Source organism: Mytilus galloprovincialis, chromosome 3 (genome assembly GCF_965363235.1).
Source record: "Mytilus galloprovincialis chromosome 3, xbMytGall1.hap1.1, whole genome shotgun sequence".
Taxonomy (NCBI): Eukaryota; Metazoa; Mollusca; class Bivalvia; order Mytilida; family Mytilidae; genus Mytilus; species Mytilus galloprovincialis.
Window position 1 is genome coordinate 22,812,048 of NC_134840.1, and position 72,089 is coordinate 22,884,136.

General features: G+C 31.7%; 2 protein-coding genes across 2 annotated transcripts; both read left to right on the forward strand.

Annotated features, from left to right (window-relative positions):
• The first annotated feature begins 7,290 nt into the window (after positions 1–7,290).
• Positions 7,291–27,876, forward strand: LOC143067445 (uncharacterized). The gene is made up of 10 exons (XM_076240722.1): positions 7,291–7,448; positions 8,355–8,522; positions 8,991–9,158; positions 10,552–10,664; positions 11,988–12,169; positions 16,828–16,981; positions 20,316–20,372; positions 21,892–23,416; positions 24,486–24,577; positions 25,985–27,876. The coding sequence occupies exons 1-10, from the start codon at positions 7,306–7,308 to the stop codon at positions 26,095–26,097; spliced, it is 2,715 nt and encodes a 904-aa protein (XP_076096837.1). The 5' UTR covers positions 7,291–7,305; the 3' UTR covers positions 26,098–27,876.
• Positions 27,877–35,974: 8,098 nt separating this feature from the next.
• Positions 35,975–58,929, forward strand: LOC143067446 (uncharacterized). The gene is made up of 10 exons (XM_076240723.1): positions 35,975–36,113; positions 37,002–37,169; positions 45,617–45,778; positions 46,247–46,356; positions 48,042–48,223; positions 51,518–51,671; positions 52,540–52,596; positions 53,183–54,698; positions 55,121–55,212; positions 58,700–58,929. The coding sequence occupies exons 2-10, from the start codon at positions 37,021–37,023 to the stop codon at positions 58,867–58,869; spliced, it is 2,592 nt and encodes an 863-aa protein (XP_076096838.1). The 5' UTR covers positions 35,975–36,113; positions 37,002–37,020; the 3' UTR covers positions 58,870–58,929.
• Positions 58,930–72,089: the final 13,160 nt, after the last annotated feature.

The window sequence follows — 72,089 nt, forward strand, 5'->3', positions numbered from 1 at the left end:
TGTCAGTCTCAGAGAATTTTTTGTTTGAATCAGACTGATCCCTTTCAAAGTAGGATTGATCCCTTCCTAAGAAAAAAGACTTGTATCTTTATTGATCATTCTTTTTTGTATAAAACAAAGCAATACCAAGTCTTTCAACTTGTCTTTTAGTTTGGAATGTGTTTTTTTTTGTCCCATAGAACTGCGACCAGTGTAAATAATAAGACAGAGATTGACCCGGAAAGGCTCAAGTTAAGTTGTTTCCAATACAAATGTACACAACTATTGCAAAAGATAGCAGTAACATTCAGAAGATTTTAATATGGTAAATTGTCAGGTAACTATGGTATCCAACACTTGTTTAATATCTATTTACATGGTTAAAATGTATGAAATTGATATAGAATAGCAGATTTCAAAAATTCTTGCACAGTGCGCTTAAGGTGTACTACCACCATTGAAGTTCTCCTATTTGTCTTTGTCAAATTAGCGCTTTTCAAAAAATTGTGCATATGTGTTTAAAATAAGAAATTACTTACCATGAGTTTAGTTTCATCCTGTCCAGTACTATTGAAAAAATTTCACATATTATTTCATTGCATATACGAAAATAACCATCATTGGAAGTTAACCAATCAAATGTTCACCTTTTCTTGTATCTGTGTAAAAGCTTTATAACCATAATATCTCAAGTTTCAAAAATATTTTATATAAATACCAAACTAAAAATAATGGTGCTTTAAAACACCCAAGATATGTCTTCATCACCGAGAATTATTTTTACTACCAGGAAATGTAGGATTAACTTCCCAAAATTGTCAAATGCAAGAGAATATTTATTTTCGATCCATTAGATGTAGGTTAAGTACTATGAGTTGGTGTTATTGTAAGACATTGGTATTAAATAATGTTTATTGCCATGAAATATTGTCCCTCACAGAATTTTACTGCAAACTTTATGCAAAAGCCACAAATAGTGTCCACCCCAGGACAAATTTTCATAGTGGTTGCTATTAAATTATGTCCCCCATGGGAAGTTATACAAAAGTCTTTATTTTTTTTTATTATACTTGAATTTGTTTAAATATGAACGATCTAATAAAATTTGATCAATTTACAAATGCAAACAAACAAATAATGGATATAAGTGAATAAAGACTTAAAAGACATTAAAGTTCTAAGAAATACCCAGCTGATGCTAATAGGCGAGTGATTTAAAAAAAAAAGACCCTTAGTTAACGACTTTATTGCACCCACCTAACACACGGCTGTATCATTCGAAAGCTAATAATATGTAATTTCTGTTTTGCCCCGTCGTAAAAATATCGTACGGTGCATTTTCTGTAAAATCAAGGTAAAAGGCCATGAATAAACATTCTAATTTTTAGCAATTATTAAACAAAAGGCCATTTTCTAATTCTTTTACCATAAAATTTTCCAAAAGATCATATAAACTGTATATAACATGATACATTATTTCAAATCAAACAAAACATAAGAGGTTGAGGCGCAATATGTGTTGAAAATTTAAATTCATTACAAATCCTAAACAAATAAAAAATTGTTCCAAAAGCAAAATATTTCTCGGGGGATCGATATTTGTATGCTAAAAAAAGACAAGGAATATTTGTTTTGCAATTTCATCGTCATCTGGCGAAACAGATATTTCATAATTGTCAACCAACTCGTAATCGCGTCCATAAAGTTTTCAAGGGATGATTTAAACTTTGCATTTGAATCTGGTTTAAAACCATGTTCAAACCACCATTTTTCAATGTCCTGTACCATGTCAGGCTAATGGTAGTTGGTATCAAATAATATATTCCTTTGTATGTCGACGTTTGTTTTTGTGGCAGTTCAGTGTTTCTGATATTCCGTTGTGTTCCTTTTATAGTTGATGCGTTTCCAATGGTTTTGTGACCCGAATTTGTATCAGTAACTTGTAATTCGATTGATGATTATTGAATAGCGGTATACCATAGTTTCCTTTATTTAATATCTTCATTCTGAGCAGTTATGCATTATCACGAAAATCGTGAAAGCAAATACAAGCTCTGAAATATTGTATCAACTTGGAGATACTCCACATGAAGATGCCGCAAAATCGCGTTACAATTGGGCAAGTGTTTAAATAAATAGTTTTATTTAATTTCGCGGGCAGTTCGTCGACTGAGAATGCAAAGACAAATTTCGGAAATACAAAATCCTACATTTATATGTACTATCATTAATATTTCCGACTTGTTATTGTTTCAGAGGAGTTGAGGCTCAAAGAATTCGGTCTCCCCCTTTAGTAATATTAATAAGCAGGCGTTACTATAATGCTGCTACATAGAAATGAAAAGTTTGTAATTCAGTAGTAAGAAGTGTTTTATAGGTTTATTTATGTGCATCTCTTTTGTCGTCAAACTTGTTCTCAACCAGCCCTCATCGACGATTTCTAGATACGTGATAGAGCAAACTATATCTGTTGAGTCTTTTATTTTCAATTTCAATGGAAAATACGAGTCTAAAATTGTCACAAATTTGGCACTATTCATGTAGTGAGATGAAATCATCTTTATAGTGGAAAATGAACTTTCGAGATACTGGTAGCTTTTTTCAGTCGTCATATGAAGCTCTTGCATTGAGTCATTCTCGTATGAAAAAGGAACTAGTCATTCAAGCTATTCAGGAAGTCTAGTTTTAACTAGAATCGTTGCGTATTAATGGAACTTTTTTTCGTCATAGGTCTTCCTATTTGATGAATCAATGCATTTAAACAATGAACAATGCAATTTAAGCAATCAAGAAGTCAAGTTTTATAATGTGTTTACTTGTTTTTTAATTCTTTGAAATTTCAATTTTCATCAATTTATTTTTTGTTTATTTTTGTCTAAATTTTCAATTTCTTTTTTATGGTTAACATCAAATAAATACAAGGTATTTTCTCAACATCAATAGTTATAAGGAAGCTACATGTACAAATCAAACAATTAGATAAGTCGAAAGATTTTTATTTCAGTCTGATAGTAACAATACAGATTGTAATCTCTTAGTTTCGCCACCTTTATTTCAAGCAATAGTATAATTCGCGCACATTTATTTTTTACTTTTCATTTTTCAGATTCTTAAGAATTCTTATTAAATCTTATATTGACCACATACAATGTTTTTAAAATAGGAAGAAATGCTAAAAGTCTGTTTTTTCGCAGATGGCGGTATTTTGGGCAACAGTATGAGTTGTTATGTTTTGCTGTTAGATTAGCTGTAAGCATAAGTTTAGGAAATGTATGATGTCAAAAACTTCTTTGATAGTTATTACAAGGTTTTACTTAAATGTAGTTTTAAGTGGTTAGCAGTTGCATCAGAAAGAAAAATGTGGGTTTTCACACATTTTGTTAACTTTTACTCGAATTTCAGGAAACATGTGCTGTCTATCAAAAAACAAGCTTTAAAAATTGAAAAATGCATTTGATCAAAGACTGTTAATCTCTGTTCTAAAAGTTTAAATTCTTTGCATATGTGAATTTAGTATAAGTCATATTATGCAATCAAGTTTAAATCTTTGAAAATTTGCACTCATTCGTCCTTGATCTTTAATCTTGATTTGACGGAAATTGCACCATACAATTTTTTTACGACCGGGCAAAACAGATAGTACAGATGTGTGGCTTTCAGATGATATATAATTTAGCCTTGTGTCGGGTGGACGCATTAAAAAATTAATTTTATGATTAAAGTCACTCGCCTATAATGACAATGAAAGAAGAACAATACGAAGGAAGTGAGAAAAGTATAAAATCAAATGTAAAGAACTTTATTATATTTTTTGTGAGAAGAAGGCAAAAGAAAATATAGAATTTTGCTATTCAATAATGTCTATTGCCATGAAATATAGTCCCCTAAGTGGACAGCATTTTACAGCAACAGTTACGAGATATGATCCACCCCTTTTTTTTGAAGTAATTGTTTGTTATCAAATTCTCCTCCAAGGAAAATTATACTGAACAACATGTGTTACTTGTTGAAATTTAAATTATTATACATATTATAATATATATATATTAAAAACATAAATAAGAAGACAAGGATGGTATGAGTACCAATGCGACAACTGTCTGTCAAAGTATCAATGTATGCAATTATAGGTTAAAACACGTTTAGTAATAACAATGCTTAAACTTTAATGATATCAAAAAAGTCCAGTGAAAAAAGTCGACCTAGAAAGAATTATAGTATACCATAATGTCCAGGTTTCTAGACACCTTTTCATACTTGAGGACATATTTTCATAGACAATTGTGTCCGGGATACATTTACATAAGTTAATATTTTCCATGGACAGTTTTTACTATGAAATAATGTAAGTGGACATTAATTGATTCGAAACATTATTAAATCCTACAGTGTTACGCCTATAGCCAAGTTGGAGCTATATATTACAACATTGAATGAGGTTTTGTTCCGAAATGAATGACTGTCCCTTAATAATGGTCTATCAAAAACACACGTAATTGAGCAATTATAAATAATATTTAAAAAAAATCGGTTTGTATTAGGATAACGTTAAAGTGCATTTGAAGATAGAAATATGATATTTAGCTTTATTACTTCCAGAGATGAAGTCAATTTTAAAATGTCTATAAATGTATAGTAGTGAATATAATAGTTATCAAAGGTACCAGGATTTTAATTTAGTACGCCAGACGCGCGTTTCGTCAACATAAGACTCATCAGTGTGACGCATCATCATTTCTGTGAAAAAAGCGGCAATAATTGTTCATTTTTCTTTTTCAAATTTCGTTTTAGCTTTTTATGTAAATATATCCTAGTAAATCACAGAGTAAACACAGATAAATGTGACGTATGTAACCATCACGTGTAGTTTTACATTAAAAAAATAGAAATGTCAGATAACGGCCGCTGTTTGCTGGTATAAGTAGTTCCATTAGCTTTTGAAAAAGATTCTGGAATATTATTTACACAACTGAAAAGATTGATTTTAAATTACATGAACTGTAAGTTAAAATAACAAAATGTATTTAACTGCTGTCCTTCGTTATGTAATAACAAACGTATCGGGTTCCGGTAATAAACATGCCCTTGAGGACAAACGTTATTGTTGCATTCAATTGCTCTCAATATCTAAAAAAAAAGATACTTAAGCAAAATATTTTAGTTTGAGCTATTGGGAATTAACGATCATTTAGTTCTATGGATGTGTTGACTTATATAACAAAAATTACAGAACCTGTCCATTTAATAATTAAAATATGTGAACATTATGTAGTTGGTATATGATAACCTTTTAAATTATATTAATGTTCAAACAAATAAGACCACTGGTTATGGATTTTTCAATCCTTAGGTATGATTTGGAAATAATGGTTGGAATCTCATTATGATGCAATATCAAATAATGCTGTTAATTTTGCAATGATTTTAGCAGATATATATATTCATAAAACTAATAAAGATATGTGCCTGTCCCAAGTCAGGAGCCTGCAATTCACTGGTTGTCGTTTGTTTATTTGTTATATATAAGTTTTCCTTAATTTGTTTTATAAATAAGGCCGTTAGTTTTCTCGTTTGAATTTGTTTACATTGTAATTTCAGAAGCCTTTTATAGCTTACTATGTGGTATGAGCTTTGCTCATTGTTGAAGGCCGTACGAAGACCTAAATTTATTAATTTCTGTGTCATTTTGGTGTCTTGTGGAGAGTTGTCTCACTGGCAATCATACCACATCTTCTTATTTTTATTGTACGGTTTTGGTGATTGTAAGCCACTTCTGTACTACTCACTTTTAGTTTCTGTTTTGATCCTTGTGAATTGAAATTAAATCTCCTTGAATCTTTAAAAAAATCTATGTGTATAAAAGAATCTAGATCTACCTGACCATTATATAATGTAATTTTGACAATACCAAATGTTTATAACTGTTAAATGGAACATTATCTCCTAGTTTTATTTGAATATTTAATTATAATATTTAAAACTCTGAATTTTTTTTTTTATTATAACTAACGGAGTAATTAATTTCTAATGTGTTGGTATTTTGAAATATAACACAGAAAATGCATATAACTTGAAATCAGCTGCATTTAAAAATATTTCCTAGACAAAAGGTGGAATATACTTGTATGTATTTTGATGGCCATTGTTATATTATTGTTCGTTTATGTGTGTGTTGCATTTTAACGTTGAGTCGTTTGTGTTTTCTCTTATTTTTGAGATATTAAGATAAGACGTGGCACGGTACTTGTCTATCCCAAATTCATGTATTTGGTTTTCATGTTATATTTGTTGTTCTCGTGGTGTTTTGTCTGATGCTTGGTTCGTTTCTGTGTGTGTTGCGTTTCGGTGTTATGTCGTTGTTCTCATCTTATATTTAATACGTTTCCCTCGGTTTTAGTTTGATACCCCGATTTTGTTTTTTGTCCATGGATTTATGAGTTTTGAACAGCGGTATACTACTGTTGCCTTTATTGATAAAACAGTTTTTTTTAATAATAAAGTTTTATATAACTTATACATTTTGAAGGTTTGTGATATTCTATTGCTACTTTTTTTAGTTCAGAAAAAAAGGGGATAATTATTAGGGATTCATCATATCATTCCATGAGGATTTAACGAATTTATACTTCTGTCCTAATGATTACAAAGTTTTACTTTTATCGGGTTGTTGTCTCTCTACCATTGGCCCGATTTCCATTAACAATTTTACTAAAATTATGTCAATTCCACTGCTTTTGTCGAAATTCGAATAACATGTTTTCGTGAAAATGTAGACATGCAAGAATAAAGACAAACTGAAAAGCTTGCTAGGTTGCTTATTCTTACCATTCAGCCCCCCTAAAAAAGAGTAGCAAATATGATACATAATCAGAACAAACAAAATGTTAACAACTATTCCTAGCATTTAATGATTTCTGTAAAGTGGAAGGACCACCCGGATTTAATTAATCATGAACATGTATTTACGCAACGAACAAACACACATCATATCTATTTTCCCCTTTACCATTCTTTAATCAGTCGTTACGAGAGATAAAATAACCTTGCCTAAAACTGTAAGTAACATCTTATTTCTTATTATCATTTCATAAATGTTTAAAAATTCCATTTCTAATAATGTAGTGATTATATTTACTTTACTCCTCATTGATTTATTACGTTTGTTGAAAATACCGCAATCATCTTTTGCCATTGGACACTACTAAATATCTAGAATAAATAAAGGTTACACAATGCTAGTTTTATTTCAGCTAATACAAACACAGCTGTAAGAACTTTTACTCATATGAAGTAAAGTGTTGGACAGCCAACTTGTTGTCAACGAAAATGAAGGAAAACAAGGAAAACGAAGGTACAAAGAGAATTGAAAAAAGAATTAAAAAAGATAAATATTTAAAAGAATTTGGAGATCAAACCAGTTTCCATGGATTTCGTTATGTAACAGAACGCTCTCAATTGACAATACGAAGGTACGTATATTTATTTTATTCAAATGTAGTTCAAATGTCAACGTTTAGGGGTTTGAAATCTAAAATATAACCAAGGATCTTCAAATGTATTCGAACACCACCGAACAAACAGTATTCACCAACATAAATAACACTTTGCACTTCTTTTTATAAAATTTATCTACCCCAGAAAAGTTCAATTCTTATTTGAAAGCCAAAGATGAATAAAAAAAACACGAGGAGCTGTATACTACAAACGACTCTAAGGATGTAAGTTAATTTAAACTGATGTCAACATTGCCTATACAGTTGTATCTTAGTTTCAAGATTATCTCTAAACTTATCATCAGTGAATTCAGTTAGAAATCACGTCTGTTTCGAAGATAAAATGCGTTTCTAGTGCAGCAATAAAAAAAACAAGCTTTACGTTAAACGAAACAACAAATATATGAAACTGTAGAGAAACGAGACAGTAATTTGCAACACAATTGATCAAACTAAAATGAGAAAGCAGCTGCTATAGATTTTACAATCTAAAAGAGACTATAGCAATTAAAGCTAAACTACTAAAAGTTTTAAAGAACAAACAACACCGTTCGTCTAGACATCACCTAAGCATAGATCACTTTATGAAAGAAGCTTTTAGAACTCCTTTCCAAAAACCAAAGATTATACAAGAACATGCAATAAACAAGTAATATACTAATGAGCTGCATGAAAGAGAGGAATATGTAAAAAAAACTAAACTTAAATTCCGTTAAAAAACATTTGTTCAGTTGCTATTGGCCTAGCTCAAAAGATCGACACAAAGGACAAAACAATCAGTATAAAACCCAATAGATTTTTCCACTTTTGAAATGATGTTATGCATACCGAATTGAAAAGACCATATGCATAGGCTTCCTTTAAATATTTGTATTTTTTCAGACTATTGTGGTTTTTACTTATTTTGGCGTGTTTTGGAGGTCTTCTTTTTCAAATAGTAGACAGAGTTGCATATTACTATGGATGGCCTGTTACAGTCAACGTTGTTGTAAATTATAACAACACTCTTCAATTTCCTGCTGTTACAATATGTAACCAAAACGCCTTCAAGTAAGTAAAATGGTGAAAACTAATCATGAATGCCTTAGATTTACTCTTTTGTGGTAAAGTATACAGACTTCGGAAGCATGAATTATAAACCGTTATCTTCAATGCGATTTAACGTTACTCTCTTTCTATCAATGCAAAGTTGTTTCTTTGCATCTTGCATTATAGACTGAAAAAGTAAAAGAAGAAAACCCCATAATGCGTCGCTATATTCAAATTTGATAATTTACTGATACATATTTTGCAAGAAGCTATGTAAGATATGCTTTCAATAATATTGACTAAAAATCTTAAATATTTCACCTTACAAATGTCCAAAATTGCGGTATTTAAGGCTTTTTTTTTAATAAAGTTAAATTAAAGAGAAAATGTATTTGGACCGATTTAGTGTCTGAAAATAATACTAAATTCTTAAAAAAAATAATGTTTCATAAATAAGAAATGATAAATAAAATGATTTTGTTTTACTAGAGCATCCTTAGCTGCAGAAAATGGCTGGTATGAACTGATAGATCAAATGTTTTCTTCGCATCGAACACAAGGTATTGAGAAATATATACGGAATAGCATGTATGAAAATATCAGTTTGGAAACATTATACCTTAACACTGCACACGAAAGGGAAGATTTTATTTTCAGGTATGTTTGAAATCGGATAGGTAAACAATAAATGAAATAAATGACTGACAGTTGTTCAAAGATTTCATATTTTGAGAAAATAATGAATATTAAGAGTTCATTTCTTCTTCAATTGTTCAATAATCTAAAACTCTTTTTGTTATAATGTATATAAAATCGTTTATTGTAATCTGTAGATAATTATTACACATATGTTGTATTGGATATGCTGGCAAAATGGTATTAGCATTAATTTGATCCTTCAGTAAGTAAGTTATGTTTATCGCCAGTACTATTTATCTCGTTTAGTACAAAGTAAAACAACAAAAGTACAGAACTCCAAAGAAAATTAAATTGCAAAATCAAAAGCTCAAGCAATGAATTATCTTTGTTTCAAATAAAGAAATACTTGGCATGAGTAAAGTTTTATCCTGTCCAGTTCTATAGAAAAATTTTCACATAACATTTCATTGCATATAAGAAAATAACCATCATTGGAAGTTAACCAATCAAATTTCTCCCCTTATTCTATGTGTGCACAAGGTTTAGTCACCATGTAACCTCAAGATTACCACATTTTCTATAGAAATCACAAATAAAAAATAATGGTGTTTAGAAATACCCAAGACATATCTTTATGACACAGAAATAGTTTTACTGCAATATAAGGTAGGATTAATTACTTACAACGGTCAAATTCAAGGGAATATTTTTTTAGACCTACTTTCGTATACAACCGGATGTGATATACCATGATTGCTGGTATTACACCTGAACAGCGCCTTTTTGAATTGATTTTTGGATTACACTATACACTATAATACTATAAAGACACACAGTAGTATATCGCTTTTTAATAGTCATAAACCGTTAAAGCGAAAACATGTTCGGGTCACAATTCAAAAATTAGGGAGACACGTAAAACCATAAGGGCAAAACAACGGAACAACAGAAATACTGACTGCTACAAAAACATACGGTAACATACATGAAAACGGATTATTTGATAACAACTGCCGTATTCATGAGTTGATTAGAGCATTTTAAGAACAAATGTGGATTGAACCTTGTATTACGGCTAGCAAAATTTAATATGTCTACTGTTGGGAGAATTTTTCTTTCAAAAGTACATAAAATGCATATGCAAATCAACGCCACAATAGTTTTAAACAGGAAAGGAAGGTTCTACAATTCTAGTATAATCTACGATTTAAACCATTTGTCATTCAGTTTGTGAAACAAATTTCCTTGAAATATCCGATAAAGGGCTCCTTTAGATTTATAAATAAAGATATTGGAGTCCTTTTTTACAAACAACACATTTCTGGTCCTTCTTTATATCAACAAAGAATGCGAGATATGTTCCTAAATACATGTTACAAGTTGCGTAATATTTTGTGTCAATGTTTTTCAGATGTTCTTGGAAAGGAATACCCTGCAAGCAAGATGACTTCGATAAAATATTGACAGATCACGGAGTATGTTTTACATGGAGTAGTAAAGATAATGACTATGTGTCCTCTCCAGGTAAACAATTAAGCCGCAGCATGTTTCAAAATTGTTAATTACGTTTTTTTTTAGCTAAAATTCTTTTGTATAAAGGAAGTTTTGCGATTAATGTTCGCTGCGTTTCTCAATATTTTATTGAAGACGCGCTTTGAATTAGATCTTGACATGTTTGAAATGACTTTTTAGTTTTTTTTGTTATTTATTTATTGTTTCCCTTATTGTGTTTAATATTTTGGCATGTTTGCCAACCTTACAACTCTTCGCCAAAGAACACATGAGAAAGACGTTAGCAATTGTATAGCACCGTACTGCTTTTAACAACGAGTAGAACCCTTGCTGCATAGTTAGCTATATAAGGCTCTTAATTGACACATGCAAAACAATTTAAATGAGAAAACTAACAAGATCGATGTTATAAACAATAAAATTATTTTAAAATTTATTTTTAATCAATGATCCTCCTTTGCAATCATGTTCCTATCTAATTAATTCCGAAAGAAAATAAAAAAAAAACCACATGGATTTAATATCAACACAAATACATGGCAACAAATCTGTTCTATAAATAAAACTAGGAAAATTACATGACACCTATAGAGGTTGCATTTCTGTGAATATCTACAATGTAATTCCCATAGAACTCCTTTTACTATGAAGTTTAGAAAAAAATTATATCCTAGAATGGAAAGTTTGTATGCACTAATTTTTTTCAAAGGTCAAAATATAGGGCTGTGCGGCATATTTTCAACATTTATATGACCTGAACTTCTGAGATGTGAAACATACACTAACATTATTTACTACCCGAATCTTTACTTTAGGGTTCCCATAATTAGCATTCAGACCAAAATGCATTTTCCTATTAACTTGTAACATTCTTAAGGTATGTCTCTACGATATGAAACCCCTAGAGATCATATCTGGGAACCAGTACGTAAACATGATTAGTTATCTATGAATAGTACACATCTACCCAAAAGAGGCGTGGTTTGAGAAACAGCTGTATGTTAATATGCAACCTTTTAACACATGAGTACATTTACATTACATATTTATAATCCATGACAACCAGGTTTCATATTTTGGACGAAGATGTTTTTTTAAACAGTATATTTCTTATATTTGACGTGTATAAGTTTTAATGTGTATTTGACCTTTTAGTTTATTTTCCTGTGAGAACTACATACGTGGAAGGAAATATATGTTTGTTCATTTGATAAACAATAAGTTTATTTGATTGGATAATACACACATTTCATTTTTCGCGTTTAAGATAAAATGCAAACTTTATTTATTGACCCATTACAATATAAATTTCGAAGTCTAAAACGTTTGTTTCAGGCGTTGAAAATGGATTAAAATTAAAACTGAATGTAGAACAGTACGAATATATGCCAGGACCTCACAATGCAGCCGGTATTAAAATTCTGATTCACGATAGATTGGAGATACCAATGGTGCATGCCTTGGGACAGGCCATGTCAACAGGGGCAAATGTTTTTACAAGTGTGCAGTTGATGAAGGTATTTTCCCATTTAGTTACTGTGTGAAATGCTTTTCAGTTACTATATAATATTTTTGCAATAAGATATTTTTTAAATACATAACAAAGAAACACATAATTTGATTGAAATATTGACTGTTCCCGTTGAAACAGGTATGTATTATCAGGTTGTCTGCATATTGATATTGCAAAATATCAGCTGTGAGGCACATTATTTAGCTTTTTGTCGAGTAAACGCTGTGATCGAGTTCAAAAAGGTTAGATATTGTGTAGACCAGCAGATATTATACAATATAAATATACAGACAATAGATTTCCTGGGTTGAATTTGGTATTTTGCATAACAGAAATTAAACAAATGTTTTGTTTGTTTCCCAGCAAACAGCAATACGACTTTGTAAGTTCCGATCAAACTAATCAACGTCGGTTCATCTTTATTATGTATTTGATGTGTCTTGGTCAAAGGTGTAAGGGCCAAGTAAATGTTTTGGACCTAAAAAATCCATGATTCGTAATTTTATTAAGATCTGAGATCACTGATACAACCAGTTGACCGATAACCAAGAACATATGAAATACTACTTCACCGTTGTGATACGATCCATGACAATTTTATATTTCCCTAACAAAAGTCTTTATTGAGTTTTATAAATTTATCATTGAAGTTAGATCTTCTCATTCGTGAGTGATATAAATTGATCATTGTAGTTAGATCTTTTATTATTGATTTTATCGGTTCTCATTTTCATTCCATTTGAAAGTTTGAAAAAAAAGAAAGGAAAACAACACGTTAAATAATTTCTTTTTTCTGGATTAACCTTCATCAGGAACGCTCAAAGCCAAACATGTGAAATCCGAAGATGTATTAGTACCGAAAAATAACTGAAATAAATAGCCAAATCCATCTAAAGCCAACTTTGCCTGAGGGAGTTGAAACCTAAGTTTCTATATAACTTCAAAATTTATAAACGGACAATTTTAGTAAAGATTGTTAAATCATGTTAGTACCGAAGTTCGTGACTACTGAGCTGATGATACCCAGGGGACTGACAGTCCACCAGCAGAGGGATAACGAAACGTTATATAATTTCTATATTTGAATTGAGTTACTGCATTTTATTCATTTTGTGATTTTGGCACTGCTTATGATTTAAACAATAAATACATTTTAGTGATAGAAGTCATTGATTGTCTATTAGTTTTTGGCTTTAAACTAGCTTTCTCAGTTTTATGAAAGAAGTTCTTTGTTTCCTTTGTCTCTTTGTTGTTTGTTTTTGGGCTAAGTGTCAATTGAATGAGTCCCATTAATGTGTATTGTTTTTTGTGTAGTTGTACCACTGTCAGAGGTTTGGTGATGAGTTAAGCATCAACTAAACATGTTAAGTCCCAAAACAAATAATGTGCCTGTTTTTAGTCATTTTTCTCAATTGATTGGTCTATTGATAGTTGCCGCAATGGGTTAACATTCTGCTGTTGTTTTTTCTATGGTCGGGTTGTTGTCTCTTTGTCACATTCCACATTTTCATTCTCAATTTCATTTTATCTTATATTTATACTGTATGATTATGATTGGCAATAAACCAATAAAAAAATTACAAAATATATCAAATACTACAGATCACCGTATGACCTTCACTAATGAGCTAATTAAATAAATATAATTGTTGTTAAAGTCATCGATATAGCAAAATATAAATTTTGGTTAGTGGCTTTGCTCTAATTTGTAAAAGATATTGCGGGATGGATTTTTTAAAACTGTTTATTAGAGGATTATGGATACATGTGTATTATCTATAAATATAGTAAAACATGTATAGCGACTTCACATCTATATACAACTTTCCAATTTAAAATGTGAATGTGTTCAAGCTTTATTAAAAACTTTTCATCATATAACTTTTTTGACGGAAAATGTGTTCTGATTTCGCCATTTCTCATACCATATACATATAAACGGCATAGAAATTATTTAATTCGAGAAAGTAATATTTTCTTTATCTGGTAACGTCAACACGAAAACATATTTTGAGAAAATCTAGTCATGTCAAATTCCTGAAATAATATTTCTGAAACGCTGGATGGTTTACATCATGTTTATTCAGGCTATTAATTGAATCACAAAATAATGATTAATCAGTTTGAATAATGATTTTGCCTCATTTACATATTAATTTAAAAGCAGTCGTTGGCATGATACTGGTTACAATTTATGGTAGTATGATCCTAGACTCCAAAATGGGAAATATTGTGCTTGATTTTCATATGATGACGACATAATCTTCGAACTAGTTTTATCAAGGTCTCCTTTTTCGGACTTCTTTCGAAGTGATTTTTACACATTTTAGTTTAGGGGCCATCTGAGAACCGCCTTCATGTGCAGTAGTTTCTCGCTGGGTTGACGACCTATTGGTGGCTTTGAGCTGTTTTCTGCACTTTGGTCTTGTTGTCTCTTTCACACATATTCCGTTTCCATGCTTAGTTTTATTGAATAGAGTAAATATTGTTTTTGTTCTAATTGTTTTTTAAATCACAATTTAGATAATAGTTTTGACAACCTGAGTGTTCTTGATGTGTAAATTATCAAATCTGCATACACTGACGAAGTAAACTAGTATAGATTAGAAACCATTTTAAGATTGAAACGTTTAATAAATAAGATACGGAATACCAACTTATTTTGCGAATACCTCTGTTCTATCTATCATATTTTGAAACTATTTATATTAAACTTATTTTCATCTTGCGATAATAAATCGCTCTCGAAAATAGGATTGAGTATAGATATTGAAGAAGATAAAAACAACATATAAATGTACTTTTCGATTTATTAATCATTTACAATCATTTACAAATGTTTACAATCTATCATACAAGAACTGAAATATAAATGGTATCATTTTAAAGTTTTCCAAAATAGTATATACATAAACTCGTTTCTGTGTATATATGTTACAGTAAATAGGTGAAATTAGGAATTACATGTAATTACTAAAATTTAGGAATTACAGGTAATTCCCGATGCACTTAGTTAATACAAGTAATTCCTGAAACGGCCCAGTTATTACCAGTAATTACTAATTTTAAAATGAGTTTTTACACCTATTTACTGACTGCTAAAACAATGTTGTATTATTGTAAGATGATCAAAAGTTATGGTTATACTAACTAGAAGATCAGTTAGTACTCTTAAAATATTGAATGGTTGATTTGTATTCAAAATATCATGAATAAATATGGACTTTCAAATATTTGGTTGAATCAGAGTAACTTTAGTTTTATTCCAAAATGGTTGAAGTTGAGCATTATACAGATAATTTTTGACCAATATCAGCAGACATGGAAATCAGAAATGGAAAATTCTCCCAAAGCATTATGTTTTAACTTTAAAAAAAAATATTTCAGTTTGAAGAATATTTAGACTTATTAACTTATATAGATCAGATAACATTGTGAAGGTTAAGAACTGGAATGAACTGTTATGTGCATTAGCTTCGAGATATAAAAAATATATATATATATATTTTTTTTTGTTAAATCATTAATAAAAATGATATAGTGAAATTATAATTCACTGTTAGTAGCTAATCTAGTTCTATTTTGTTAAATTAGCTGAGAAACAAAGTTGATGAGTTGTGCACTTGCGAGTGAATATTTGGACTTCATTGAATACGTATTCATGTAACCTTCAATTCAACCCCTAGCTGAAGATGGGTTATCGATGTATTAAGCTTTAAAAATTGTATGGGTTTTGCAGAACAAATAGTCTCATCTACTTTTGCTGTTAATCCCAGGCTCAACAAAAATGAGGAAAAAAATATTAAAAGTTTCCTCCAGATACATGTACTATCTTTTGACTAGTACTATAAGAAGCTTCTGTCAAAATTGGGTAAAAATCCAGGATGGTTTATAAAATCTAATGTTTTAAAAACTTTAACTGCAGAGTGTATGTAATGTTAACTGGGAAAAAAATAGTCCATTTATCATGTTTATGAGTAATATAGGAAAAAAGGATTTTTTTTACAATCTTTACTTTCGGATATTACCTTATGATCATAAACATTTAGCTTCTGTCCAAGTTTGATAGAAATCCAAGATATTTAGAGAAAGTTATTGTAAAGTTTTAAACCACAGTGCATGATTGAGATTTGAGTTTAAAAAAAATTATGAAAATCAATTTTGGATTGATATCATTGTCTTGCATGCATATATTTACGGAAATTCAAGACTTATAAAACAACCGTTTTCCAGTTTCAATTCACAATCACTAAAGAGTATGCACTTTAGATGTGCTTTATATTCCTACATCCTCAAGTAAGCTCACTTAAAATCCCTACCCCTTTACTTTCTTATTTGGTATCTTGAGTTATGTTTTTAATTTTAAAACAAAAACATCAAGTTAGTAAATAGCTGTAAAAATGACAAAAAAAATCAGTAATTACCAGTAATCACTGAAACAACTAGTAAATACATGTAATTACTAAATTTGCTAGTAATTACAGGTATTTACTGAAATGTTTAGTAATTACATGTAATTCATAATTTCACCTATTTACTGTAACATATATATTATCGATCGTTTATGATAATTATATTTACGAAGTTCATTCATTTTACATGGTATACTTTCTTATTTGGCATGTAATTTTTTGAAATGCTACAATATTTGAATTCATGCAGGTTGTAAATCTACCTTCTCCACATGGTGTATGCAGTAGCAGAGAACTAAACTTTATAGACAGATACTCTCAGGGAGATTGTAAACTGGACTGTCTCTCACATACAGCTGCAAAAATGTGTGGATGCAGACATATTTATATGCCGTCAAAAAACGGTCTGTATTTACATTTCAGTTTTTATATCAATGGTAAAATGTAACATATCAAAAATGCTAAACGCAAATTCCATTACCTTTCATGGGAAGACACCATTGCTGGTGGAATTTATCTTCGAAGGTATCATGAATTCAGTATTCAATGCTTTGAATACTGACATGATTTATAACATAATTTGCTTTAATTGCCTGTTCATAAAGAAAGTATTCATACACTGAGGTTCCAACTCTCTCAGTCAAAACTGGCCTTGCATTGATTTAAAATTACAAACAAATTTAATCCTCGCAATTCTTAGACTGATAAGTTTCCAATGTATATCTGATGATTTACTAATGTAATCAACATTAAAACAAAAAATTAAAACATTTCTGCAAAGGGATAACTGCTAGCTATAGCACACACAAACTTTAATGACATCGTTAATAGAAGTAGTTAATTCGTCAACAATTGAATTCGTGTATATGAAACAGAAATAAGACAGGATATTTTGCGAATAAGAGCAGCTATAATCGCAGAGGGATTATGCTTTGAGTTGCCTTTAAATGTGGCAAACTTTCCTATTTAATAGATTGTGCTTTGAATTAAACAATTTCTTTTCTATATGTTAAATTGGTAACTGGTATGCAATTCCTTTGGGTCATACAAGTTTTCACGTGTTGCGGTTATCAAACATCATTGGCTTTCAAATATCAACTTTGACTTTGAAAGTTCTTGACTCACGGTAATATAGAAAAGCGTTTCGAACTCTGAGACTTCTATGAAACAGTGTTTTGTTAGTCTCAGTTTGAAGGAATAATATTGTTTTAGAAAGCGTTTTTCAAATATTTATAACATTCACTTACCATTATTATGATTATAACGAACAAAAAAAAAGATCTATAAACTTCCTTTGACAATCAACTAGATAAAAATACTAGATAACATGGATTTCTGATATCTTTTACGAACTTTTCATTTTTGTTGTTTTGTTATTAAAAGTTCTTTCTGTTTTTTTTTTTAAATTTAGAGTCTATTGACTCGATGACAGATGTTTTTAAAACTTTTAACAGCTAGATCAAACGTCATATGAAAATATTTCCAGAATATTTTAGCAGAACATGTATGATTAGTATTGTAATATTTATAACTTTAAGAAAGACAACAAATGGAAGTTTTTAACTACCTTGACTGGCTATACAGCCGTTGCACGGTCGAGTTAAGAAAGATTTATGGTATATCGGCATTTTTTATTGTACAATCACAGTACAAAATCAGTCTAGTTATTTGCCCAAATCTGCAAATTTGGAGACAGATTTGTAATTTAATGGTTTTACTATTCATTTATATATAAAAAACTTGGTGATTTATTATTTTATACAAAATATTTAAACAGATATCATTTTTGGCTTTTTTTAGAATCATTTTCTCAAGTGAGCCATTTGAGGGGGAGATAACTCTTTAAGTAAAAAAAAATTATACTGGACTAATAGGGATTTTTTCTACTTTTACTTGTAGTAGGAAAAGTTTAGTTACATTATGTTGTCTTTTTTATTTTCTTAAAACATACAATAAAACCTATCTTTTCAAAATTAATTTCAAAATTCAGTCTCATAGATTTTTTTTTATGCACACACATATTTTTTTTCATGAACAATCTAACCTAATTTAGGCAATTTTCAACGACTCATAGCTTGAAAAATAGCACGGTGACCTTTACCTTTTATTATATTTTTGAAAAAAAGCATAGTAAAATCTTAATTTTGGCAAATAATGAGATTTTTTTTCTTTAAAAAGTCTTTACTAATGATCTAACTAAATGTTATATTTTAAGATTCAGAAAATATTTCGCTAAGAAAACAATTCTTATCCTAAGTCGCATGATTTTTTTTTATTACTTGTTATTTGCTCTGCACTACCTGTCAGTTCTCTCAGGTCTTTTTGTTTATTGTAGGGATATTATAAAAATCCCTGCCCCATCCAGTCTGTCTTTTTTCTGCTGTGTATTCATCTGATAAGATAAACCCTTGTCACCTGATAAAAAAATGTTTTGTAATATGTTGTACTGTAAAACACTTGCCACATTAATTGGTTTAAAGTCTTAAGCTTGAAATAGTCATTTCGGAGCGTTTTATAGTTGTCAGTGACTTAAGTTGCTGACTTTTATAGTCTCTTGTGTAGATCATTGAAATTAGGCCACATCTTATTGTTATAGCTCAATCAAGCTTGTACAGCCATCCAGGTGAAATTTGATGCAATTAAAAAAAAATTATTGTAGCTTATCGTACGTTATATTTAAATATATCACAGCAGATTAATTTAACTATTTTCAAAACAATGATGTTCGAGATATGTTCAGTCTTAGATGCATGTTTATTTTAGTTGTTAGTGGCTTTTAACAAGCTATCAGTAACTGTGAGTACTCTATGATCAGTAGTCAGTGTCTTTTTGTTTTTTTGGACATACAATTACACGGCCACGTCCACTCTGTGTATTTGTTAGATGTATTTCTATTAGTATCCATCTAATGAGTTAATAAAACAAAAGATGTTATGTGATTGTCAATGGGCTAACTCTCCACAAGAGACTGAATGACACAGATATTAACAACCATAGGTCACCGTAAGCTTTTGGCAACTGTAAAGTTCGTTCTTATGTTGTACTGTTACACCACTGTTCCAGGTGAGGGAAGGATCGGAATCCCGCCAACTTGTTTAACCCCACAACATTCTGTGTATATGTGCCTCGTTCGAGTCAGGAGCTTGTAATTCATTGGTTCTCGTTTTTTGTTTTGTCACCTATTCGTGTCTCGTTAATTTTTTGTACATAATTTTGACCTTTAGTTTTCTTGTTTGAATTGACTTTTTTTCATTTCGGGGACTTTTATATGTGACTATGCGGTATGAACTTTTACTCATTCGTTAAGGCCTTACGGTCGACCAGTAATTGTTAAATTTTGTGTCAATTGGTCTCTTGTGAATAATTGTCTCATTGGCAATTATACCACATATTCTTTGTTCTCTCTTCTGTTTTAGATATATGATGTTACAAGAAAAGGAGAATTGTGTCTTAGAAATTGTATTGAGATATTTGGATTGGTTAAGGATTCATTTTTATTAAAACATCATAAAATCAATTATTTTTTACCAATATCTATTCGTATCTAAGCGTTTATGACTAGAGTTTTGAAGCCTACACAGTTTTGTTAAACAACAAAATTATGTTATCTTTCAAACTGTCATTTGATAGCATATAACAGGAAACATCTCACATGAAGCACGAAACAATAAAATAAATGAAGTAGGTCATCGCATATAGTAAATAAAAGACAAAATAACGAAAATTTTGACGTTGTAGGTTACCCACCAGTTTGTACAATTGGACAATACTACAGCTGTTTAAAACAGATATTAGGTATGTTGTATATAGAAATGAGGTGATTATAGACTTTAAAGTCCAGATTAAAGTCTTTGAAGGCTGGCTGATATGTGAATAATGTACCTAAATATGTTGAATTATTATGTAATATCAGGTTCGTATTTGTCTATTATCTAAATTAAAACTACCAAGAATAATATTCACGATTCTAAGACTATGACTGCAAAATTGACGTAAAATTTCTACTTACGTAACAATTGTAATATACATATGTCAGAAAATTAACTATAAAAACCAAAGGGGTACTCCTATTAAACAATACCATTATAAATGTACACAGTTAAACAATTCCGGTTATCTTTGCACGTCCTGAAAAACCCTATTGTCACAATGTGAAGAGAACGGAAAAGGAAATAGGAACAAGACTGTGAAAATAAAAATTAAAAAGATTGATTTTTGTACCATGCAAATTGAATTTGAATTTCAGACAACCATGATTGTTTGAATATAAGTATTTTGAGTTGAATAATTCTACAAATTTTGATTGATTTATGAATCAATTTTGAACACATAACAATATAGTATTTTCTAATTTTGGACGGGGTACTGATGTAGAAATGGCAAAATAATTTTGAAAAAAACATTACTTTTTTTATTTAAATAACCAGAAATGATTTATAATAAGTATGTGATCCGCCAAATAATGTGGGGGTACCCAATTGTTGTCAAAGACACCAGGTTTATAATTTGATACCCCAGACGCGCATTTAGTTTACATATGATTCATAAGTGACACTCAGATCAAATCGGTTAGAGAGCTATCCGAGCACTGAGAACTCACAATTCCAACAGGTTGTGTCAAATACGGCTAAGGTAATATATGTCTAAGATTAAAAAATCGTCAGTATTTCGAACAATTCCTACTTTTGTAAACAGTAAATTTAAAAAAAATTGACATACCGAAGTGCTGACTACTGGGCTAGTGATACCGTCTACCGTTTACATATTCAATTTTGAATCCATACTGAATCATTTGAAAAAGGGGTTGATCTAAAATTTAAACCACCAAACATTCTGTAATGAGGAGTACTTAAATTGCAAAGATCCAAGTGTCACTAATGAGTTTTTGTAGACATAACGCACGTCCAGCATACGCAATGTAAATCGTCGTTTCTTGTTTATATTAATGGACACAATGATTACTAAGGTTTACTACTTACAACTACCGTGATGAGTTGTATATCACTTTATACCTAAATCGATGGGCGTAGTTATACATAAACGCATAAGACAAGAATATAAATTGGATTACATTTTCCGCAAGTCTTTGCAAAAGATTATAATTTTTGTCGGTATAGAAGTCAGATTACCGTTCGCGACCTATGCAAAACACGCCGCTAACGGACGTTGTGAATTGTAACATAAGGCAGATACTGCATGTTTATAGATCGTTGTTTGATCAATTCGGATTCTTCTTGGTGTGTTTTACGACAAGAAAATTTCTTGAAGTATGTCTTAAATATGATATAAAGTAAATTGAACGTTTATGTTACAGATGACTTTCCAAGTCGGTATGAAGAAGATTGTAATTGCCCAGTTCCGTGTAAATCTAATGCATATCACAGCGAAATTTCATATGCATCAAATTCAAATTTTGCTGGAAAGAAGTTTATTTCAAAGAATTTTACAGAGATACTGATCAACAAGTTAAAGGATGCAAATGAAGTTACTTCCCGAATGGATGGCGATAAATTTCAAAAATTCAAAGACCTTTACACAAACTTTCATACAAAATTATCTGTTCTTGAAATTAAATTGTTAGAAGATTTAACGAGTTTATTAAGCGTGTTAAAGGTGCGATTGTCAGCTAGTTTTAACCATTTACGATCTGTATGTACATGGAAGAAATGGTTGTATAGATATCAAGAGTATGTCGTTCTCAAGAACTTCATTCGACCGCGTGATGCCTTTGAAGAATCCAATATCCATATCATTTCGCTTGCATTCAACGAATATGTTTTAACGATAGAAAGTAACCTTAGATCGTTGAATTCCACTGTCTTCCTTGACACGTCTGTACGCGAATTTCTTTATCAACAAACTGTTGATAAATTATTAAATAGACAAGAAATAGTCAGACGATCTCAAATAAATTTTGCTCAACTAGGAACGGCGTATCGTGAAGGCGTGGGAATATTCAACTATACATACGACTATGCACCAAGGTCACATAATGATTACGCAGTTCCAGTTTATTTGTTGAAAGAATCCTTATCACATAATAAGCATGCCGTAAAATTTACTAACCGGCTTGAATACTGTTTAAATAGTACATATGACATTTTAACCTATTTTAAAGAACTAGTTGACAAAACATATGCAAGCAGAAATCTGACCGAAGAAGACATCATTCAAGGGAGCGACGATTTTCGATCTGTAATGGGAAGTTTTAGTTTTTCAAAAGCAGTTACATATTATGAAGTCATAGAAAGACCATATCGTATATTACAACAAAGATATTTAGAGTTTGAAAAGATATGTTTCTCAGCAGAAACAGACATACACACGGTCGAAGAAGCTGTAGATTCCTTAACAGAAACCATTATTTCGTTTAATAACACATATTTTGAACCACTTCATCTTATTAGTTCTGTAATTGATCGTTATTTGTCTAATTTTGACGGCGAAAAATTGGTGATTGGAAAACAGTTTTTATCAGGTCAGATGAAAAACTGTGAAAGAGATCTTAGAAACTTATTACAATTGATATTGAAAGACGATTCCGACATATCTTCGGAATTGAATAAAGTTTTTTCATCTCATTTGGAAATATATAAAACAATAGTAAATGATCGAGATTCCTTCATTTATTACAATTTTTCAAAACATTACGATTATTTAAAAACATTTGAAGATGTTAAAGAAATAATAGATAGTAATTATACAGAACTTCAAGCTATGATAACATTGTATGAGACAGTTGGTGAAGACGGAACAGCGTTCCTGCAATCTTTCACATACCTAAAAGAATATTTTTCGACATACAATGAAATGATGGACATTAATAATGAATTTATCAAGTAAGTAACATTGAAAATATAAACGTTATTGTTTTAACATAGATTATTATTATACTCTAATAATTATAAATTTATTGTAAACATTAATTACTTCGGTGTTTCGTTCCCAGAAATAGATTATAATAACTGTATTTAATAAAACCTTTTGGAATTTTGATCTTCAAAGATCTTCGTACTTTGTTTGTCCTTTCTAACGTTTTGTTATCAATAAGATGATATGAAATGTGCAGCAATTAAATCCAAAAAAAAACCTATCAAAAAAAAAAAATCCTTAAGAGAACATAGATACTTCAAGGTAGGATTCTATTTACCGCTTCCATAATGTAGTATATATAAACGAATGTAAGATAGCTAATTGAGACTAGACAATTTTAAACAGTATCAAACCGACATTTGATATAATAGCGACAAAAAGTATTCTCATAATAAACACTTTCACCGATCGTATTTTTATAAAAAAATAATCTTGGGTATAAGAAGAGGTTTAAATGGACAGAAATTATTGTCAAAAAAGCTGGAAAAGTCATATCACAACAATACCGAAACCCCCACGAAAAATCAAAACGGAAAGTCCGTTTTTATATTTCAAAATAAAAATCAATAAAAAACTCAAAAAACGGATGGATAACAACAGTCAAGTTACCGACTTGGTACATTTTATTACGTACTAAACGGTGGATGGAAACTAGATTTATAGCTAGAAAAGAGAGTTCCAGGACGTAAGAACCATGTATAATCTGATATTAACATACCTCAGTCAGATGATTGATATCCTGCGGACGGCTACATTCATGTACCAGGTCAAAATCTTCAATAATACCTACAAGATTGTTGCAATAGGTTTTCACGTTAGCATAGTACTGCCACTTAGAAAGTTGTTACTTTGTATACAAATTTTAACAATCAGATTATGTTCAAGATATTCATCTTAAATTGTCCTAAGATTAGTATTAGTATCATTATTAATACTACATAACGGTAAAAGGAAACACAGATTAATTGATGTATCGTTTACAGACATGTTTAATGTTAAAAGTAGTTCTCATATTTTTTTTTAATTATATTTCAGGGAAAATTTTATGCAACTTGATTTATATTATAAACAAATGAGCTATGAGGAAATTACACAACAGAAGGCATACGATTCATTTGCTCTTATCTGTAAGTATCCAATCAAGGTCCTAAAACGACAGTTAACATAAAAATGAAGATGTGGTATGATTCACAATGAGACAACTGTCAATTAAAGACCAGAACGCACATTTTATAAATAAAATCTAATTACAATTTAAAAGTGAGAAATATATCCTTAAAAGTCTTTGATCAAATCCGTTCAATAAAATGTTCATTATTTGAAGTATAAGGTTATCACAACTTATATTGCACTGTAGTTTAAGTTTTTTTTTTTTTTTTTGGGGGGGGGGGAGAAAACGCTTCTAGAACATGTGATGGATGCTGTAGTAGTTTACCGATGTTGAACAATCGTAGCTTCATCTTGAATATATTATCAAATGATATAAGACTGCTGATTCCGTTTTAATAGCCGACTTTTCCTGTATTGTATATAGTCACAAGTATGGGCCTAAGACAAAACGATCCGTTTATATTCCATTGCTTGATTAAAGTAAATAAAGTTTACTGTTCATCTACCTTCGTAATATTAAAGTTTGAAAAATATATCTATCAAAAATATTAATTTATCAAAAATATTAAATCAATCAAATTTCTCCTCCATTCTGTAAAAAGATACACCATGTACTGTCTTAAGAAACGTTCCATTTATACTGCAATATTTGATATAATGAATATTAGATGACCTGTTGCTCAACACAGTCTCTATTCGTCTTCCTAGCTCGATTATCATTGTAATCCTAAATCACTTGGGGTGGTATTAATGATAGTAGGCTTATTGAAAATAAAATTTGTTTATTTAGTCCAAGCTGAGCTTTAATGCCAGTTTTTAGTCTTTACGATTCATCTTAAATCAGTACTCTGTGTCATGTTGTAGTATGGTTTTGTCATCGGTACTTATTTGATGCGTCAATGCCAATATAAAGGATTTGTTCTGTTTGTATGTTGTTGTTACAAATCGTCCAAGATAATGTTGAATGTTGAACACTTTGTCATGTGTCTCTCCAAAGACAGTGGTCTGTAATTCAGTGTACTTGGTTGTCGTTAGTTCACTCTGCAATATTTGTTTTTTCGTTTTTTTGTTTTGCTTTCAAAATAAACCGCTACTTTTCAAGCTTGAATTGTATTTCTTTTTACAATGTCATACCTATATTGCTCAAATTGCTGCAAATGAAATAGTTTTGGTCAGTGTTGAAGACCAAACGGTAATGTATACTTAATTTGATCAACATCATTTAGACATTTCGGAAAGTTGTATCACTGTTACATCTTAATTTTATTATGATTTATTTACATAACGTTGACTCAAAAGTGAACAGCTACACATGTATAAGCTAAATTGAACATTTGTGTTGTACAATTATAGAGGATTAGTTAAGTGGTAGTTCACATCAGTATTTTCCATTATAGGTAATATCCAATATCTCTTTTTTCCAGGTGATATTGGAGGATCTATGGGACTTTTTCTGGGAGCCAGTTTACTGTCTTGGTGTGAAATATTGGATTTGTTTATCATAAATTTTATGTTACCAAGAAATAGGCCTCAATAATGAAGCAATCTATTTATACCTCTCTCAAAAACAATAGAACTAATGTCGTCGTACCTAGCGCTGCATTTGTCATGATTCTATTGTAAGCTCCTGATCATTGAAAGAAAACAAAATCTACATGATATCAAAGTAGTCAATGTATGTTATATCGGGTTTTCTAATTTGGTTTAAATATTTATCAAAGGTACAAGGATTATAATTTATTACGCCAGACGCGCGTTTCGTCTACATAAAGCCTCATCAGTGACGCTCAATTCAAAATATTTATAAAACCAAACAAGTACAAAGTTAAAGACTATTGAGGATATAAAATTCGAAAAGTTGTGCCAAATACGGCTAAGGTAATCTATGCCTGGGATAAGAAATTCCTTAGTTTTTCAAAAAGTTCAAAATTTTGTATACAGGAAATTTATGAAAATGACCACATTATTGATATTCATGTCAACACCGAAGTGTTGACTACTGGAATGGTGATTACAACTATTCATTTGTTTTAATTTGACCTTGAATAAATTATTTTGGCTCAATGTAAAAAAAAAACGTTTGTCTCAGAAAAAATCCATTTAATTCATCAATTCAGCAATAATCTTGACGATGTTTTTTTTTTCTTTCAGAAAATGAATTTAATTGTCTCACATAATAAAGTCATGTTTGATATAAAGGGCTTGACTACAATATTGCCTATGAATTAAAATCATGTAGCAACTCAATTTTATTTATTTGAACTGTTAATATTAAAAGACCAATAGATAATTACTCACTGAAATATTACATGATGTACATGAATATATTCAATTAAAACATTATACATCTCCAACCATGTAATCTTACTGTTGTCATATACTGTTTAAAACTCGATTTATTATAATTTCCAAAAGTTTTACATCACTTTTGAATTAACAACTCTTGGTGTCGAACCAAAGCCTGTGAAAACAGTGTTATCGCACATACTCTTGAATACTGAAGTACAAATTATTGGGAAGTAATAAATAGTAAAACCTATATAACAGCCATTTTACTGGTATGCTCATTTATGGGCATTATGTTTGATGGTGTGTCAGTCAGTCTGTTCGTCAGTTGAACATAGAAAATTATTGTTTATATGTACTTTTATGTATAAAATACATGGTTACAAAATACAAAAAAAAAAAATAACACGTTTACACCTTATTTCATTTTAATATTCTGTCATGGTTGTAATAACATCATTTCAAACACAAACGCAATCCCAATTTAATATTCTTAAACGTGTCGATAAATGAAACAAATCTTTTATTTGCTAGAAATTTACTTGTAAAAATATGTGCATCACACAAAATACATCGTTTTTTGTAAAGTTATCCATGTTTATGATGCACAGCGTCTATTTTGTTTTTTTTGTGTTTTATAAAATGACCATAAACCCACTTAATTATGGTATGGTATTTCTGACCTGATACTAAGTACTTTGTATTGCTTAATTCTTTAGAATTTAATACCAGTTCCCTGTAACCATCAAAATTGTGTGGCCACGCATATTCTTCAATTTTCTTTATATTGCACATATATGATGATATTTATGTATTATTGGTAAAAAAGTAAAAAAAAAAAAAAAAAAAAAATACGGTTGCCATGGTAAGTTAACCTTAACAATTTCCTTCCATGTTTGCCATGCAAAAAGGCAGAACATGGCATTTTTGTGTGCTAATTTCTTATATGTTGTGTTTCTTTGTATATATTCATCTTATGTTCTTTCAATAGACTTGGTCTGATTATTCAATAAATAGATTGTTACATCTCTTTAGTTTTGAATAAAACTACACCAAAATGACTGAATTTCAAGTTTTTGCCAAACATAAAAACTATTAAAAATGGTGGTTTTTCATTTAAATGTTTAGAAAATGCACATGGGTTAAGCTATTTTTTTCAGTTTTGAAATTTAAAAGTATACTAACTAATACATTTGTAAAGTTTCAGCTTGGGGAAAAATATATTTACCTTTTTTTATTATTAAAATATACAATGTTTCTGGTTCTTTCGGGAGTATTCCCAGGTTAATCCTCATTAGAGGCCAACCTTTAGGTATTTATTTTGATTATTGTGTACTGATGTGGGAGGTGTCAGTTGATATTCTTCAGTTTAAATGCTGTAATATGCTAATGTTATTATTTTTGTAAATCTATGTGTTGAGTGTTCTTGTACTTGTTTGCACTGTATTCCTGTCACACAATGTTGTCATGCAAGAGGTATTGTGAACATTGCCATATAATCAGGAGATATGGCTAATCATAAAACCAGGTTAAAACCATCATTTCTTTCCTAAAATGTTTCAGTGCCAAGTCAGGAATAAGGCAGTTGTTATCCACAGTCCGTTAATATGTTTACTCTCGTTTGCCACTGTTTTTTGTCAGTGTTTCTGTTGTTCCGTTGTTTTTTCTTTTGGATGATGTGTTACTCCGATTGAAGTTTGTTACCCAGGTTTGTGTTTGCTTAATCGAATTATGACTATTGAACAGCGGTATAATTATCACTGTTGACTTTTTAAGGATTCAAAAGAAAACGTCCAAGGATATGTTTTCCAGTTTTCTTTCCACTGGTTCACTGCCAGTTGAGATATAAAGCTAGTGATCTAAAAAATTACTTATTCTAAAGTCTAAAGTCATTTGTCACACAGTTCACGTGTGCCTGTGGGGACCCGATAGAAGATTGTTTTGATTTCTTTCATGTTTGCCAAATTTATATTCATTACATATATGAGTTTGTTTCCAAAAATGACAGATCTACAATACAAATAAATAGAAGTACATACAGGAAACACACAAAAAAAAAAAACCAACAATAAAACATAACGACAAGCTAATTAAAGATACCAGGCTTATAATTTAATACACCAGACGCGTGTTTCGTCTACATAAGGTTCATCAGTGACGCTTAGTTAAAAAAAAAAAAAAAGAAAAGAAAGGCATTCAAAGATTTTAGCATTGATGACAAAATAAAATCCAAAAAGTGTGTCAAATACGGCTAAGGTTATATGCCTGGGATAGGAAAACCTTGGTATTTATAAAAATTAATTCTTTAGCAAACAGTTTTTTTTTTAAATGACTATAGGTGTAATACCACCAAATCATGGTATGTCACATCCGGTTGCATACGAAAGTAGGCCTAAAAAAATATTCCCTTGAATTTGACATTTGTAGAAAATTAACCCTGCATTTCAATGCACTTAAATTTTTCTGAGTCGTAAATATGTATGTTGGATGTCTGAAAGCATCATTCTTTTTTTATTTGATGGTCTTATAAAATATTTTGGAACGTTAAGGTTACACAGTTACCAAAGCAGGTAACCAGTAAATAATTGTGTAAAAATTGGGTTGTTTACTTCCGGTGATGATTATTTTCCTATATGCAATGAAATGTAGTGTGAAATTTTTACTGTATCACTGGAAAGGATTAAACTTTACACATGCAAAGTATTTCTTTGGTTGAAATAAAGGTAAATACTCTACAATTTTTTTAAAAGTGCCAATTTAACAAAGACTCATAGGGGAAAATCAATGGTGGTATTACACCTATATAGTTGATCATGATATACATGTTTAAAACGAAGTGGTGACTAACTACAGAATAAAAATGAGTACTAGGTGAAACAACCTAAAATCAGCACACACAAACAGCATAGCTGATTGCGAACAACATATAGATCGACGCACAAAAGTGACGGCACGATTTTTTAAATTTGTTTCTCCAAAACATAGGATAGTGTCCAAGATTATGTTTGTAATACTTATATGACATGTATAAATAACAATGAAAATTACAATACTTATATATATAAAATTGTGATAGTTATTAGATAATTATTATCATTATATAGCTATATAGAAATTCTTCTAAATAAAACTGTAAACCAAAAACATCGTGTAATTGTAGTTGACCAAAATCTTATAAATGAAGTGGGTGATTAATAATCTTTACCCTAACACACGAATAAAACAGAAAAATCGAGATTTACAACTTTAAACAACATAGCATTTGAGAATATAGGCCAGGGTTGCTTTTATGTAAAAAATAATGGTAACACAGATATTTACGTATGTCTTAAAATGATTTCAAGAGAATTGAAGATTCTTTATATAAAAACTGATGTAATAAAATGTATGTTTTGAAATCAGTATGTTACCACAATGAACCATTCTCCAGTCTTCATTAAAATCTAACATCTGACACACACAGAAAACTATGTATATATATTTTTAACATTTCATTTTCTATTTTCTATAATTACTTCTGTAATGAGAAAAATAATGAAATTAGCTAGCTTCGTAATAATTAGGATAATATACTGAATTACATTGTATTTCAAAATACTAAGTAAGGGACAATAATTTATATTATTCCATATTGTTTAAACTTTAATAGATTTTTCTATATGAATTGGATTTAAAATAAATATAGATTCTACCACTGCATCGAGTGTAATACGATATTTGTCTACTCGAGACAGTTAAAATTGATAATTTAACTGTCGAGAGTGGATAAATATCATATTACACGAGATTTGGTGGTGGAATCTGTTTCTCTAATGCTTTTCTAACATTATGCAGGCATTCTTTTCGAATGATCTGCAAAAGATGTGTTCTTTCTATGTGACGTCGTCAGGCATGGTCGCCTTTTTTCATGCCGTCACAATAGGAAATTCAGAGGAAAGCAAGAAAATTCGACGTCACAATCGGATTTTAACCAATGAAGTTCTGAGTTAAAACGAACCACACTTTGATTTTTTTTTATACAATGGGTGCAGAAAGGGATAAAGTGACGAAGAATTGGAGAAACAGGTTTATTTCTTATGCAGCACAAATACTGCAATCTAATTGGCTGACTCTCCCGGTGTAAAAAAAACCCACCCGTGTTCACCCAGGGATGAGTAAAAGTTTGCCAATATTTAAAAAAAACAAAAAAACAATTTCGCCAATATAAAGAAAAAAAAAAAAATTCAGAAAAAGAAGAAAAAATTGCTAAACTCAAAAGAACACAAAAATTTCTATTTTTTGCCTAACATAAAGTTAAAAAGTGCAGCAGAATGGACATTGAAAAAATATTACACTGGCAATTTCTCATTACCATTTTTACAATTGTACATCCTGGTTTCAAAATGAGCAAAAGCATTGTTCATAAGAAATAAATTCGTTATCTTGGTGTAGTAAGGGCTGCGCCTCAGGGTGTATGAATTTTCAACAACGATGTAAATTTCTGTACACCCCTGATTACACCAAGATAACTTATAATATTCACCTGCGGAAAAAAGTATATAACGTCGCGTGCTTTCGCGTGCTTTTACGTTTATACTTTTGGGGGAAAAAAGCGTTTGATGTGTAATTAGATTTTGTAAATATTTTTCATTAAATAAATTACTCTTGATATATGGAATAAAACACTTACTGTCTTTTGTCTCGGTAAATATTTAGTTTAGTAGACTTTTAGAAAACTGTTATTCACTTCGGCCGTTGTCCTCGGTGAATATCACTTTTTCAAAAGTAAATGAAACCTCACATTTACCTCATCAAAGACAGTTATTGTATATTATAAATATATTATTATAAGAATATTTAATGCAGTGAGTTGTTGAATTTGAGTAAATATCACTTTTTTTTTGTGCTTTACCATTACTTTTAATGTGGTATACAGTTTGACATTATTATCTTGGGTAGTGAACTTGTAAGGGTTCACTGATGAATATCTATCATAGTACATATCCACTAAAACATTCAAGAAGCGGGTGTGGAGATTACCTCCCCTGACTCGCTCTAACAATAAATGATGTCAAAATTATCAGAAGTATATTATATACCGTAAGATTATTCAATCCATTTTGTATAAGAGAAGATTTTGATAGGCATTAACTTTTGTCTTATTTATATTAATAATTTACGTATTATTTGGTATTTGAACGATTAAACATTTCGAATTTAAAACTTGCTTTGCTAGATCTAATCCATAAATGAAATGCTTGTAATGGCAATCATACATTAATCATAAACTTTGATCTGACAATAAAACCACATGAATACAACAATTAATAGATCATTCGACCCCTAATCACTTAGTAATATTCTAAGTTTGTAAGTGAATAATCATCCCGTTCTTCATGATATGGTATTATACATATAATAAGTACTTTTGTGAACATCAAGCAGTTCAAACATAACAAAAGTAAGTGCCGTTAATCTACTCCAATGACTTATTTCGATTTTAATAAGATAAGTACGGCAATTCTTTTGAATTGAAGCGCTGTAGGTGGAGGTAAATATTTGCAGTTCCAATAAATAACCGCACTTTTAAATTGGTGTAAAAGAACGGAGCAAACTGAATAAGTCACATGCTTAAATTATTTACCATAACGTATCAAGATAGTTTTGGATAAATGTAAATGATAGTTTACTTATACATGTATATCTTAAACGTATAAAAAGAATATGGCTTATAGCACATTTTAGCACCGTTTGTGCACGTGTCCTTGTGATGATTTTCGGTTACAGAAGCCTGAATTGTCTCGTAAAACGCTTATATTCTTACGTAATAGTTCTATGACGTCGGTTAGCTCATTTATATATTTAAATATATATAAAAGCATGTAACATGGTGGTTAAGATTGGAACAGCGCAAACAATATACCACGGGTGTGTAACAACTCAAAGCGTTTAAAGGACTTCATGTCAGAATTTGAAATAAACTGTCTACAAAATTATTGCTGCTTATAACTCAAACAAGGTTAGAGATAAAAAGAAACTTTTAATTACAAAAATGTTCAGCAGAATATGATCTATTAAGATGTTCTAAGTAATTAGCAACGACATAGAAAACATTTTTTTCAAATTTTTTTGAATTCAGAAGGCTATGAAAATGATAATTATGACAACAGTCATGTTTAATACTTGAAATGACATTAGTGTTCCTAGAAACGATAGTGTATATAAGTCCTCAACAACCACTTATGTTTTTACTTCAACTTTTAAAGGCAATGTAAAGTAGAAATGACATTTTCTTTTACTAAAAAGTCTGTCAAAGAAAGGAAAAAGGAAGGACCTAGCAATTGACTTTGAATTTGTTTGTGCTTTTCTCTATCATGAATGTTCTCGTTTGTGTTTGTGTAGTATTTCTGAAATTAATTGTCGTCATAATAACGATAAATATTGTCATGAATGTAAGGCTCACTATTATACTAGGTTCAACCCTCAATTGTCTTTAAATATCCTGTACCAAGTCAGCAAATTTGGCAATTGTAATGAAATGATTCTTTTTTAAATAAGCTGGCGAGCGATTGGTTTTGTTGCACCTCAGAGTTCCGTCGTTCCTTTATTACATTTTTTTGTATTCTCGCATAGTTGATTGACTTTACTCCTCGGTTTTAGTTTTTAACCCGGATTTGTTTTCTCTCAATTGATTCATGCCTTTCTGGATTCTTTTTTCCCTAAACAAAAGGCATAATCGAATGTTTTCCAATAGTAGGTGAAGTTTTGTTATACCCCGGTAATTTTCAATTAACAGTGTTCTTCGAGTACTTAAGTACGTACGGTGAATCTAAATTATGTTGGTTCTTTTCGATTTAGTTAAATGTGGTTAAATATTGATGTTAACATTAGAGCGAAGGATATATAAAATATTTTTAATTGTTCCAGGTTCTTCTGCACGTTTGAATCGCGTTTGCTTATTGCTTTCATGACTCCTATCTTTGTAAAATGTTCCGGTTCCTAAATTCCTTTGTCAATGACTTGTTTAAATAACTGTTGTCTGGTTTTGCCAAGGTTGAAACAATTCAATCATACATGTTTTCCTTTGGGAAACTTATATCTACAAAATATGAGGAAAAACTACTTTGATCTCTTAAATTGATCATCACTTTTTAAACAATTTGTTGATTTTTGTTGGTTGCTACGATTCTACTTATAAGTCGATAAAAATGTTAGATATTGGGATTGTCCATTATCTGTTGGTATGAAATTTGCTGACTAATAGCTTGTTACAATCCCATTTAACAACGCAGTCTCCTTTTATCCAATTTAAATACTGTTGCGACATGATCTTTCTTTTCATCAACATCTTGCAGTTGTATATATATTTTTCTGCACGATTTTAGAAGCACAGGAGCCTCTTGTGATTTTCCATTTTGGACCTTTCAGTTTCAATTGGTTTTTTTTTAGAATTGGAATATCCCTACTCTCACTATTCCTTGCTTTTTGTCAACATATCCTTTTTGTAATAACATTGTGGTAGTGTCGTTTTCAATGAGGCTCTTATATTGCGTTTTGTTTATATATGGATGCTTTTAGAGTTGTACTTTTTTTTGTTTTATTTGCGAGTTTTGTTCTTGTTCGTATATCAATTGCTGTTACTGTTACATGTAATGTTGTCCTCTTAGTATTATATTAATATTGTTATAAAAGCGATCTTTGGCTAGCCACAAGACCAGCTTCAACCCACCATTTTTTTCTCAATGTCGTGCACCAAGTCAGGAAAATGGCAGTTGTTATCTAATAGTTCGTTTCTGTGTGTGATACATTGTCGTTTGATTTTTTTGTTGCGGTTGTGTGTTTCTGTTGATTTGATGATTTCCTCTTATAGTTGATATGTTTTCCCAGGTTTTAGTTTGTAATCCGGATTTATTTTCTCTCAATCGATTTCTGACAGCGGTATACTATTGTTGCCTTTATTTGCAGATGTATATGCTGAAACATATAGTCGATGTTATGTTTAAAAACTAGACTTTTCGTAATGACCGTAGCATAGTCAAAGAGGGACGAAAGATACCAAAGGGACAGTCAAACTCATAAATCCAAAACAAACTGACAACGCCTTGCCTAAAAGAAAAATGAAAAAAGAAAAAAACAATAGCACACATGACACAACATAGAAAACTAAAGAATAAATAACACGAACCCCAACAAAAACTAGGGGTGATCTCAGGTGCTCCGGAAGGGTAAGCAGATCCTGCTCCACATGTGGCACCCGTCGTGTTGCTTATGTGATTACAAATCCGGTAGTTAGTCTAATTCGGTAGGTCACATTCATGAAAGAGAAAGGGGTTGTAGTTTCGACTTAAGGAACATATCCGATATCATTTGTGAAACGGTCATTCCATAACGGTCAACCAATCTGTGATGAAGGTAACCAAGCATGACGAAAAAAATGTCCGTTTTTCATTTGATTCCTGACCTGCAGATAGTTCCATTTTAAACACAAGGTTCTGATGTATCTAATCTCGTTAATTATTCCTTGTAGCTGAATATTGCCATTGAAATCTCATCAAAGTATTATATTTGGTGTTCTTGATAACTTTGTATTAAATCGAATATTATGTTTAAACATTCATGTTGGTCAACATTCATGTTGGCCTCGTGTGGATATAGTTGTCTCCTTGGCAATCATTACACATCTTCTTTTGTATATCGTTTCAAATTGAGTCTTTAGAATGTTTATTTTAACAATGATTATATTATAAAATTTATAAAACTTAAGTAGAATTATTAAAGCCCCAAGGCCCTAAATGGACGATTTTGTTCATTGTTGTAACTATAAGTATGACTGTTTCCCCTATGGTAACAAGATAAAGAATCATTGACTGAAGTTTATTACTATGATTTCTCTACAATACATGTTAGCTATGTGTTATAAGTTCGATAAACGTTCAGTATAATGGTTTGAGGCCTTGAACTGAAATGCATAATTAATAATTTTAATAATTTGTACTAATTGTCCCCATACAAGATTTTGTTACATCAATTAATCGGAGAAGCATGACATGGTATAATTTCTAAATTCAAGATGAAAACAGTGATGGATTTTTCTCCTGAATATAACGATAAACTTTTTATAGTACAAAATGTAAATAGTGTTAGTAAAAATGACATTACAGAGAAGAAAATAAGTCACGATTTGCAAGCTGGGAATCGTCTGAAGAAAGTTTTAACTGAGTTTAGTAACAGTACAACTATTCACGGATGTCGTTTCATTGGTGAATCCAATTCTTCATCACTGAAAAGGTAACTTCTTTTCTTTTTAAAATTCATTTGCAATTATATATTAGAAGTCATACTTACATTCAAGAGATAGTTAAATACATTTATTTTACTAAAATTTGATGTTTACGAAAAGTTTGCTTTCATTTTTGTCAAGTTTTTCTTGTCAAGTATTCTATATGTACTGTTTCTGTTTTTTTGTTGGCGTCCCAAAAAAGTCTGTCTCTAAATACCAACGATTATATATATCCTGTAATTGAAAAAGTATGCATGTATCTTGAATATTCAATATTATCTATCTACTTGTCATTATCTCTTGACATTAAGGAACTTACTTTAATTCAACTCCCACATTTATTTCATTTTTTGCACTATTTGATAGATGATGATCTGTATATACACAAAGACATAAACTAATACATGTTGATTTCCCCTTTTAGCAACAAAGATGTGATTTTGATTTTGTTTTATTGAACATGAAGCTATGTAGTTTTCTTTCCTTTTTGTTAGTCACCAAAGGAATTACCACCTATGGTCTTTACTTCAATACTGAAACATAGGCGATAATTCTGGTACCTTTTCACGATGTATGTTTTATTTTCGCACTCTATAGAGTGCGCTAGTCTATCTTTTACCTACACACAGTCTTAACCATGTATACATACCCCCCCCCCCTGCTATTTCCGTTTAACCGAAACCTCTATTTCTCCTTTATAAGGACCTAAATATAATAACAAAATACATTCAAGGTCAACCATGCCAGAGGGAGTCATAACCTTAGTTACCTAATATTTTAAAAACATACATTCGCTTTTCTGGTGTTACCCTTAGTAAACGGAAATGATTTTTGTCTCATAGCCATGTACATACCTGTTTTTGTACATACATGTATTGTATTGCAATTTATTGTAGAATCGTATGGTTATGTCTGATGTTGTTATTCTTTGGACTGCTAGTGTTCCAGATTGTTGACCGTATGTTGTACTACTATAGCTGGCCAATGACGGTTAACATGAAAATGAATTTTAACAGAACATTAAAGTTTCCTGCAATTACTCTGTGTAACCAGAATGCATTCAAGTAAGTAATTATCATGTATGTCTTGGTTAGTGTTGCTTTTTCTTATACACATATATAAAGATTGGTCCCCTTTTTCAAAAATAAGGATCCTTTAAATCAACACTGTAAAAAAGGAGATCTAATATAATTATCCATCAAAGTTCAAATGAAGTAGATATGAGTAATTAAAGGTAATCGTACGAGCTTCAATAAGGAGAAAACCCCATATATAGTCGGCTTTTAAAGGTCCAGATATAAAAATATGAAACAATTCAAATGAGAAAACTAACAGCGTAATTTATAACAAAAGGATTTAAGAAAAAAAAAAATTATAACCGACACAAATAAACGGCAACCTAGAGGCTCCTTGCTTAGGACAGGCACATTGTATAGGTGTTATATATTATCTTTTGTTTTGAAAGAAAAACGCGTGTTCTCTTTGCTTGTTGTAAAACCATCAAATACAATTTACCTAAAGTAATTTTGACCGATTTGCTTTTGGTGTTTATTTCTTTATACATTTGTATATGTTGATAATAGTACCAAGCGTTCTCAAAGAAAGACATACCAAGTGCCATGAAATGATTGAAAACTGTGGTCAAATAGTAATGAAATATAAATGTTTACACTTTAATAAAAGAAAAGATATATGTAATTGCATAGATCTATGATAATAAATAAATTTAAAATATGGTTACTGATGAGTCTTAAGTACAATGTAGACGAATTGCTCGTCTGGCGTATTAAATTACCTTTGATAACTAATTATAATCACAAATATGCTTTATATATAATACATAATTATATTAAAGTGATATGAAACGATCAACTGTTGAAAAATAGGGTTAAGCCAACTCTTGAACTAATGCATAGATATATATCTCGAACTTAGTCTTCTGTGCAAGGTTTTATCAATTTTTTCGCATCAATTTAGTATAATCGTCAACCAAATATTTCACTCGGTCAGTGTTGTGAAATATGGCAGATAATTGATATCCGTATTTTGAAGTCGAATTACCGATTGTCATTTTTGTAAACAACAACGAAACATGGATATTCTGGTTAGCATGTGTATACCATTATCAAGATAATTTTAATTACGGAGCGATATTTACCTTTATTGACTCTTTCTGTCTATTTTGTTTTCTCCTTCGCACTTGCGTAATTGCAATCACCAGATTTATACGAGAAAGGTCAAGCTGACGACACTGCATACGTAAAACATATCGGCGAATCGTTAGCTGGAAGTAACTATTCAGAAAAGGTAAATATCTTCTAAATTTGGACAAATTAGAAAATGTTCTTCTGATAAATGTATATGTACATAAACTTTATAATGAAAGCTAACCATGAAGTTACAAAAAACGTGCATCGCTTTTTATATGAAGTCTCATACAATGTATGACTTTAATATATAAACTAGTAAAAGTTTACCCACTAATACATCGGTTTGAATAAAAGTAGACACATGGGATAAACGTTGATGATAACCAAACGAAATATAACAAAAAAAAAAAAAAAAAAAAAAAAAAAAAAAAAAAAAAAAAAAAACCGCACGGTCATCCATAGAGAATCGTTTTGTCAAGCACTAAATTCCCCGATATTTATCAGATGTTATTTCTCTTTTTGTATGAAAAAAAGTAAAATAAGAAAAATGCCAAAACTCCAAGAAAAATTCGGAAACCACTTTATCAAAAGATCAAATACAATAGGAACAAACTGTCATACTCCTGACTTGGTACAAGCATTTACTTATGAACCAAATGGTGGATTATATCTGATTTTATAGCTAGCTTAATCTCTCACTTGTTTGACAGTCGCATAAAATTACATTATAAGGAAAAAATATATGAGTAAAACAAAAATTATAAATAAAAATGTCAAAAATTAGGATATAGCAGTGAATATTATATTATTATCTTTATCACTATGAAAACAAATAACTATGCCAACAAAGAAAAACAAAATGGTACATAAACACTATATAGACAAAGCACATAAGCAAAAATTAAATGGCAAGAATAAAGAAAATGATTATTGCACAATCACACAACGGTGGCATCTATAAAATGCCTAGCCAAGATAAAAGAATATTTCCAAAAATGAAGTAAACAGGTCAGAAATATACGTAAACAAATAAAAAGAAACACTATAACACGTATTTAAGACGATAAACAATGTCAGTTCATAGAATCTTTACTTCAAGACCATCATGCATTATTTGTTATGATGATAAGGAAAATATCTTGGAATCTTACCGATGATTTTTTTAAAATAAAGGACGAGACGTTTTTTTGACATAACCCTTTATCATTAAGTGGGTGATAGATAAAAGACGTCTTGGCTATTTGATAGATGTATTAGAAAAGCATAGTAACACGTCAAGGTGACGTGACGTTATATAAAGCGCGGTACATAGTAAACGTCCAGTGTGCGGTATTTACGATATTCTGGGGCCGCACAAAAGTGAAATTAGCAAAACAAATTACTAAATTACATTGAATTTAGCCATTAAGAAAATAAAATAACTGAAAACTTTAAGCATTTCTCAAATGAATTAATGTCCATGAAAAACTAACTTGAATCTCGCTATTAACAAATTTAAAGTCTTTGTATAATTCACTTAGTCCATTTCTTTATCTTCTCCATGGCAACCATTTTAGCTTTGCGACATGTTTTAGTTGCACAGTCTGTATTGTCATCATCGCTATTCAAACTTACTTCAAGTGGGTACAGTTTTGTGATCGGACGCGATGTTAGTCCATTTTTGGTCCGTATGACGGCAGATCTTGCTAGTCCGTCTCCTCCTACATTGAGTTTTTTGACAACGGCTAGTGTCCATTTTATCCTCGGCGAATCTTCATAGATTTGTACCACGTCTCCAATGCTGATCAGCTGTTTATTGTTCCCTGTATTGCGATGATATTCTCGTAGAGCTGTTAAATACTCATGTTTCCATTTATACCAAAAACTTTGAATAATCTGTGATTTCATCTTAAACAATTTATTTGTAGATTTATGTGTCATATCATTTTGTGAATGTTCCAATTCCTGATTCGTAGGGTAAGGTAGTGATGTTATTCTACGTCCGTAAAGTAAGTGGGACGGGGTGAGCGGTTCATCTAACGGGTCGGATGATACGTATGTTAAAGGTCTGTCGTTGAGTATAGCTTCAACTTCCGTAACAATGGTTCTTAATAGTTTAATCTGAATCAATGAACGCCCTAATACCTTTTTGATAGAGTCCTTCGTTAGTCCTATAAGCCTCTCCCAAAATCCACCATACCACGGTGCTCTTTTTGGTATAAACTTCCATGTAGTGCCGAAGTTGTTCAGTTTTTCTATAACGGATGATGATTTTGTTAATTGCTTGGCGGCTGCAATGAATGTTGTACCGTTGTCTGAAATCATAATTTTTGGTAATGATTTTCTACTGGCAAATCTTCGAAACGCTCATATGAATGTCTCTTCAGATAAATTCAACACTACTTTCAAATGTACAGCACGAGTGTTTGCGCAAGTAAATAGACAAATGTATACTTTACTGGTAAGTCCATCTATGGTTTTAACATTCAAGGCGCCAGTAAAATCTACCCCGGTTACTGTAAACGGGGGTGCTTCTGTTAGTCGGTCTTTAGGTAAAGGAGGTGGATCTGGAGCGGAATACGGTCGACCAGCAACTTTCTTGCAGATCACGCATTTATGTATAATGTTCTTGATAACTTGTCGTATCGATGGTATCCAATAGGTTTGGTTTGGCGTAGTAATGTTACGGTACTCGATAATCCTGAATGAAAATGAGTTACATGTGCGTCCATTATGATAAGTTGTGTCAATTTGTCCTTTGCGGGTAGCAATATCGGGAATTTTGTATATTCTTCAAGAGGTGCATTATGAATGCGTCCGTCGCAGCGAATTAATTTGTCTTTAGCTATATATAATTTGAGTTGTTTGACAAGGTTGTGTTCTCCTGTTTGCAAATCTGGAATGATTTCTGAATAATGCTTTTTCTGTGTGTATTGTATCTACATTATAGATGCGTTTTGTATTTCGATCGTGTTTAACATACCTGTTTGTATAGCTCGTGTTCTACAGTTTGTAATAAATCTTCTCAAGTAAGCGGTAATTCGAAGAAGTTTCTTGAATGAGTTGAATCTATTCAAATCGATGACATTTCCGATCCCTTGTATCATGTGTATAGAAAATTTGTTCTGTGTAGCTTGTACTGTATCTACTACGACTTCTTGCTGTGCAATAGTGGATAAAATTATTGCTTCATCTGTGTGCCATTCTGGCCAATTATCTTCTACTGTGAGCCAATCTGGGCCATGCATCCAAAGTCGGTTGTCTTTGAATTTGTCTATGGTTATCCCTCTTGACAGTAAATCAGCCGGATTTGACTCACTTGGACAGAATCGCCAAGTTAACTCTTCTGTTAGCTCTGTAATTTCTTTAACGCGGTTTGAAATAAATGGTTTTAAAGTTTTCTTTGAACTTAACCAGGTCAAAACTATCTGGCTATCACTCCATAAAACTGCACGGGTTATCTGCAAAGTGTTCCTAATGTGTGCTAAAAGTCTGCTTCCAATTACGGCAGCCATCAATTCTAATCTGGGTATTGTCAGTTGTTTCAGAGGTGCTACTCTGTTCTTTGCCATTATTAAAGAACTTTTTCCGTTTGCGACAATGTACGCGCATGCGCCGTAGGCTTTCATACTAGAGTCCGTGAATACATGTATAACGTTGTCGTTGTTTGTGTCTGAACTTTCATCAAAGTAATGTCGGGGTACAACTGTCTTTGTGGCTTCCTGTATATCCTTTCTGATATTCACCCATTCTGTGATCGTTGAGTCAGGTAGTAATTCGTCCCAGTTGAAGTTTTTCTCCCATATGTTTTGCATTAACATTTTACTGCGGACGGTTATATGGCTTAATATTCCTAGCGGGTCATAAATCCTTGATGATTGTCTTAGTACTTCGCGTTTTGTTATTAGTTCTGATGTATCCAGATTAGGCGTAACGAATCCTAATGTGTCACTGGTTGTATCCAATCGTAATCCTAAGATTTTAACTAGTTGATCTTTGTCCATAACGTTTTCGGTTCTTGCTAATACTTGTAATAGTTGACTGTTCGAGGCCCATGAGCGCAAATTAAATCCTCCATCTGCAAATAAACTACGAACGAGTTTAAAGTATTTCAACAGTTCTTTTTCTGATTCAAAGCTTGATACAATGTTATCTACATATAAATCTTTGGTAAGTTTTTCCGTGAAATCAAATCGATGGTTATTCAAGTGCTTTGATAATACGGCGTTCAATATAAATGGCGAGCATGTAGCACCGAATAGTACGGACTTGAATCTGTATGTTGTTAAATCGCTGTTTGGGTCTGTTGGTTTACTCAACCAGAAAAACCTAGTTACGTCCCGGTCCTCAATGTCCAGTCCAACATTTAGAAACGACTTTTCGATGTCTGTAGATACTGCATACCTATTCAAGCGGAATCTGAGTAGTATGGCGGTGACTTTATTTAATTTAAGCGGTACATTCAGTAAGCAGTCATTCAAGCTAGCACTATCTGGTGTCTGTTTGCAACTACAATCATATACGATCCTTATTGGCGTCGTGACTGAATCCTTCTTTACTGGGTGATGTGGTATGTAATGCAGCTTGATATTTGGTTTGATTTCTTCGTTATCAACTCTCTCAATGAACCCTCGCTTTTCCTGCTCATCAATTATTTCTCCGTATTTTAAAAGTAATTTTGGTTCTTTCCGTAAACGTTTAATTACACTCTCAGTCCTTCTGAAAGCAACAGCTTTGTTTGTTGGTAGCGGTGGATGTTCTGCTTTCCACGGAAGTTTGGCTGTATACCTGTTGTTATTGTAAGATATTGCTGTTTCTGCGTACATTTTCTGAAATTCGTCGTTTTCAGTATTTGCGGTCTTATCTTCAACTCCAAGCGATTCAATCTCCCAGAATTTCTCTAGGTTTAATTCCTCTGTCTTGTGTGATACGATAACATTAAGAATAGAGCTCCTACTTGTGGTACATTTACTTGTCATTGTGGGTCCTGATAGGAGGTATCCAAGCCTGGATTCAACGGCGGTTGGTCCTTCACCTCTAATAATGTCATCTCCAACTATACTCCAATAATAATCTGCTCCGATTAGTATTTCAATTTGGAACATGTCATCGTCCGATACAGGATGTGCTAATTTTAGTCCTCGTAAGTGTCTCATGTTAGTAACTGATTTCACGTGAATTTGTAGTGGCATTGCAATTTCAGGAATAATTAGTACATTTAGTGGTATATTTTCGCCTTCATCTGTTTGAATATAAACTGTTGCCGATTTCATGTGTCTTACTTGTCTATTTTGTTCTCCGAAACCGGAAAGGTGCACTACTTCGTTTCCGCTTGAAACTAAATCCAACTTCTCTGCAAGTGTCTCTGTTATGAAGGACCTCTGCGCACCTTCATCTAACAAAATATTGGCTTCTGTACTTTGTTTTCTCGAACTAACAGTAGCGACGGCTGTCTTTAACAGTACATTTGTAGTTCTTTGTGTTATGGACGAATGTAATACCGTATTTTTGGTTTCATTGGCTGGCGGTTTGCTAGATTCCTCAGATTTCTCATATTTACTACATATGCTAGTGTGATGACGTTTGTTACAATTTCGGCAGTTACTTTTTGATTTACAATCAGCTAGTTTGTGGTGACCTAGGCAGTTGAAACACAATCGTTCACTCTTGACTATATTCATCCGCGCGTTAGCGGTTGTGACTTTAGTGCAGTTGACGGGTGTGTGTCCGATTTCGTGACAAAATGCGCATTGCTTTGTGTTTATCTTTTTATCCGAATACGACCTTTCGTTCTTGTTGAATGATGATTTTGTACGTGATTTTGCGTTGGTCAAGAATGTAGCGGTAGCGAGTGGGCTTTCTACTTTTTCCGGTAATTTGCCGGCTTCCATAATATTAAGATCTTCGAGAAGCGCTTTGCGTAAATCATGTAGGGTCCAGTTTGTGGATCTGTGTTCTCGTGCTAAATGTTGACGTATTTCTGCGGGTAATTTATTTAGAATTACAGGGACTAGTAGTGATCCATACGTGTCGTCTGTCTGTCCGAGTGACTCGAGACCTCTTACATACGTTTCTGTCTTATCATAGTAGTTACGGAGACTAGTAATTGTATTAATTGGAGCCTGTAAATCAAGTAAGGCCTGCATATAGGTTTGGACGATTTTATGAGTTTGCCCGTTTCTTTCCTGGAGTAATGAAATTGCTTTGTCGTAATTTGTGTTCGTGATGGAAAAACCTGCTATAGTTTGTAACGCTTCGCTTTGTAGAAGGGACTTTAGGTAGTTGAATTTTTGTGCATCACTCAGTGTAGGATTAGTGTGGATCGCGGTTTCATAGGAGTCCCAAAACGATTGCCAGTCTAGTATATCTCCAGTAAATATAGGTAAGTTTAACTTTGGTAGCTTGTGATACTCGCTGTTTGCGCTAGACGATGAGCGTGAATTTGAGCTATGCGTATATTGTTGGTTTGCTGATGCTGAAGGTTGACTAATAAATGTAGATGGAACTGATTGTATAAAACTATCGGCATGAGGGTTCAAATTCAATGAAATTGATTCATTTGCGGTTATACTCTGATTTTGAACTGACTTTGACAATTTTGTAATTTGCCGTAATTTATATTCTAAATTGAACATGTACTCATCTGATTCCTGTATTTCCACTGCTACATCTTCATCCGAAGTTTGCTCCAAGATCTTCTCGTTGATGTTCTCTAAAGTTCTTTTCTTCTGAGTGACTACTTCTAATAATGTTGAAATTTCCTCGTAATCCGCTTCGGAACTTTGTTGAATTTTTTCAAATTTCTTCAGGAGTTTCGTTACTGCACCTTTGTGTACCGCTCGTACGGCTTTCATCTTCGTATCCATTTTCCATCCTGGTCGCGGCACCATAATATCATAAAGTGGGTGATAGAAATAAAAGACGTCTTGACTATTTGATAGATGTATTAGAAAAGCATAGTAACACGACAAGGTGACGTGACGTTACATAAAGCGCGGTACATAGTAAACGTCCAGTGTGCGGTATTTACGATATACTTGTTCATCAACTTTCTGCTCACACACTGGTGACGATTTTGAGTCTGGGTAGCAGCTGGAAGCTCTTAAAAGCCGAATGAGGTTGAAAATGTATTCAATATGCAGTTGAAATTGTCATATTGGTGATAAGGTGGGGGAATTTATAATTTTAAAATTGTCTTGTTTGTTCTGATTCTGGTACTGACATGTCCATGTCAAAGACTAATAATGATCTGACTTTAGAAGCTATTTATTATCTTGGAACTGTCATGTGTTTACGTAGTACTTCAATGGTATGTGAAAGTCTTTAAGACTACACTGTACATATAATAAAAACATTGAACCTGTTCTTTTTTTTATCAACAGAGCAAGTCTTGCTGCAGATCTCGGGCGGTATCGTTTATTAGAAGCCATGCACTCGTCTGATGGGACAGTAAATACTACATTTATATTGAAAGAAGGAGGAAACATATCACTACAGAACCTTTATCTTTCGTCAGCTCATCAAAAAGAAGATTTAATTTTTGAGTAATATAAGATTTTTTAAATAATACATTTCAATCTTTAATTGGGACCATGCAAAACGTAGTTCTATATATTGAAATACAGTTCACATCGATTTTGAAATTAACCTTAAAAACGTTTTCTTTCCAAGAAAAAAAGGAAGAACATCAACATTACACGAAAAATTAATTTAAAATAAAGTTAAAAAAATAAACTTAGGGACGACACAAAAAATCAATGAAGGATAAAAAACTTTATTTAAATAGTTTTGGGTGGGTGGGGTTGGGGGTCAAAACTACTGCAAGATTTGTTTAATTGACATCGATTTTATATATATCCTTATTGGTCAATCAATTTTTGCCGAAACAAATTAAGAGGGGGGGGGGGGGGGGTAGGGGGATCAGTGAATAAACTATATGACGTCCCTAAGTCGATGTATACAATTTCGTGTGGCCTTCCTATAGTTGATTTTAATGGATTAATGCATTGTAGATGCATTTGGAAAGGTAATAAGTGCGGACCAGATGACTTTGAAATCAGTTTGACAGACCATGGAGTCTGTTATACATGGAATAAAAAAGATGTGTCAGTTTCATCACCAGGTAAATACTGTTTTGAGTAAAATTGAGAATGGAAATGAGGAATGTGTCAAAGTGACAACAACCCGACCATAGAACAGAAAACAGCCTGAACCTAATATTGCGAAGCCAAAAGAAAATATTGAATTCGAACTGAAGCTTTAAACAAAAATACAAAGCTTTGTGTTACCTTATTACAAGCTTAATGAAGTATAAATGTAACTTTTATTAATAAAGCTGTTGATACAAAAAGGGGAATTATATTCCGAATTATACTTTAATAATAACTTTAGAGGTATGTTTCATTATAATACGATATTCAGATTTGCCAACTGCAATCCCGCGTTATTCCTTAATCAACTTCAATACACAATAAAATTCATTATTCAGGATGACAGGAGGTCCCGCAAATAACGCTGTTGTCTGCTCTATGGTCGGGTTGTTGTCACTCTGACACATTCCCCATTTCCTTTCTCAATTTTAAAGGAAAATTAAATAACAACTTGATAAAAATCGTGTTTTCGTGATCCTTACTTAAAATGTTATTATAGATATTTAATGCTTCTTTTTTTAACTTCATATGGTTGTAAAAGCGTTGATCGTGCGCACGTTTTTAGAATGAAGTGCTTTCGCGCTTCCTACAAAAAGTACTTCGGTCAACACTTTTACACCCCAATGAAATTACAAAAAGAAGCATTCAATTCTTAAATACTCCAAATGAGAAATTGAAACTTTAATTATTTTTTTTATGTAACAAATTGCTAAGAATTTAATATAATTCGTTCATTGAAATCTGAGATGTTTGTTTATTTACGAGATGACATAAGACTTTGAAGCAGCTTTTAGTAACCGCATGTACTCCTGTATCGGCACATGTATGAGGCAATTTTTCTCTTTCTTTGAGTTGTTGCCTTTTTTTAACGGTGCCTTTAATTGTTTACAATATGATGACATTTGATCATTGTTGAAGTCCATACGGTGATCCGAAATCTTTCAAAACTAATGTTATTTGCCCAAACTTCAATCATACCACAACTCCTTATTATTATATTATATAAAACTGCAGACGATGAAGCCAATGGAAAATTATGTTCTACGTAAGGCGTCGTGGGTTGTGTTATACATTACAATGATAAATGTGTATATCAAGAACCAGAAAGTATCTGAATAAATGTACACATTTAGTTGTGTTTTAAAAGAAATGGTACAAACTGCGATTTATAATAATCGAAAAACAAAATTTCAACTACATTGCCATAAGTATACTTGTATCGATATCCTTTGGTCTATATAGTTGTCTCAACGGCATTTATACCATATTTCCTTATTCCTGTGTTCATTTCCCAGTCAGAATACCAATCTCACGACATTAATTTGTTTTCTCCGAATCGTAATTAAAAGGTGTTTTGTTTTATACAAGAGGGGTCAATTATTTATTTTATTCAGTTAAATAATTGTTAGTGTTTATATTGTAGTGGGTAACGACTACATGTATACCATATTATTATTTTTATATGGTTTTTCCAAATTATTTTCAACGACGGTTTTCAGTAGTTCGGTTCTCAGCCATTTTATTGGTGAGGGCCCCATTCGCTAGGTACTTTACTTATTTTACAGTATAAACGTAAATAAAACGAATACGATGTTATTTAATGGTAAGCAAGGTTAAAGAAATTTAAAACAAAGGATTTTGAATAATTTTATTTCAGGTGTGGAGAATGGTTTACGGTTAAAACTAAATGTTGAACAGAATGAGTATATGCCTGGTCCCCACAATTCTGCTGGGCTAAAATTCCTGTTGCATGATGGGGCCGATATTCCTATGGTTCATGATTTAGGACAAGCTGTATCAATTGGTTCACATGTCTTCATTGGGGTAAAACTACAAGAGGTACATATGAACAAAAAAAAAAAAAAACCAACGATAATAATATTGCCATTTAACCCCTATAGAAAACACATATACCGACTTTTAAAAAGTAAACCGATTCTTTTTTTCTTTTTTTTTAGAAAATATGACAGTACTAAATCGGCTTAGAAAATATAGAGTTAAATATAGGTATTGGAATTTCATAAAAAAACAACTTTACATTTTCTAAAAATAAGAGACGATTCTCTGTTTTAATGCAACCCTAACGTAACGGTACCCAAATTGCACCCATTTAGCAAAAATAGCAGAGGGAATCTTACAAGATTTTCTAGAGACTAAACAATTTGTAATTTTATGATTTGATACTATGCACATCTTTCAACACAGGTAAATATATTTAGATTTACACAAAACGTGCACAGATAAAGTGTTTACTGCAAAGGTAAAATGAACAAAAACGTCGCCATGCAACGTCAACAAAACGTCATCTTTTTAAAATAAGCAAAAACAATATGTTACTATAGCATCCATTTGTTAAAAAAATGAAAAGTAAGCATGGACTAATATCCAATTGTTCAAAATATTTGAAGAAATTAAACAAAAGCTCTGTTATTCGACTTCTGACAATACGAATTTAAGCATGGATGCAAATTAGGTATAACTCCTCATTACGGAATCATGGATAGTTTGGAGGTCGATTCAAACCCAATTTTCTATGACTCAATAGGGATTAAACATCGAATTGGTAAACCTATATAATAAAGAAGGATACGGCTACAAAATCAACACAGAATGGAAATTTGTGTCTTTATCAAAAAAAACTGTCAAAATAGGTGCAATTTGGGTACCGTCACGTTAATTGTTTCTTGTACAAGTGACGGGTAAATATGAAATCCAGACTAGACGGATTCCGGAAAAAATGGTTTTAAAGACAAAGGTAATTCTTTTTTTACGTAATAAAAACATTAAAACGATAAACTTCCGTCTTGTATGTATTATTTTGATTGCATTTATAATTTAATTCCAAACTAAAAGACAAATTGAAAGAGTTGGTATTACTTTGCTTCATAAAAAAGAATGGCCAACGTAGATACAAGTATCTTGTCTTAGGGAGGGATAAATCATACTTTGTAAAGAATCACTCTGATTCAAACAAAAAATTCTCTGAAACCGATATTATCAAGATGCTTGATTTCTTAATTGACAACATATTTGTAACAGTCGAAGGACGTGTTTTTCAACAGACTGTCGGCATCACAATGGGAACAAACTGTGCCCCTCTACTTGCCGACTTGGTTCTTTATTATTATGAGGCTGACTTCATGCAGGAACTTCTTAGGAAGAGAGATAAGAAGTTTGCAATATCCTTTAACTCTACTTTCCGCTATATAGATGACGTTCTTTCACTAAACAATTCAAAATTTGGTGACTATGTGGAACGCATCTATCCCATCGAATTGGAGATAAAGGATACTACAGATACAGTTAAGTCGGATTCATATCTTGACTTACATCTAGAAATTGACAATGAGGGTCGGTTGAAAACAAAACTTTACGACAAAAGAGATGATTTCAGCTTTCCAATTGTGAACTTTCCATTTCTAAGTAGCAACATTCCAGCAGCACCTGCATACGGGGTATATATCTCCCAATTGATACGATATTCCTGTACTTGCATTTCCTATCATAATTTTCTTGATAGAGGGTTACTGCTCACAAGGAAGCTATTAAACCAAGAGTTCCAAATGGTTAAGTTGAAATCATCCCTTAGTAAATTTTACGGACGCCATCACGAGTTGGTTGACCGTTATGGAATAACCGTTTCATAAATGATATCGGATATGTTCTTTACGTTGTAACTACAATCCCCTTCCCTTTCATGAATGTGACCTACCGAATTAGACTATTTACCGGATTTGTAATCACATAAGCAACACGACGGGTGCCACATGTGGAGCAGGATCTGCTTACCCTTCCGGAGCACCTGAGATCACCCCTAGGTTTTGGTGGGGTTCGTGTTGTTTATTCTGTAGTTTTCTATGTTGTGTCATGTGTACTATTGTTTTTCTGTTTGTCTTTTTCATTTTTAGCCATGGCGTTGTCAGTTTTTTTTAGATTTATCAGTTTGACTGTCCCTTTGGTATCTTTCGTCCCTCTTTTAATATGATGCAAATAAATAATGGGGGAATACCAATCGTGATATACTTCAAAATCATTATACAGGATGGTCTCATTTTAGTATGCAACTAAAGGCATAGTACATGATATGAAATGTATTCTTATTTTCCAAATGTTACAAACACCGTATGAATTAAATTTATCGGTTAAACTTTAATATAAGAAGGGTACTGAGAAATGACATATATAAAAACAGTTTACGACTTAAAATCCAAATTCGTATGGTAAACCAGCTTAACAAAATTCATGATGAATTGTCTTTTTTTACGATACTTTTATACCAACCATATACATACATACATAACAGGCAACAAGGCTTACAAAAAAGGTAAATATGGACAAAAATGAATGCAAATCTATATAACAGAAACTTAGTTTTATAATGATTACACAGGTGTTGATTCAAAACTAGACCATTACTCATCAGCGAAAGGATCATAAGCGAAAACAATCGCACTTCAGCGTTCCTATCGCACCTCCAAGCTCTAGATATATGTTCACATAAATGGTCAAAAACATCTAAAATGAATTTCTTAATTTCATTCATTTTTGTTCCAAAAACTCGGCTATGATGTGTGTTGTCATTTCACTGGTTGGTCTGAGGAATAGACTTATTACTATTATATAGTCACATGCATCGTGGGGAAACAAATCATTTGTAAAATAATGTAAGGTAATATGTATTATAGAGAACATGTTTTTTTCACTCTTCTATCATCGAACTCGGACTATTGTTATGCGATAACTTTTCTGCATTGGCTAGGGTTATAGGGGGAGTGTTGAGATATATAAAAAAAACATGTTTAACACCGCCGCATTTTTGCTCTTGTCCTAAGTCAGAAGCCTGTGGTCTTTTTAGTCTTTTTTTGTATGATTTTTATTTTTTTAGTTTCTTGTGTATAATTTGGAGTTTTAGTATGACGTCCATTATCACTGAACTAAGATATATATATATATTTGTTTAAGGGCCAGCTGAGGACGCCTCCGGGTGTGAGAATTTCTCACTGCATTGAAGACCTAATGGCGACCTTATGCCGTTGTTTGTTCTATGGTCGGCTTGTTGTCTCTTTAAAACATTTCGCTTCTCTATTTTATTTTATTTTGTTTGTTAATATATATTTAATTGCTTTTACTAAGGTTAACAACTTACCCGAGCCACACGGGAAATGTAGCGAAAGAGACCTTAAATATTTGGAAAGGTATTCCAAAATTGGTTGTAAAATGGACTGTTTATCAACATTAGCTGAAGAGACCTGTGGTTGTAGACATATTTATATGCCACATAAACATGGTAGGCATTTTCTTTTAAATGGCATCATTTCCACTCTGTTATACTTACTTTAAAAACAGATTTAATAAACTAAAGCGACATATCAGTTCAGTAAAAATCATATACCTGTATTGTATCTACATAATTCGATCTTTGATGACTGTGAATAAGCAGTTAACCAACAAGTAAGATTTTTAAACTGTTCCCGGCTAACGAAAATATCCATGGTCATGGCCGTTGTTCGAATGACTGTTTCTAAATGTTCCCATTGTACTTAGTGAATCGTCTACATTATTTCTTCGGAAGAATAGTTGTTTGTAAAGAATTAAATGATTGATGGTATTTCACATTAAAATCGATTGAAGAATTGTCATCCCTATTCTCTCTGGTTACACTAATGTCACACAATTGCGGACGTTATTTTATTTAACAATAACGTACACAAGTCACATTGGTAACCAAAGACCATTGAACACTTACCCCGATTTTGTTTTTGTCCATGGATTTATGAGTTTTACCCCGATTTTGTTTTTTGTCCATGGATTTATGAGTTTTACCTCGATTTTGTTTTTTGTCCACGGATTTATGAGTTTTACTCCGATTTTGTTTTTTGTCCATGGATTTATGAGTTTTGAACAGCGGTATACTACTGTTGCATTTATGTCTTTGTATCTGTACATTTTACTAATGTATATATTAAACCCATTAAACCTCCAAAACATCGACATATGTAATTTGATACAATAGCGTATATGTTAATGTCATTGTTTCTTGCAACCCATTATTTGATGTGTAATTTTCACATTAATAATTCAATTGAATTCAATGATATTGCAACTTTATTCCCTTTTTGCTGAAATGTTTAATTCTTTTATATTTTCACTTACAGGCCAACCAGAAATCTGCGACATCTATGAATACTACACTTGCTTAGAACAACTTATTTGTAAGCTTTTTATGTTATACAAATAACTAAAAGAAATATCACAATAACATAATCATGATATGTATAAATGAGATTGAAAATATACCTACAGTTGCAAACATAATTAAAATAACAACCACAGTAAGCATACTATATCATATCATATATTAGATGAAATTAGACATTGCCTTTCTCTGTCTTGTATATATGAGTATATAGCACCAATATATATATATCTCAAAGGTTCCCAACAATGTTAGAGTATTTATCTATATGAATAAGAAGTTTGCAATTACGACGATGGAAAACCAACGTGACGACACGAAAAGTTCAATGTGTACAACCGGAAGAAAACTTCCAACATATTACTTTTACCCAGGAACTCAATACAGCCAGACCGTGTCATACGAATGTCTTTAATAATTTTCATATCAACATTTATACGACAGTAGTCAAATATAACAACATTTTGATTAATTTTAAAATAAGATGATACAAAAGCCACAGCGCTTGAGATGTTATGCGTTTTTAATAATAATTAAAAAAAAAACACACCAGTTTATGCTTAATAGGGGTCAATCAGTTGACAATTCTTTCTATTTTTTAGCTTCATTTATGTCACTAGCTGAACAATCATGTAATTGTCCAATTCCATGTTCAATGCATGATTTTGAAACCGATTTATCTTATGCAACCATATCAGAGTATGCTATCGACAAATTCTTAAACAAAAATAACTCGGTCAGTCTTGCAAAGAAGCTGATACAAGCGAAGGAAGTGACGTCCCGCATGGACCATGTAAAATTTGAAAAGCTGCACGAAGTCGCAGAAGATTTTGAACAAAAATTTGAAGAAATAGAATTTTTATTTGAAAATGAACTGCATGATGCTATTCACACAGTGGAACATTCATTGGAAGAAGAGTCTGATCATCTCACATCCGTCTGTGCATGGAAATTGTTTGTATTTGAATATCAAGAGTATGTTGTACTTAAAAGTTTTGTACGATACAGGGATGCTTTTGAAGAACGTCATGCCCATATTGTTGCCCTAGGATACAAAGAGTATATTCTATCAATTGAGCATAAAATAAAATATCTTCAAAATCTTGATATGTCAAAAACGTCTCTTCGAGAAAGTATGTATCTAGATACACAGAACGTCTTAGATAACAGGATAGAAATAATCCAAAGGACTATTTCGAACTATACTAGACTTATCAAAGGCTACGACACTGGTAAAAAGATTTTTAATTACAAATACAAGAACTTACCTAAGCCGGATAACGCATATGTCATTCCCAAACACTTATTGAAAGAGTCGTTGATTCTGAATAATGATACTGTTGAAATGTATAAAATGCACCTCCATGAGACAATTGACGTTTTAAACAGTCTTAAAAGATTAAACAATGAGTCTTATTTATTTCGTAATGTTAATGCTTCTGATTTGGAAACATCTGTACAAACATTTCAAACAGCTATAGAAAATTGGTTAAATGCTCGACAGTTTGTATATAATGAAGTTATAGAAAACCCCTTGAATGTATTGAAAATAAGGAAAGATGAATTCGAACGTACTTGCTATAGATTGAAAGATGTCATTGTATCAGCAACGACAAATATTGAATCAATTGACACAAAGATAGAAACAGTGGAGGAAACACTTTTTGAACCAATTCACGTAGGTCATCACTTAGTCCACGAATATCTGCATGATGGGGACGGTTTAAAATATAAAATCGCCGAAAATTTCACTTCAGGTGAAATTTTACAAGGGACATCAAATTTAAAAACTTTGCTGCTCGAACTTCTAACAGAGGAATCTGCATTGAGAAATATTTTGGTGGAAATGAAATCCCTAGCTATTCAGATTCATAAAACTGTTACAGAAGATGAAGATTCATTCACTTACTATAATTACACAGGCAATGTCCAGTTTTTGCAAAATTTCACTGACGTTCTTATAGAAATTGAGAACAACTACACCGAATATATTGAAAGTGTTAAATTTTACGACATAGTAGGAGAAAAAGGACTTGAGTTTGTAAAGTCAACTGATGATGTCATTGCATATTTCCAAGAATATTTGAGCACATTAAATTTAGATGCACAGTACATCAGGTGAGCACATGCATGGAGCAGATTTAATTCTATTTTGCCGTTTATTATCAACAATATCATACTTTTGGCATTTTTTACGGGGGATTTTAGGACCAAATTAAAGCGACACAATATTTGTTTAAAATGTATCTTTATGAGTTAAATAATGCGACAAAGTTGTCCAAAATGACTCTAAGACTTAAACAGATATATCATTGATAAATGTATTGCACCTGTATCTCCGCTCCGAGATCTACCTTGTAACGCCTGCATTACACATTAGTGTACATTGTAGTCTTTTGTGCAATGCCAGTAGTTTATAATTAATAAGGTTAAACTAAATCATAAAAATTTCATGAAAACTGAAAGACGGGAAATAAAGAAACCCAATAGAATTTGAAATATTTTGTAAGTCCTTACCATATAACAATTTGTTTCGACAGGGAGAACTTTGCTCAAATCGACGTTTTCTACAGACAAATGAACTATGAAGAAATTACTCAACAAGTGGCTTTCGATACATTTTCACTTTTCTGTGAGTAGAAATATTTTTTGTTAAAAATAAGAAGTCTTTTAACTAGATACAAAAAATATCACAGAAATACAGGTGTTTTCGTACTGCGTGTAATTTTCATGATTTGGCGGGCTTGCTTGCCTAGTTTGTAAAAGTGTTTGCCGAGGCATTGTTTTTAAAATGTTAAAATTAGGTAAGTTTTACAGGAATAAAAAAATAATTTTGTTTCTGTAATGGTTTCGGTTTCGGTTTAATAGTCTGTTATGTGTTATCGTTTGAAGTCCAAATTATTATAAAATTGCCTTTTCATAACATCATTGTCTTAAGAATTCTGTGGACGAGTTTTGTGAAAATAATTGTATTCGCGATTACATGTTAGTTACGTTAGCACTTCACTATTTTTTATATCCTTTGGTGTTTGTCGTTGATGAAATATGTTCGTTATTTTTCAGCAGTTTGCATATTATGTCTACTATCATATTACTTGTTTGTTCGTTACTCAATGAAATCATGGGTGTGTGTATTTGTTCTGTTTTTTGCCATGTTGTCATTTCAGCGATATTTGTTAAACATTGTTTTACCGGGGGATTTTGCCAAACCATTAAACCAGGTTCCACCCACCATTTTTTCAAAAAATGTCCCTTAATAAGTTAGGAATATGACAGTTGTTTCAAAATAGTTCGTTTTTTTTTGTATGTTAGCGTTATTTTTTTCCCTCTTTGGTGTTCTTGTAGTTTGTTATGCCCCATCTACGATAGTAGAGGGGCATTATGTTTTATTGTCTGTACATCCGTTCGTCCGTCTGTCCTTCCGTCCGTTTGTCCCGCATCAAGGTTAAAGTTTTTGGTCAAGGTAGTCTTTGATTAATTTGAAGTCCAGTCAACTTGAAACTCAGTACACATGTGCCCTATGATATGATCTTTATAATTTTAATGTCAAATTAGTGTTTTGACCCAAATTTCACGGTTCATTGAACATAGAAAATGATAGTGCAAGTTTCAGGTTAAAGTTTTTTTGTCAAGGTAGTTTTTGATGAAGTTGAAGTCCAATCAACTTGAAACTTAGTATACATGTTTCCTGTTATATGATCTTTTTAATTCAAATGCCAAATTAGATTTTTACCCCAAATTCACGGTCCACTAAACACAGAAAATGATAGTGCGAGTGGGGCATCCGTGTACTATGGACACATTCTTGTTTGTTTTCCTATTATAGTTAATGTGTTTCCTTCGGTTTAAATTTGTAACCCGGATTGGTTTTCCTTCAAATGATTTATGACCTTTGAACACCGGTATACTGTTGCCTTTGTTTTTCCTAAATTTCTAAATAAAATAATATGCTTATTTAATTGAATTATTATTTGTGTTTGGTTATAAATCCAATCACAAAGCTTACACCATAAACCTGATATTTAATAATATGCCAAAAATATGTGTTGAATATCTTCAACAGCTTCATTAAAACGAACAGTTATCTGTTTGTTTACCTTAGTTTTTAACAACAATTTATTTGTACCTACGATTCTGTGGATTATTCGATATTGGAACCAATGAAGTTTTGAGCTTTTAATCAGTAAGACCCCTTTTTGGCCCCAAATATAGCAGATTAAAAAAATTGTTAAAATGTGAACTTTTAGCTATTTATTGGAAAGTAAAATACTTCTGCTACATAGATATGGGCTGTTTTTGACAATACAATGCACATGTATTGGGTACTAGCAACATTAAGTCATGCTAAATTGATTAGGGACTTTCCGGTGATTTTACTTTTTACTGAAATCTTCACAATTTTAGCATTTGAGTTAAATTTTAGAAGGTGTCGTCTTATAGGGAAGTGGCTGCATTTGTGATCATTCTTAATATTTAAATTTTAGTTGTATTTGATAATAATGAATAACATATATAAAATTTGAGAGTGAGCACGGATGCGGCCACTTTCATTTTTGACAAAAACCATGTGAGAAGAGATATATTATAGCATATTTGATAGATATGTAATATTAAAGCTTGGATTTAAGTCCCTAAATGGATCTTCTCCTTTTATGCCCATCTGGTCCAAAGGGCCAAGTAAGCTTTTCTCATCACTTGGCGTCCGTCGTCGTCAGTCGTCGTTTACTTTTACAAAAATCTTCTCCTCTGAAACTACTAGACCAAATTTAACCATACTTGGCCACAATCATCATTGGGGTATCTAGTTTTAAAAATGTGTCCGATGACCCGGCCAACCAACAAAGATGGCCGCTATGACTACAAATAGAACATAGGGATAAAATGCTTATATCTTTGAAACCAAAGCATTTTGAGCAAATCTGACATGGGGTAAAATTGTTTATCAGGTCAAGATCTATCTGCCCTGAAATTTTCAGATGAATCGAACAACCCTTTCTTGGGTTGCTTCCCCTGAATTGGTAATATTAAGGAAATTTTGCCGTTTTTGGTTATTATCTTGAATATTATTCTAGATAAAGATAAAATGTAAACAGCAATAATGTTCAGCAAAGGTAGAGCTACAAAAAAGTAAAAAACATGACCAAAATGGTCATTTGACCCCTTAAGGTGTTATTGCCTTTTATAGTAAATTTTTGAAATCTTTTACAAAACTCTTCTTCTCAAAAACTACTGAGACAAATTTAACCAAACTTGTCCACAATCATCATGAGGGTATCAAGTTTACAAAACGTGTCCGATGACCCCGCTTGCGAACCAAGATGGCCGACATTGCTAAAAATAGTACATAGGGTAAAATGCATTTTTTGGCTAAAATCTCAGAAACCAAAGCATTTAGAGAAGATCTGACAGGAAAATTTGTTTGATAGGTCAAGGTCTATCAACCCTGAAATTTTCAGACCAATCAGGCAACCTGTTGTTGGGTTGCTGCCCCTGAATTGGTAATTTTATTTTTTTTGAAGCTTTTGGTTATTATCTTAAAAATTATTATAGATAAACTATAAACAGCAATAATGTACAGCAAAGTAAAACCTACAAATAAGTCAACATAATCAAAATGGTCAAGCGACCTCTTAAGGAGTAATTGCCCTTTATAGTCATTTTTTTTTACAATTTCCACAATTTTTGTAAAATTTGTAAATTTTTACAAAAGATTTTAACTACTGGGATAGATTCATAGGTTCATTAGATAGAGATAATTGTAAGCAGCAAGAATGTTCAGTAAGGTACGATGTACAAACACATCACCATCACCAAAACACAATTTTGTCATGAATCCATCTGTGTCCTTAGTTTAATGATATGCGCATAGACCAATATGAGCGACACAGGCTCTTTAGAGCCTCTACTTATTTATTCACAAAAACCATTTATCTTTACACTTTTGCCTTTGTATTATTTTCTAATGAAACATTACACATATCCTTTAATCCTTTATTTTTTAGAAAAAAATGTTGTTATATTTAACAAATTTGGTCCATGAATTTTATACATACTGTCTATAGAGATATTATGTTTGAGTGATTTTTTATATTATTTTATTGCTGATGTATATTATTCAGGTGACATTGGAGGTTCAATGGGATTGTTTCTTGGCGCTAGTTTATTGTCACTTTGTGAATTACTGGACTTGATCTGGATTAACGTGATCAAGACCAGGAAGGTAAATTCAAAGGAAATACTGGTTGCAGAATGTGACAAATTACACCAAACAGACAGTACTATATCCTGAGATGTATATGGGAAAATTGGGAAAATGAATTGGAATAATTATTACTTTAACGATGCCGTGTTCATGGATATTTCATATTTTAATTTATGTTGTATAAATTTTAAAACGATTTTAGTTTTTATCACGTTATCTTAGTGTTTGAATTTTATTTGTAAATAAATAATTTGCTTTAGACTTGAATTTTAGTTTATTGAAGGACCTTTTGTCTGATTTTTAAACTATACTGTAAATTGTAAAAATATTTGAATAAGCTCTCGTTGCGATATGGCCTTTTTAGCTCAATCATATTTTAATTATGGTATTTAGACTATTGATGGAAACAAAAGTTGATGTGTATAGTATTTACTTTAATTCAGATATTTCTTTTGGATGTCAATTGAGGTCAAGAAATAAATACTTGCAAAAGAACAATAAAATAATTTAAGAAGAAAAAGGTCGTGTGAATAATATTATTCATCAAAGATAAGGCTAATACTTAGGTACGTCAGACGCACTTTTTCTTCACAAGATTGATCAGAAGCGCTAAATTCAAATAAATTAGAAGATCAAATTATATTATAATTATATTATAAGTTGAAGAGAATTTATGATAATGATTACTTTTAACCCTATTTCCAATAGTTTTGCTATGCATTGGATTAAAAGTGTACCTTAGAAAAAACAATTTGGTTAATTTTTTTTAAACTTAATAGAGTTTGAGATATTATCCCCAAGGTTCGACTTTTTTAAGGAAAATCAGTATGGAATGTGTGCGCTCTATTTTTATTAAATTGGTTTTATCAAAACATAATCTTTTTGCATTCATCATTTTTAAATTATCATTCTTCGGATCATATTCCAGCTTCGTATACGCTCAATTCATACTTTTGCTGTCTTTAATAAAATGTATGCCCTCTTTTTGCTGTTTACATTTTAAAAATTTACAACATGTAATGAAGAATTTTTGAAAATGACAAGCAAGTTTTGCAAAACTATCTCGGTTGCTAAATCAAAAAAGTATCATTGGTGCAAATAGTAAAAAATATTGTAAAATCTTTTATTTACTTGCAGTTTTATTATGAAAACAACATATATTGTTACATGTAGCTAAAGTTTGCCTTTAAATTTTGTTGCTATGATATAACTCATTTTTTGTCATTTACATCTATTGATGTTCTTATTCAATACTTCAAACTAACATAAACCATCTATAAAGTAAACCTCAACACGGTTATTTGGTTATCAGCTCGTCCCGACCGCACAGAAAGCTGGGGAACAAAATTGTACTGTCGGATAGGCGAACCTCGAATGACTATAATACTATAATTAAATGTTAGCACTCAAATTCTGGCATGATTAATATTACCTAACCCGGTAATAACTTATCGAATGAAAGCTGAATAACTGGTGATCATTGTAGTAAACTTTTTGACTTATAATTTTGAACATAAAAAAAAATGCACCAAATTTTAAAAAGAGAGTACATTTTGCCTGTTTGTCAGATCTGAATTACCTGTTTTGGTACATCTGTAGTTCCGGGAACCAGTTGTTTCTTATATGCAATTTCAGGGATGTAAGACACAACATAGTGTTGTTTTGACATGCAATGATTGTCAATTGAGGAATTTAACAAAGAAAGTAATGGGGCCACGAATTAGTGGTGTACTTCCGAGGCAGATGGCAAAAGCAAAAGCTCAAATACATCAATCGAATTGATATCAGCTATCAAATTCCTGGCTGGCTTTGTGCATATATTTCCTATGTAGAAAATGGGGGATTAATTCTGGTTATATAGCAAGCTAAACCTTTCACTAATATGACAGTCTCATTTGAATTCCATTATATTGACAACGATACGTAAACAAATCGAACAGACAAAATAGGCCGGAGCTAGGTAAGAATGTCAAATGTCAACATTGTGTCATAATCTTAATCGCTATAAAAAGAAACAAAAACAACGAAACACAAACAGGCATGTAGACAAAGCACATTAGCAAAACGAAAGATAGGAATAGACAAATTAACTATAGCACAGTCACACAATGACCACAGAAACACAAAATGGCACACAGGCAAAGCACAAAAGCATAAAACAAATTACAAGAAAACAAAAAAAATAATACCATAGAACAATAACACAATGACGGGAGTCACGTCGAATGGATATATTAAAAAAAACCAGACTAAACAGTAAAAGTAATATCATAAATTACTTTATTAAAGCACAAGTTACGCCCATAAGAGGGCCAAAGATATGATAAATTTTTTTCCGTCATACTGAGTCGGACGTTTAGTTCCTTTTAGACAATATTACAGATACTTGCATAAGGTTCTTGTCGGTCTGTTAATGTTTCCTGTTGGATTGGAACAATCACAAGCTCAAACAAAAATAAGTTTTAACGAAACTCGTGGATATTCTTTGAAACAAAGGCATTGTGGGTCTGACCAAATGTGAATGACTATATAAAAGATCTATTCAATGCTTGCGAATGCTGGGAAAAACAAATTCGACACGATACAAAGTTTCAAAACAAATGAGAAGTGAGATTGATTTGTAAGGAAATAGAGAGTACTCGCCATCAGAGTGGCTTTTTCATAAGCAAATAAGAAGTTTCTTTAGAAACTTGTGCCTAAAAAAAGAAAAGTATATATCTTTATTCTAATAAACCAAAATCAATGGTACAGAGATTACATTACATAAACATAAACATTACATGTAATAACATAACATATAGTCAGAATTAATACAAATGTATGTTCTAAAACTGGAAAAAAAATCCAGCTACATGTAATATGGAAACACATAATTAAATTGAGAATGGAAATGGGGAATGTTTCAAAGAGACAACAACCCGACTATAGAATAAACAACAGCAGAATGTCACCAACAGGTCTTCAATGCAGCGAGAAATTCCCGCATCCGGAGCCATCCTTCAGCTGGCCCCAAACAAATATACATACTAGTTCAGTGATAATGAGCGCCATACTTAACTCCAAATTGTACACAAGAAACTAAAAGTTAAAATAATACAAGACTAACACTACAAACGATAAAAAGTCGTGACTTTTTCAGTAAACAAGCTTATCTTTTAGAAACGTTAAACTTTACTAACGTTTATGTTATTGACAAATGATTAATGCGTCTTTGTTTATTTGTTTGTGATCAATTATACATTTTGATTTTATTGGTGTGTAAATGGAACAATAACTAAATAGTTATTTTGATTTCTTCACTGTTTATTGGCATTACAGTATAACAAAAACTATATCAAGAATCTGGAGCTTGGTTGATAAATGTATGTGAATTTGTTTGAACATATTGCTTTATATCGCATATATATTTTCAATTTCTATTTCACCTTTGAGACAATGACATATGTACTAGAAACTATAAGTCTATGTTAATCTTGATGTTTTTTAATATCTGTATTGATCTTAAATCATATTTTGTCATAGCAACATTTATTGCATAATACCTTGAAGTTCCATTTTTTCTAGTACGAAAGTCCAAACGGACAGCTTCGGGACGAGTAGGTTAAAATCGGGAATTAACTCTCAACTGGACTAACTGCTGGGATAGCACGATAACGACTATTTTGTGTAGTATCGTGCTGTTAAGTTTTGGTCTTATCAATTAAAAACGACAATTTTATTTGGATCTATTCAAATATGCTTCGAAGTACGGTCCATGAATGTTTCTTTTTCTGTAATGGAACCGCCCGCGAAATCGTCATCTTCAATTTTTCATAGAGTTTCAGGACAAGTAAATGCGCAAATTAATAGTACATTGCATTTTCTTCATCTGTTTATAGGGATAGTAGAGTTCTCTCTAAAATTAAGTCAGTCGTTGCATATTCAATGTCGAGTTTTGTCGTCCTCGTCAGTATGTTTTTATCATGTCAAATATCAATATATAAAGGCACGACCTCCTTGCTACCATGCAATTGTGTTTTTAACTAGTACACATGTTACAATTCTATTTTATACATTCGTCGCATGAACAACATAAAATATATATTAGACTGTCCGGTTATGAGTAAAACTTAATGTGAAGTTTGTATCCACGAGTAGGTTTAAAATTTTGAACCGAATCAAAATTTGTTGTGTCTACGAACCTGAATATTCGCGTCCTTCAATAATGAAACTTTGAATCGTTTAGGTTAAAATATGCCAGTATTTCGTTCAAAACTATATATATTTAATACAAAATTCAACGGCATGTGGTAGAATATGAAAAAAGTCATATATTTTAACTGTTTTCAAAATATTTTAAATAATCAGAAAAATGGTTTGTAACGTTCACGTCAAAATTGAGTCTGAAACGTCGTTTTACGCAAGTGCGACATTCTAGTAAGACTCTAGAATGAGAGCTGTTATATGTATTGTTTTACATATTATGGTAGAGATAAATATTTAATGCATAAATTTCAAATTTTATAGAAAAATAATCATAAATAAATGAGATATTTTACATTATTTAGACACGTGCCTGTTTTTCTTTGATATGCCGAAAATTAATGAACCGATTGACACGTGCCAAATAACATAACAACAGTTACAGATTAAACAATCATGATCTTTTTATTTTAAGTAATTAACAATTGTATCGAAAAGATTAATGCTTAATATTTATAATTAAACGTCTTGTTCTTATCTAAAATGATTTAAAGGCCAAATAAGTTTGCTTTATTTATTTCCCAAAAAAAGCTATTTGCCATATGTACATTAATAGGTGCACAACTTTGATGTGCGCCAACTAATAAGTTAGCGTGTGGTCAGTTTGTTAAAATGTTTATGTGAGCGACACGAAGACTGAAAAGGAATAAATATATTTATAAGTGTTTTGTTTTTATTTTAATTCAGACAAAGTTGCGAGTATGTGACACAATAATAAAATAAAATTTACATATTATTTTATACAAATGGTTTCACTAAAAATATGAGTAAAAAAAACTATAAATCATGATGATTGCCTTTCCACTTTTTAATTAATGCTTTATTTATAATAAATAAATAAATAAATAAAATAAATATTTGATTTAATTATACATAGTGCGAATTACGATTGAATTGAAAAAAAAATCATGTGGCATCCTTGGGATTTATCAAAACCACTAGTTTTCAACCAGTTTGATATCTGTTTACAACGGCCTCATATGATTCTAATTTGTTTGTAATTGTTCGACATTGTTTTGTTTTTTTCTAAAAGAAAAAAAAGGTTAAAAATTATTTAACGAACTTAAATGTTTACATGCTGCAGTAAATGAGTTTGGTTACACGTATTAAATATTTTTTATCCTATGGAATTCGTTTTGTCCTGAAATATATTGGTGAAATTTTTCTTCATATGATATAATTTTTGAAAATGAATCATAGCAACCGCATAAGATAATGTCTGCCCAAACAGGCGATTAACTGGAAACCACACAGTATACCAGACCTTGTGAAAACGCTCTACGAACTAGTCAAGGTGGAGTTTGCCGCCTTAAGACGAGCACTGTACAGCCAAGGAAATTACCTGCTGTTTGGAGACTTTAAGCGCCACCAATTGTTGTATCAATGCTGGCTTACAAAAACATCTGATAAAAATATCGCCTTTTTCAAAAAGCTAATGAAAAGACAGTGACAAGTCTAGTTTGACTTCAATAAAAGCAAAAACAGTGACAAGTACTCTGTTTGACTTTACCATGCCATTACCTCAGAGACATGCCAAGAAACCATATCGAACAAAAAGACCAATGGTTGCTCGAACACAGACGCGATTTTGAACATTTGTATGTCTGATCTATGAAATGTAATTTTTAAATAACTATAATATGTATATGAATTAAAATATTTAAAAAATATGTATATTTCAGTCATTTATTAATATAAACATCAAATAAAAAACCCGACATTAGATATATTACTCTGGTGGAAAAGTTTATTATTTTCAAGAAATACAAAGTACACTTGAGAAAATACTTCGCCATTCTGAAAAAAATAAACAGTAATAAAATTTCAGAAACAATTCATTTATTAGAATCCAACTTTACCAATCTTGTCGATTAAACACAGCAGATAGCAGGATTCCCGTGTAATCAGTTATGTAATTTGACACGTGTCAAACGGTTCATTGATTTTCGGCATGTCAAAGAAAAACAGGCACGTGCCTTAATTATGTTGAATATCTTATTTATCTAAGATTACTTTTCTATAAAATTTGAAATTTATGTATTAAATATCAATCTCTACCATAATATGAAAAGGAATTACATGTAACAGCACTCCATCTAGTCCTTAGTGGCATGTTATAAGTCCTTAGTGCATTAAGGAGTCCTTAGCAGTGTTTAGACAGATTTTAAATCACTTATAGGAAATTGATGTATTTTAGATTTTTGGAAAATTGAGAAATAACATTAAGAAAAATCATGAAATTCGATTTTATCAGAGCACGGATAAGCAAAAAATTGCCGTAAATTTTAGTTAAGTTCGATTTTATGCCAAAAAATGGAAGTGCGACAACATTGTAAGCCTTTAAAAAATTGCCCATGAACCACCATTTATATTTTTCAGGATATTTGTCTAGAAGTTTTTAAAATTAAGCAAAATAACATTGATGTAGAAATAAAAATTCTAACTTTTTTCAATTTTAGATTAATTCTTTTGAACTCTCAAAACTGTAATCCCCCTAAAAATTTCCAGTGGGACAGAAATGCCTTAGTCGTATGGAACGCATTTTTTTCTATGGAATTGTAATAACATCTTAAATTACTGCGTAAATGAACGAAGAAACATTTCTGTTAGACAATGGAAAAATCCGTTTTTTAATATATTTAATGGTTAAGATAAAAATCGTTGTTTAGTTGTTACAATAAACGAAACATGTTACGCGGGACATCCGTTTTTCTAACTGAAGCCTGTCGCATAAAACATAGTTTATACAATTATTTTCGTCGTTTTTCTTTTGAAAAACCTTATATTTTAAAATGCGTTCAACAGAAATTTATTTTAAATAACAAAATTGCAATTTTGAGACCTGTATCTTGCCGAACACGTCATTTTTTTCAATGAGGTACGAACATCGCGCGTAACGTCTCTCTATATATCTGTACTCAACTGTACTGATTTTTACTCGACAAGTCTGAATTGGTCGGACTTTTACTTGACATTACTTGACCCCAGTCTGAACCATACTCGACTATAATGAATCATACTTGACCCTTATCTTTGCCATTGAAAATAGTCTGAACTATTACTCGACCAGTCTGAAACAGTCTTAACCCATTCTTGACCTGTGCTCGACCCATTTTTTGCCAGTCTAAAGCTAGGTTCACACTGCCGATCAGATCAAGCCCGATCAAGCCAAATTACGTGATCGGGAGGCTGGTCTGACTCAATCGACAAAAATGTTCTAGATAGTCTACCTTGCTCGCCATCGATCTGACTTTCTACCCGAGAGTTTTTGACATGTCAAAAACATTCGCGTAAGGATCGAGAAGAAAGTCACTAGAAAAGAGATCGCGATTCGTCGAGTAGTGGTCGAATTAATCGTGAAAGGATCGTTTAAAGATCGAGTTTGGTCGAAATACAAAAATTTTACCGATCAGTACTCGATCATTTCGACCTTTGCTCGACTATTGTCCGATCATTTTCAGATTAACTCGACCAATGCCCGATCGCTTCCAGATCACTGCGACTTGTATATTTGTTTTATCCCAGACCTACTTGACCAATAACCGATCCCTTCGCGACCACATTCGACCACTCTTCGATCTCTACTCGGCGATACACGATAAGTCATGACTGCTACACGTTTCTCGAAAAGTGTGTACAGATCTGATTAACTCTCATAACTCTGCTTCCGCAAAAATTTATTGGTAACATTATTTTTAACTGCACACAAATTCCTCCATGTACAGTACGTGTCTTTACTTTTGCAAGGAGAGGTAACATTTTAAAAGAGAGGCAAAAGACACCAAAGGAACAATCAAAATCAAAGGTGGAAAACAAACCGACACAGCAATATCAGAAAACGAAAACCGACGAGAAGACAAACATAGAAAACCGACGAGAAGATAAACATAGAAAACTAAAAACTTAGCAACACGTAACCCAACGAAACCTGGGATGATAGCAAGTGTTCCTGAAGGGAAGAAAGTCCTGCAATTTTGGCATCGGCGTTTTTTTTTCAAATATAAAAGTAATTGTGCAATGGCATTCATTATTAGACTGCTGGTGACTTAGTTATCTTTCAAAGTTGGTTTATAAGAACATCAAGATTATATTTTACCTGTTTTATAGGTTATTTTCTGTTTTGTCTGTCTGTATTTTCCGTTTGTCAAGAAATGTTTGTAGTATAAAAAAAGAATTGCCAATGAGACAGCTCTTCACAGAACACAAAATGACACAGAAAATATTAATAACAACTAAAGGTCACTTTACAGTCCATTTTTTTTTCATTCGAACTTTTTGACGTAATTTCACACAAAATACGACAGTAAAATATTTTATTTGGAGCGAATTTCTTTCTAACACTGAGGATACGAACTGTTCAGCGAGCACACGTTTTGATCATTTCTTTCTAACATACTTTTGCAAAGTTTGCATAAACTATACACTCGCTGCAATTGCGTCTACAGTTTGTCATCCGTCGTTTGTTAGTTCAAACGATGCATTTCTTTTTAACTTTAAGATTAAATCAATTATCTAAACGTTTTCTTACTTCTCATAACTCAAAACAATGTCTCAACTTACTCAAATTTAGGTATTACCCTTCTTTCTTTTATTAAACAGCTATGAAAAAAGGAAGGTAACACCTAAATTTGTGTAATTTTAAACAATATTTTGAGTTATGACAAGAACATACCTCCTTTTTTTAAAAAAGTAACATCACTATCTGTATAAGCTGATTTAAATGAAGAACTGCCAATAAAATTAAATATGCATAGAGGAACGATGTCTTCTGTGTCTATAACATCCTCTACGGAGGCTATTTTTCCCGCGTAATAATTTCAAATAACAAAAAAATGTGCATGCGTTTTTGACAGTTCAAACAGGGTCAGCAAACTCTAAACGATACATTTGTTTCTACTTCTGTAACGTTTAACTAACTACAACAAACAGCACACAACGTTTACCAAACTTTGGTTAGAACGAAATGCACTCTTGATATCTTGATAGATATATTTAAAGTTGTAAACAGTTTCAGAAAAGGTATCACTCCAGACTTTAGGTCAAATTTTGGGGAAATATGTGACAATTTTGCCCTCTTTTTACAATATATTTAGCAAATACATGCAGGTTGTTGCCCTACAGCAAAAAGAAAATAAATATCTTTAACCATTTAACTACTGGATATCAAGTTTATGAAAAATACTGATCACAATCTTGTGCACATATATGACACAAACAATACGCTTTATTTGTAAGAAAGAAAGGAAAAGGGGATGGTAAAGTTTATGTATATTGCTATCTAACATAAGTACTAATCTAGTGACAAATCTTATTTTGTGGAGTCATTTTCAAAAAAAAAAGAAGCAATAAACTACCATTACATATCAGTGTCCACTATGAGGAAGTTTTTATAAGCATTGGGTTCCTCTTTGATTAGTTAGTGCAAGTCTCTCGTACTGCCCACACAGTGGTCGTCGTGTAAGCTGTTGTCTCACCTAGATTTCTCTGCGCCCTTTGTTGTCTATACCATCTTGTTCGTCCTCTATGCACTCTTCAAGCTCCTTTTTACCTTTTAACCTGTCTCTCTGAACTTTTACCACATTGCCCACAAATTTAACTGCTTTATTACTATGAAGAAATGTTAAATGTATGATTTACCTCGGACCTTCTACTGAACTTAACCAAATAAACGGAGAATGTGTCCATGGGACACTGATAATGCCCAGCTACCATAACTAACATTCTAAAGGGTAATTACTCAAGAACGACCACCTAAATTTGCATTTGAACTATGTTTTATGGTAATAAGCATTGTGTATACGGCGTTTCATAAAATTTGGTCGAGGCAAAATAAAAATTAGAGATCGGAAACTAATACTGTTGGGACGGGGAATAAATATTTCGGACGTTTTTATACTCAAATTGTGCATACCCGACCAATTCCCGATTATCCCTACGACCCATATCCGATCAGGTCGATCTGGTCTGGTCTAGATCAGACTGAGATCGTGAATATTTTATTTGGTTTAGCTAATCGAGTAAAGATCGTGAATTGATCGTAATTATCGAATAAGTATTCATTTTGTTGTCGGGATCGAGTCGTGATGGAGTCATTAAGGATTCGTGAATGGTCGAGTTGAGGTCGTGTACAGTCGCATGGCGGTCGGGTAAAAGTCGTAAACAGGCCCGATCAAGAATTTGGTTGAGCTTGGTCGTGGAAATTTGGACAATCGGGATCATCGAGTTGATATGATCGGCAGTGTGAACCTAGCTTTCAGTATGGTTTAGACTAAAGTCGAGTATTATATTGTAAATTTCAGACCAATTCTGATTGGTCGAGTAAAAATCAGAACAGTCGAGTACAGATATAGCAGATATAGGCCATTTCAGACATTTTCTGGTGTATAGTGTAATAAAGGCCAGAGGCTCCTGACTTGGGACAGGCGCAAAAATGCGGCGGGGTTAAACATGTGTATGATATCTCAACCCTCCCCTATACCTCTAGCCAATGTAAAAAAGTAAACGCACATTAAAATTCAGTTCAAGAGAAGTCCGAGTCTGATGTCAGAAGATGTAACCAAAGAAAATAAACAAAATGATAAATAAACAAATCAATAAACAATATGTATGTATACAATATTATATAAAATTTATTAAACATTCCCCTTAGAGTCCAGCTGTTTATTAATCAGTCTGATATATGTGCACAAATGATACAGCTTACTCATGTTTCTAGTATTAATCAAATCATGAAATCTAAATGTTTCTGGTCTATTTAGATAATATGGTTTCATTATATTTTCTTGATTCTTAAAGAGAATATGTAAATTTCGATATTTATCGAGGGGAATTCTAGAAAGTGCTTAAACAAGAGCAAACCAATATATATATATTAAATTGAACAATAGTGATTTGTAAATTTAAAAATATGTACATGTAATTTTAAGATTTTTAAAAAATGAATTTTAATTGGATTATCTCCCTTTTAACCATATAAACTCTTCTTTTCAGGTACATGTACTAATGATCAAAATGACCTATAAGGTAACAAGCATGAAAGTAAAAAGTTGTTTCACGTATTAACTTTTTTTACCTGTCAGACGCAATTTCTGAATGCCGATACTTCAGATTTTAAACTATGTTGAACTTGAAAATCATTTTCCTAAGATTTTTGAGAAACCAGACATCAACTTGAGTAGGCAGCTGCAATGACCTTAATGTGATCTCTAGGAAGAAAGGAATGGATTTTTAACACAAATTTCTATTTGAGAATTCTATGAAATCTCTGCATTTGGGTAAGTGTATATAAAATGAACTCAAGAAAACCCTAAGGGACGGTGCAATATTTATCAAGCAGGGGGGACCGATGCAAATGGTAAGGGGACATGTACTTTTTTCAACGTGCAAAGTAGTGGGACCTGATGATTTTTCATAATCTTAAGGCATGGGACATATACTTTTTTCAAATGCTTAAGTAGTAAACATTTTATATTAATTAGCCCAAAAATACTCACAAGAAACATTCAAACAGAAACAGAATATGATAAAAAATGTGAATCTTAAATAACAAAATCAATTGGAGGTGTAATAACATAATATATTTATGAATAAACAAAAACTCTTTAAGTAGAATATATATATTAAAACAACTTTTAGGCCACACCAATTTAATTTCTTGTTCTACAGATTTTTGGACTCTAAAATTTGGGGCGAGCGAGCGAGCGATTTGAACATTTTAATAAAAAAATATTTAATTTGCAAATTTAGAAGCTTGAAAAGTTAAGGCGAGCGATTATTTTTTTTTTTGTAAACATAAAATAGTAGGTTTTGACATTTATTAAAACTTGATTTATCACTAATCTTGTACTTTGACTTTTCTTTAATTTATGAAGAAATTTTTCCCTGTTCACCAAGAAATAACTGAATAATTAAATCCGGTCTATATATGTTTGACTGACAATGAGACAATTCTCTATCCAAGTCATAATCAGTTTGGGAACAATCCCTTAATTTTATAAATATTCCTTTAATGAGGGGTTAATATAAGCAGGGACTTTCTATACTAAGTAAGTAAGTATAGAAAGTCCCTGATATAAGTTATAATATAATGTTTTGTAAAAAAAACCCACTTTTTAGTACAAAAGGGCTCATATTTTCCCAAAGAACTATATATCTATCAGGTATTAAATAGTTAAAACATGTCCAAGAATTTTGTAATATTCCTGGACTTTTACCATGTAAACATATTTACTTTAACAGTTCAATATTATTCAAAATAAGTGGAACCCTCTTTTAGAAAAGTGGTTTAAAATATGATGTATTTCTCCTCTTTTTGAGTAAAAAATTACAAGTTTTCAAAGGTTTTTTAGTGGCACTATACAAATTCTTGATATTTCTATTTTCATTTCTACATCAGTAAAATGACCCCTTGTCTGAGGGAGGGTTGCTCCCAACCTGATAATGACAAACACAGGTCAAAGTACGGCCTTTTACATAGGGCTTTGATCCAGACCGTCATCAAACAGCAAGCTATAAAGGACCCTAAAATAATTAGTGTACATAATTCGAACAGGGAAACCAACGATCTAATTTATATATCCAAACCGGCAAACGGGAAAATGCCAATGAACCGCATCAACAAACGACAACTGCTGAACGACAAACCCCTGAATCAATCAGGACAGGTGCATAAACATGCAGCGGCTATGGATAGTTTTGTTTCGCCAGCATACAATATAATTGCAGTTGAAGGCAAATCCTTCAGAATTCTTTGTACTTTATTCTAGGTTACAAGAGCGCAATTATTTGTTTACATTCAACCGGCAACTTCCCCCCCCCCCCAAGATGGTACTCAGAAAAAAAACTTTGAAGCTCCTGATTGGATAATGCAAGTTGGAATTATTTTTTATTTGAAAGCTTATCCATTTAGGTTTGAAAATTGGTGAAAATTAAGTTCATAATTCACAATGTGTAGAAGATAGAATTTTTTTATTAACTGAGGAACCATTCAAAATTAGCCTTTCCAATTTAGTTCGGAATAAGGAAGCTTCCATAACAACTGCATTTTAGGGCACTTTGTGCCGCAT

Bases quoted from the DNA above. Each gene is read 5' to 3' on its own strand.
- LOC143067445 (XM_076240722.1), top strand. From the start codon at position 7,306: ATGAAGGAAAACAAGGAAAACGAAGGTACAAAGAGAATTGAAAAAAGA. The intron at 9,159-10,551 runs GTATGTTTGAAA...AATGTTTTTCAG, and splicing joins AGGGAAGATTTTATTTTCAG to ATGTTCTTGGAAAGGAATAC. The intron at 20,373-21,891 runs GTATGTTGTATA...TTTATGTTACAG, and splicing joins CTGTTTAAAACAGATATTAG to ATGACTTTCCAAGTCGGTAT.
- LOC143067446 (XM_076240723.1), top strand. From the start codon at position 37,021: ATGTTGTTATTCTTTGGACTGCTAGTGTTCCAGATTGTTGACCGTATG. The intron at 51,672-52,539 runs GTAGGCATTTTC...TTTCACTTACAG, and splicing joins TTATATGCCACATAAACATG to GCCAACCAGAAATCTGCGAC. The intron at 54,699-55,120 runs GTGAGCACATGC...TTGTTTCGACAG, and splicing joins TTAGATGCACAGTACATCAG to GGAGAACTTTGCTCAAATCG.